The following is a 72,089-nucleotide window of genomic DNA, read 5'->3' as shown; positions in this document are numbered from 1 at the left end:
TTTAAATCTCGCTCTCTCACTAGCTGTATAGTCTTAAATCAGTGAATATCTTGGACCTTGATAGTTCTCATCTGTAAAATGCGGATAATGAAAGTACCTACCTCATTAATTTCTCCCTCCCGCAAAGGCTTTCCTGACCATTACTCACTCATCTCTTATACTGTGATTAAATTACCCTCCTCCTTTTTGCCAGGCTCCCTTGACTTGAATTCTGTCATAGTTTTATTTAGGGAGTGCTGTGATGATCTGTCTGCATGTTTGAAAAATGTAAAGGCTGGGGGCCAGCCAGATACATACCTGTTCCCCACGTCAGCACAGTGACCTGAACTTGGCATCCAGCAGGGATTCAAAATATATTGATTGAATGAAAGAGTGTGACAAAGGCTATTTGGATCATGAAGGATGGTTCTCATTACACCTAATAATTGTTTATTCCAAATATAAAATGAGAGATGAGTGAACACAGGCAACTCCATACGTGGCTTTTCATGTGGGGAGGCTTCATCGTGTTCCTTGCATTCTCTCTTTTTCCCTCAAGTGCAGAGAGGGGCTATAGTAAGTCATTCAGTAGAAACTTCTCAAACACCAAGTGATTAGAACAAAACAATGCCTCTCCAGTCTTTCTCTTTGATTAATCAGTGAACCATGGGGATAAAAACAAGACTTCTAAGTTTGTGATTGTGTGAGTAACAGCACACATGTGAACAATCAAGGGTGTGAGCACAAAGGTCAATGGAGATCAAGTCCAGGTGAGTGTTACCACTCTCAAAGAGGCCGTGAGCACCCCTTAATTCCTCCTGCTTCTTTGGTGACTCCCTCTGGTTCCCTGACTGCAGTGTCCCCCTTTTTCACCGATTACTGTCCTCTCTACCGACCTAAATTCAGCACCCAAACCCTTGCTAGTGCTGTCTCTAGAGTCAAATGCTAATCACTAAGAGAGGTGTTTGAGGTCCTATAGGATCTGACCCTGTCTCCTCCCTGACTGTACCCCCAGCAGCCTCCCTTCAGTCACTCAGCTCCAGGTCAGCTGGGCTCTGCAGTTTCTGGGTCATGTCAGCGAGGCTCCCTCCTCAGGGCCTCTTCCCTTTGCCTGCATGCTCCTCACCCACATCTGCCTGGCTGACTTCCTCACTTCCATGGAGGTCTTGCTCATTTCTCACTTGCTTTCTCTGTGAGGGCTACCCAGGCCACTGGACAGTATATTGGCAAGTGCACCCACCTTTCCCACCATCCACCCTATCCCTCATCCCCTTTATCTTGCCCTACATTGTCCTTTAGTTACAACATGTATCACCTAACAGACTCTGTTATTTACTTCTTTGCTTTGTTTGTACTTATCTCTGTCCTCCCCCATAGTTCCCAGCTGCAAAGTCCTTGATCTTAGAAATCTTTCTCTCTTGCTCACTGGTCAATCTCCACCAGCCTAGAACATTACTGAGAACACACTGTAGTCACGCAGATGATATCAGTTTATGTACTGAATGTATCTGCCTCCCTTGGTATATTGTGATACCCTTGAGGGCAAGGGCCGTTGTTTGTCTTTGTCAAACCATGGATCTTTGCACTCCATGATCCAGCAAACTTTCTGATACAGCTGGAGAGACACTACTGAATATTCACTGAATTAATGAATTAATTTGTGAAAGTGGCACTAACAGAGAAAAGATTCTGTTTCCAAACTGTAGTGCTTCCAGTAGGCACTATCTGTGTGAGAACCATGGACCTATCAGCGCCATGCAAACTCTGCTAGTCAGTGCGGCCAGATGTCTGACTTGTTTTCTGTGGAAATCTCATAGGCTAGCACTCGGCTTACTACCCAGCCTGACTTAGGGTGGCATTTCTGGAACTCATCTAAATAGACTTTGCTTTAGCTGTGCAGAACATGCAGTACTTTACATATTTTCTTTCAATAAAATTGTATCTTTGAGAATAAAAGGTAACCATATAATCAAACGTGAGTGCAAAAGAAGGTAATGAACTAGTTGGAGGAAAGTGGAGGCTACCATGGAATAATAGTACACACAAAGATTGGCACCAAGCTAGGCTCTTCCTGGATCTTCTGTAGTTGAATCCTAATAAAAACCCTCAAGAGGTAATATTGTCATTCCCATTTCATAAGGGAGAATATTGAGACCATGGACATTCTGTGAGTTGCCTGTGATCTGGCAGTAGATAGCCCAATGAGGGCCCAGTTCAGGGCTCATTGGTGATAACACCTCAGAGCAAGTTCAGCATAGACAGTTGCTGTTGCTGTTTAGTCACTAAATCGTGTCTGAATGACCAAACGGACTATAGCCCACTAGACTCCTTGTCCCTGAGATTTCCCAGGCAAGAATACTGGAGTGGGCTGCCATTTCCTTCTCCAGGTGATCTTCTGGGCCCTGGGATTGAACCCGCATCTCCTGCATTAGCAAGTGGGTTCTTTACCACTGAGCCACCAGGGAAGCCCACAGCATAGGCAGATCCCCCAGCACACTTAATCTGCTCCCAGCAGTCCTGTTTGGTTCCCTTCCTTTTTTCACTGATCCGCTCTCCAAAGCTTCATCCCAGCTCATATCACTTGCAGAAGTGCTTCATCCCAGAGATTTCGCCCCAGCTCCTTTGATCAAATGTTGGTATATTCAACACTGACCCCTGCTGTGGCAGATGGAAGGTGACTGTTTTGAGTCCTTGCGAAGGAACAAAGTAACTGTTATTTATACTTCTTCATGACTTTTGATGATTGTGTATGCTGGGGAGGGTCCTTTGCTGCAGAGCTAGTTTCCTTGTGTGAGAATCGTGTTCTTGGCAGGATGCCCTTTCCTTCCACAAAGACTTCAAACTGGCCCAGGATGGAAGGTCAGGATCTTACTGATCAGTGCTGCTGTGTACCCACAGGCCCAAGCACCGCACCATGAGACCGGTTCCCTCAGAAGCAACACAGATCTCTCAGGGTTACCAAGCTGTTCTGCACATTTCACAGGCTCCTTTGATAAAGAAAACAAGTGAGATTTGGAATAAAAATTGGGATCAGGAAAATGACCACAGTCTTCCAGGACCTCAGTAAAATCTGCCTGTTCTGGGATGATGCACATTAGTGAGCAGCATGGTAGAGGGGCTCTGACCGTGGATTCTGAGCCAGGCATCATTCTCTGGAATTCGAGATTACTAGACAATGGCTTCAGAGAAGGCAATGGCACCCCACTCTAGTACTCTTGCCTGGAAAGTCCCATGGACGTAGGAGCCTGGTAGGCTGCAGTCCATGGGGTCGCAAAGAGTTGGACACAACTGACCGACTTCACTTTGACTTTTCACTTTCATGCATTGGGAGAAGGAAATGGCAACCCACTCCAGTGTTCTTGCCTGGAGAATCCCAGGGATAGGGGAGCCTGGTGGGCTGCCATCTATGGGGTCGCACAGAGTCGGACACAACTGAAGCAACTTAGCAGCAGCAGCAGCAGCAAACAATGGCTTCCCCTTTACTCTTTTACCCATCTTCTTCTCAGGTATTTATTTCAGGACACATTTGAAAATCAGTGGTTTTGTTAGCAGTTTTCATAAAATAGAAGATCTCCTAGCAGAGGACACCAATTAGACTCTTAGTTTCTAAACTTCATTTTAACGTTGATCAGATTGCTTTTGGTACCAGCCTACACCTCACAGGAAAGCTCCTTGACCTGTTGCTTTGGATGAATCTTCTGTTGTGTATAATTCCCAGAGTTCTTGTAAAGGAATCCTAGTTCTCTTGTTGCTGTTTCCGAACTACATATCAGAAGAGATGATAGAGTCTCTTTGGGGGCAGGTCAGCTATTTTCATGACTCGCTGACAATTTCCATAAAATCCCTGCAGCATAAATGCCATTATTCCAGTGTCACAAATGAGGGAATGAAGACCGGGAGGATAGATGCCTTGCTCATCACAGAGTGAGGAAGTGGCCAGAGCTGGGATTTAGAACTGCTGTCACAATCCATTGTCTGCATATCTCCACAATTTAAAAAAGTATTTGAAGAACATTCTTGTTGTTTTTTTTTCTAATTTTATTTTATTTTTAAACTTTACATAATTGTATTAGTCTTGCCAAATATCAAAATGAATCTGCCTCAGGTATACATGTGTTCCCCATCCCGAACCCTCCTTCCCTCCTCCCTCCCCATACCATCCCTCTGGGCCGTCCCAGTGCACCAGCCCCAAGCATCCAGCATCGTGCATCGAACCTGGACTGGCAACTCGTTTCCTACATGATATTTTACATGTTTCATTGCCATTCTCCCAAATCTTCCCACCCTCTCCCTCTCCCACAGAGTCCATAAGACTGTTCTATACATCAGTGTCTCTTTTGCTGTCTCGTACACCAGGTTATTGTTACCATCTTTCTAAATTCCATATATATGCATTAGTATACTGTATTTATGTTTTTCCTTCTGGCTTTCTTCACTCTGTATAATAGGCTCCAGTTTCATCCACCTCATTAGAACTGATTCAAGTGTATTCTTTTTAATGGCTGAGTAATACTCCATTGTATATATGTACCACAGCTTTCTTATCCATTCATCTGCTGATGGGCATCTAGGTTGCTTCCATGTCTTGGCTATTATAAACAGTGCTGCGATGAACATTGGGATACACGTGTCTCTTTCCCTTCTGGTTTCCTCAGTGTGTATGCCCAGCAGTGGGGTTGCTGGATCATAAGGCGAAGAACATTCTTGTGTTTTTGAGAGTCACCAATGTAAAATGAAAAATTCTATACTGTTTCTCTATCTCATCATTCTGTTTATTTTTAGAGTCTTTCTCATGACAAATAGTACTTTCCTTTACAGACAGTATTAAGGTTATAACATTATACTTGGGGGTGGCAGACGTGGAAAGGCATATACATGACTCAGTTCTGCAAAGTGTCGCATTTCGCCATACTGTGGGCTAAAAACTGTGCCATATACTGTGTAGATGCACATGGAGGAAAGAGCCAGGTCTCGTCCTCCAAAACCTCCCGAGTTTCTAGAAGAGTTTGCATGGCACCTGATACTCATAAACCACAGCTATGCTACCTGTGTAGAAAGCCTCTACTGTACTACCCCAGGTTGCGAATGGATGTTTTTGAGGTTAAAGTTTCACGTTTCAGCGATGCCTAAGATGTTTCCTGCAGTGTATGTCCTACATGATAAGCAAAGAGCAAAGCAACCATTGTGCCAGCCCTTAGGATCTCACAGGAAAACAAACCAAAAAGAAGTTGTACTTGCTGAATTAGAAGTATCCACAGAGTACATGTACAGTGCAAGATGGGAAAAGAGGAAGAGGAGACAAAGATTAGGGCTGAGAATGAAGAGAGGCAGTAGGGTCAAAGTCAGATCATATTGTGACTGTGAACGCTACGGCCTGTATTAGAAAATTCCACTGTTTGCGGGGGGCATGCAATTCCTTAATCGTGAATATTTGTGATTTTCAACAGAATGATTAAATAATCACATTGCCAGTTTTATCACTTCAGTTCAGTTGCTAAGTTGTGTCTGACTCTCTGCGACCCAGTGGACTGCAGCATGCCAGGCTTCCCTGTCCATCACCAACTCCCAGAACTTGCTCAAACTCATGTCCATTGAGTTTGTGATGCCATCTAACCATCTCATCCTCTGTCGTCCCTTTCTTATTATATTCTTATACAAGCCTTATATTCACTAATTAATCTCTCCAGTTACATTTTTTTAATGATTTTTATGTTTCCATCATTTTTTTATTTGCAAAGCCTTGGATTTCCAAAGGCTCCCATCATGAGGACATTTCAGAAACTGAGAGATTATTAGAAGGACCAACAATGATGATGAATCCAGGAGGTCGCCAGTACATTGGTAGTCAAGGCTCCTGAGTACAGGGAGCTGTATAAAAGTCAGGAAATGTGTATGTTCCACGCGCTGTGGTAGGCTCTGGGGTTAGATGTATCAGGCAAGCTGATCCAGCTATCTTAGTACAGAAAATCATGCAAGCACATCTTAAACCCAGTGGTCTGGAAAGATTTGTCAGGATTGTTGATGGAGGAGGTGTCTCACCTGCACACACACACACAGACACATACTCACACACAGTTAATAAATTATAAGTCTTAAACCCAGCTAGGATCATAGAGTTTTGGTGCCAGTCTGTCTGCCTCTAAAGCCTCAAAGAATGTCTATGACATTAAACCCTTTTTCATAATAATTTATTTCAATTTAATTGAGAACCATTACCTGCAGTTCCCCTGACTGTGCTTGCCTGTTGTTGCCCTGCAGAGAGACTGGGAACTGAATGTTCTGCTTTATCTAAAGGGCAGGGACTGAGTGGGCAGCTTCTGCACCCAAGCCCTTCATGCTGAGTATGGCCCCGTCAGACCTCCATGTGACCTCATGTTGTTGCCACACTGCAGGCTGCCTGTTCTTGCCTCTATATTATAATTAGTCTTCACTACAATTAGAGTTAGAATTCTCTGCACTGTGACTTTAGTGATGCTTATTTTAATTGGCACCTTTCAGGTACGTGTGATTATCACTGGGCCAGAAATGATTTCTTAACCTTCCCAGTAGATTGGATAATGCAGAGAATTACCTTATGCTCAACAGATTCAATACACTAATAACTTAAATACTGGTGATCAGTTTTCAATTACTGCACAGCAAATTGCCTAGAATTTGGCAGTTTAAACTAACACATATTTATTATTCCCTGGTTCCCATAGCTAATGCATGCTGCATGGATCAAGTGAGTTCTCTGCTTAGGGTCTTACATGGCTGAAATCAAAGTGTCAGTGGGACTGGAATTTTACCTGGAGACTCTGGGGAAGAAGCAGCTTCCAAGCTCATCCAAGTGATTGGCAGAATCCATCTCCTGTGGTGTCGGGACTGAACTATATCTTTGCAGGATGTTGTTAGAGTTGCTCTCAGATTCTAGCCTGTATTTCTCATCATATAGTTCCCTCCATCTTCAAGCAAATGAAACTGAAAGTTGCTCAGTTGTGTCCGACTCTTTGCAACCCCATGGACTATATATTCCATGGAATTCTCCAGGCCAGAATACTGGAGTGGGTAGCCTTTCTCTTCTCCAGGGGATCTTCCCAACCCAGGGATCGAACCCAGGTCTCCTGCATTGTGGGCTGATTATTTACCAGCTGAGCCACCAGAGAAGCCCAGGAATACTGGAATGGGTAGCCTATCCCTTCTCCAGCGGGTCTTCCTGTCCCAGGAATCAAACTGGGGTCTCCTGCATTGCAGGTGGATTCTTTACCAACAGGCTATCAGGGAAGCTTAAGCAAATGATGGTATATCAAAACCTTTTACTTCAAATCTCTCTTGCTTTCCTCTGCTGCAAGCAAGAGGAAACTCTCTGCTTTTAAAGGACTCCTGTTATTAGGTTAGGCCCCTTTGGATAATTCAGGATAATCTCCCAATTAAGGTCAGTGGATTAGTAACCTCAGTTATAACTGCACAATCCGACTAACCATGCAGATATAACACAAATGTGTGTGTGATTCCTCCTCTAATTCACAGTACCTGGGATTATGGTGAGATATCTTGGGAGACCAGTTTTAGAATTCTGCCTACCATAGCCTTTAATAACCATCAGATAATTATTTATTAAAACCATGTTTTGTGACCCTGATGGAGTATCTGTAAATCCTGTGATCATACTATAGCTCTTCACTGAGTTCCATCATGTCATTATGTAGTTTTATTTGCACCAGTGACTTGTGTATTAGTCAGGGTTCCAGAGGAACAGAGCCACTAGGATATTTAGAGAGAGAGAGAATAATTTTTTTATTAGGAACTGGCTCACATGTTTATAGAGGCTGACAAGATCCCAAAATATGCATTTGGCAAGGTGGAGACCTAGAAGAGCTGATGGTACAGTTCATCTGAGTCCAAAGGGCTGAGAACCAGGAGAGCCAGTAGTGTTAAGTTCTAATCTAAAAGTGCTGAGATCGAGCCTCAAGAAGATGTGCTTTTTCAGTTCACAGGCAGGAGAAGACCAGAGTCCCACCTCAAGCAGTCAGACTTGATTCCCTCCTCCTTGAAGGAAGCTCAGCTATTTTTGTTCTATTCAAGGAAGGTTTTAACTTGGTTTGGGACATCCCCTTAGAGGGCAACCTGCTTTACTCAGTCCACTTATTCCAGTGCTGATCTTATCTAAAACTCCCTCACAGACACACTCATAATAATGGTTGACCTACTGTCTGGGCACTTTCTGTGGCCCAATCATGTTGATGCAAAATATTACACATCAGTCCAGGTATATTGACACAGTCCATAGGTTATCATTTATTTTAAAATTCCTATTCTGTTTTAATTTAACTGCTTGGTTTCTCAGCTTCCTTGCCTATAAGAGGGAGCTGTGGATAAGTTCACTTTGTTAGTTGCATTTTAACCAATTACCTTTAAGGTATATGTGTGAAAGGGAAACACTGATCAGGAAGCAGTGTGCAGTCTATATGGTAAAGGAGAATTTTGCATCATGTAGCATGCAGATTTAATAATACCTAATATTTGTGAGCATTCTTTGGCATTGCCTTTCTTTGGGATTGGAATGAAAACTGACCTTTTCCAGTCCTGTGGCCACTGCTGAGTTTTCCAAATTTCCTAGCATATTGACTGCAGCACTTTCACAACATCATCTTTCAGGATTTGAAATAACTCAACTGGAATTCCATCACCTCCACTAGCTTTGATCATAGTGATGCTTTCTAAGGCCCACTTGACTTCACATTCCAGGATGTCTGGCTCTAGATGAATGATCACACCATCATGATTATTTTGGTCGTGAAGATCTTTTTTGTACAGTTCTTCTGTGTATTCTTGCCACCTCTTCTTAATATCTCCTGCTTCTGTTAGGTCCATACCATTTCTGTCCTTTATCGAGCACATCTTTGCATGAAATGTTCCCTTTGTATCTCTAATTTTCTTGACGAGATTTCTAGTCTTTCCCATTCTGTTGTTTTCCTCTGTTTCTTTGCATTGATCACCGAGGAAGGCTTTCTTATCTCTCCTTGCTATTCTTTGGAACTCTGCATTCAGATGCTTATATCTATCATTTTCTCCTTCGCTTTTTGCTTCCCTTCTTTTCACAGCTATTTGTAAGGCCTCCTCAGACAGCCATTTTGCTTTTTTGCATTTCTTTTACATGGGGATGGTCTTGATCCTTGTCTCCTATACAGTGTCAAGAACCTCCGTCCATAGTTCATCAGGCACTCTGTCTATCAGATCTAATCCCTTAAATCTATTTCTCACTTCTACTGTATATTCATAAGGGATTTGATTTAGGTCATACCTGAATGGTCTAGTGGTTTTCCCTACTTTCTTCAATTTAAGTCTGAATTTGGCAATAAGGAGCTCATGATCTGAGCCACAGTCAGCTCCTGGTTTTGTTTTTGCTGACTGTATAGAGCTTCTCCATCTTTGGCTACAAAGAGTATAATCAGTCTGATTTCGATGTTGGCCATCTGGTGATGTCCATGTGTAGAGTCTTCTCTTGTGTTGTTGGAAGAGGGTGTTTGCTATGACCAGTGTGTTCTCTTGGCAAAATTCTATTAGTCTTTGCCCTGCCTCATTCCATACTCCAAGGCCAAGTTTGCCTGTTACTCCAGGTGTTTCCTGACTTCCTATGTTCAAGCTGGTTTTAGAAAAGGCAGAGGAACCAGAGATCAAATTGCCAACATCTGTTGGATCATCGAAAAAACAAGAGAGTTCCAGAAAAACATCTATTTCTGCTTTATTAACTATGCCAAGGCCTTTGACTGTGTGGATCTCAATAAACTGTGGAAAGTTCTGAAAGAGATGGGAGTACCAGACCACCTGACCTGCCTCTTGAGAAACCTATATGCCAGTCAGGAAGCAACAGTTAGAACTGGACATGGAACAACAGATTGGTTCCAAATAGGAAAAGGAGTACATCAAGGCTGTATATTGTCACCCTGCTTATTTAACTTATATGCAGAGTACATCATGAAAAATGCTGGGCTGGAAGAAGCACAAGCTGGAATCAAGATTGCCGGGAGAAATATCAATACCTCAGATATGCAGATGACACCACCCTTATGGCAGAAAGTGAAGAGGAACTAAAAGGCCTCTTGAGAGTGAAAGAGGAAAGTGAAAAAGTTGGCTTAAAGCTCAACTTCAGAAAACTAAGATCATGACATCTGGTTCCATTACTTCATGGCAATTAGATAGGGAAACAGTGTCAGACTTTATTTTTTGTGCTCCAAAATCACTGCAGATGGTGACTGCAGCCATGAAATTAAAAGACGCTTACTCCTTGGAAGGAAAGTTATGACCAACCTAGATAGCATATTCAAAAGCAGAGACATTACTCTGCCAACAAAGGTCCGTCTAGTCAAGGCTATGGTTTTTCCAGTGGTCATGTATGGATGTGAGAGTTGGACTGTGAAGAAAGCTGAGCACCGAAGAATTGATGCTTTTGAACTGTGGTGTTGGAGAAGACTCTTGAGAGTCCCTTGGACTACAAGGAGATCCAACCAGTCCATTCTGAAGGAGATCAGCCCTGGGTATACTTTGGAAGGACTGATGCTGAATCTGAGGCTCCAATACTTTGGCCACCTCATTCAAAAAATTGACTTATTGGAAAAGACCCTGATGCTGGGAGGGATTGGGGGCAGGAGGAGAAGGGGACGACAGAGGATCAGATGGCTGGATGGCATCACCGACTCCATGGACATGAGTTTGGGTAAACTCTGGGAGTTGGTGATGGACAGGGAAGCCTGGCGTGTTGTGATTCATGGGGTCGCAAAGAGTTGGACATGACTGAGTGACTGAACTGAACTGAATATTTGTGAAATAGTTACTATATTTAGCACACTCTTTTGTACGTTTTTTAAAATGCTTTACCTCCTTTGTTCAGCAAAATCCCATGAGATACATGCCATTGTTAGTCCCATTTCCATATGAAAAAACTGAAGCACGCAAGTAGTTTGTCCCAGATGACAGCTGGTAAGTAGTAGGTCCCAGGGTTTTCATCTATGGCTTCAGAACCAATGTCCTGAACTCATTAGTGTGAACATTGAATTTATCATCCACACCAGAATGAGAGCACCATTGAAAATTATACCTCAGTGGGCATAAAATGGAAAAGACTTAGATGTATGAAGACATTGCTCACTCTGCTAGTGAAAATCCTCTGCATTGCAAGCAGCAGAAAATTCTTTTCTAGATTTTCTCAATGGAAAAGGAAGTTCATGATCTCAGAGGTTTTATAACATCATCACTGTCCCTCCCTTTGCTACATTATTCCTGTCAACATAAAAATTTATTATTATTATTATTATTTTAAAAAACAAAAACCCAAAACAGAAAAAAACCTTTTTGCCTCCCTCCTTCTTACCTGCTATGGGGACATTTCTTCTCCCCTTGGTAGCCGACCTCCCTAAGGAGGGTCTACACTCACTGTCTCCAGTTACCCCTACTCCCATTCTGTCTTAATCTCACTGTGATTGAATGTGGACACCTTCACCTGAACTGAAACTGCTCTAATCAACATAATAATCACACAATATTTCTAAATCAAGGTCTGTGTCGCAGACCCTCCTTACGTGACCTGTCTATAATTTGGGGCCGAGTCAATCACTCCTTCCACCTGGGACTACCTTCTCCCCTGGTGTATTATTTAGCATTCTCTGGAGACATGGAAACAATAGGATATATATACAGGAAGAGATTTCTTTAAAGGAATTGGCTTATGCAGTTGTGGAGGCAGAGAAGTCCCCCTATCTGGTGTCTGCAAGTTGGAGTCCCAGAGAAGCTTGGTGGCTTAATTCATTTCAACTCCAGCAGCCTGAGAACCAAGAGAACTCATGATGTAGATTCCAGTCAGGGTCTGAAGACCTGAGAAACTAGCACCAAGAACAGTAGAAGATCAATGTCCCAGTTCATTCAGTCAGGCAGGAGAGGCCCAGATTTTCCTTCCTCCACCTTTTTGTTCTATTCAGGACTGTTTGCCCTCGCACTGGTAAGGGCAAACTTCTTTTCTAGGGCCACAGATTCAGATGTTAATTTCACCCAGAAATAGCCTTACAGACACACCCAGAAATGATGTTTAGCCAAATATTTGGATACCCCATGATCCAGTCAGGTTGACGCATACACACCTGGGTTCCAGGACAACACTTCCCTAGTTGTTCCCTGATGTCATGTAACTGTAGCTGCTCAGTCTCCTTGGCTGGTTCTCCTCCTTTCCTTGTGTTCTCTGCATATTGACAAACCTCAGAACTGAATCCTTATCCTCTTCTTCTCTACCTACACTCATTCCTTTCATGATCTCATCCAGGACCATGGCTTTCTATTGCCATCTATACCCTCTTCTCTCCCCAGCTTTGATGTCCAACTTAGGCTCCAGAGTCTGTTGTCACTGTCCACCTGGAAGCACAAATGGATATCCAATAGACATTACATTTCAATCATGTAAAAAATGAACTTATTTCGTGTCAATCGACCGACCTCTGTTGTTTGTCATCTCAGTTAATATTATACTTCTAGATACTCACTTAAAAATTTTGGGGTCAGGGGAGTCTCTGCAGGTCCAGTGGCTAAGAGACTGTGTTTTTAATGCAGGGGACCTGGGTTCGATCCCTGATCAGGGAACTAGATCCCACATGCCACAACTAAGAGTTTGTGTGCCCCAACTAAGGATCCCACAGGTTGTACCAAAGATTGAAAATCCTGCATGCTCCAACTAATTCCTAGTGCAGCCAAATAAATAAATAAACATTAAAAAATATTCGGGTCAGTCTTACCACTACATCCATCCAAAAATCCAGTTGCTTCTCAACCTAGATGCCCATCAGCAGATGAATGGATAAGAAAGCTGTGGTACATATACACAATGGAGTATTACTCAGCCATTAAAAAGAATACATTTGAATCAGTTCTAATGAGATAGATGAAACTGGAACCTATTATACAGAGTGAAGTAAGCCAGAAAGAAAAACACCAATACAGTATACTAACGCATATATATGGAATTTAGAAAGATGGTAACAATAACCCTGTGTACGAGACAGCAAAAGAGACACTGATGTATAGATCAGTCTTATGGACTCTGTGGAAGAGGGAGAGGGTGGGGAGATTTGGGAGAATAGCATTGAAACATGTATAATATCATGTATGAGACGAGTCACCAGTCCAGGTCCAATGCACGATACTGGATGCTTGGGGCTGGTGCACTGGGACGACCCAGAGGGAGGGTATGGGGAGGGAGGAGGGAGGAGGGTTCAGGATGGGGAACACAGGTATACCTGTGGCGGATTCATTTTGATATTTGGCAAAACTAATATAATATTGTAAAGTTTAAAAATAAAATAAAATTTTAAAAAAATGAAAAAAACAAAACAAACAAAAATCCAGTTGCTTCTATGGTCTAAGTAGACTGAGAGTATGAAAAATTTTGCCTCCTTCACTCTTACCACTTAATTCTAAGCCACTAGAACTTTTAGCCTTGATTACTGCCACATCAAAGTATTTACATGACCTACAAGTTTCTGCAAGATTTGATGTTATGTTATTTCTCTGAAATCCAACTACATTACCACGAAATCCCTCCATATCTACCTTAAATAGTCACATTTTACCTGAAGGCTCTTCAACTGGCTGTTGTCTGTGTTTGAAATGTTCTTCCTCTACATATTTAATGGCTCATCCCATCAACTCCTTCAAGTCTTTGCCTAAATATCACTTTCTGAGTGAGGCTTATCCTGACTACTTAACAAAATTTCCAATTACTTAGCATTCCAGATCTTTCTTAATTTGCTCTAATTTGCTTTCCATGCAGTATAATCTTCCTACTTACAGTATAGTTTAATCATTTATTTTTTATTGTTTATGCAGTTACCCCAAAATATGAGTTCTGTGAGGGCAGAGACAGATGTTCATTTTGTTTACTGTAGTATCTTCAGGAAGAACACTAGAGTGGGTTGCCATTAATACCTTTATTCAAATCTCGCCGTTTCTCTGTCTTGTGACCTTCCTATTCTTTTTCATTTGGTTCAGTTTTGAAATAATAATAACATACAAAAGAAGCATAAAACATATATACAGAGATTAATAATGAATAATTATAACATGAAAACATATATAACCATCACCCAAAACAATGACTCAAATATTATTAAAACCCCAGAGCCCCTGATGCTCCCCTCTCTGACCACAACTGTGTGTCTCAGTAGAGAGATATGCCATCCTGATCCTTGCTCAGTATTTCTTCCTTACAGCTCATTATAGCTTCACCTACCACCTATGTAAACTACACTAAATTATCTACTTTAATGTTTGAAAAAAATCTTATGCCATCAGGCATCACATGCATGTTTGAGTTTTTAGTGTATACTTAGAGAACCACCTCATGTAACTTATTTATAGACGCTTCCTGAAATATTGAAATGAACCCGTCTTCCCAGGTTAAAGGGACAAATCCTTGCCCTAAGTATGTGCTTGGGAGTGAATTCAATGCGAGGGTATACATGAGAGCTAAACGGTGTTCTCAACCTCCAGTGAGTCTATAGGCCAATTAGGGAGAATGTGTTTACTGATGCTGTATGCTGCTAGAGCTGAAGATGGCTCAGGTTAGCAGCAAGGCCATGGGGGAGGTATTTCTGGTGGCACCTATCACTGGTTTGTGATTTGGGGCAAGTCTCTCTACCTCTCTGAGCCTGTGCACTTCTTAAAGAGAGATTTAAAACCTGCATTGAACGGTTTCAGCTACATGCAATAAATTCTGATAAATTCTCTCTTAATTATTATTCTGTTATAAATGTTTTCAATTTTCCTTGCTGTGGCTTCTTATATATATACCCATCATTTAAAAGTGGACAGTTAATTTCCAAATACATGTTTTTTTAAAAGTATCCTTGATATTAATTTATCATTTTGGTATTAATTTCCCATTTAAATGCTTTCTTCTCTGCAATCACCCTCTGTTTTTTCAGTCTTCTAACTTTATTGAGGCTTTCAATGGCTAAGTCAAAGATCTCTCTTGGTAAATCTCACATTGCACTTGAAAATATGTGGGTTATTTTCAAACACCTTTCGATATTGGTTTCTAACATAATTCCACAGTGATAAGAGAACAGATTCTGCGTGATTTCAATACCTTTAGACAATGAAGTTTTTGCAGCTCGTTTTATACTATGTCCCTGGATCTGTTCCAGTGTCTCCTGGTTCATAGTCTATGGGAACTTGAATGGAATTTGTATCCTGTTGTGTGAAAATTTTATAAATCTTAATTATGCTGAATTGGTTCATAGTGCTTTTTAGGTCTACTGTATCCTTCCACTTTTCTCTCTATCCATTCTATTAATTTTTGAGAGTTTGATATTGAAACTCCAACTAAAAATCTTAGTTTATCCACTTAAAAAACAATTGTAATATATAATGGAACTATATGTAAGTTTGTTCTGTATTTTCCAAGTCTCCTGTAAATGTATTATCATACTTTCATACTTTTAAAAAGAATAAAGAAAAAAGCATACTCCCCATGGTTATCATATGTGGAACTTTATAGCTCTGTACTGTAACCCATTGATCACACTGTTCCAAAGGAAGGGTCAACTATATTTTGATTTCAGTTTTCCCTGAACAGTGTAGATAGCATACATACAAGGTAAGTAACTTTAGTACCTACTAGATGTTAATGTGAGGATTTGTTTACCCCCAGGAACACACCAAGGCAGCTAAGTGGAGTGATAAGAGCCTGGACATTAAGATAATAAATATTGGGATTAATGATTATAATCATGGTGAAAGCTAACTTGTACTCTTCACTCTAAGTCCCAATGGGCATAGAGAGTCTGCTTCCAGCCGGGCACCCCAGTGCCACAGTAAGATCTGAGTACTTAAAACAGGAAAGTCTAGGTTAGTGATGTACCTTGCTTTTTACAAAATCAAAACATTATGGAGGCTTAACTTTTGTTGAGTATTCCCTGCGTCCAATATATTGCTTGATTATGTGTATCATCTCATTTAATCCTTTCCATGGCCTGAGGAAGTAGGTAGGCTCAGTGATTATCCCTATTTACTGGTCAAAAACATTGAATTCAGAGATTAAGTAACTTTTTTTTGGTGATCACACAGTTAATAATGAAGGGCACATAAAATGGTTTTAGACAGTTTCTAGAACCCACATTACTTTTTGTGAGGGAGATACTTTGAGGGGGAAATAATTTCAAACTTACAGAAAAGTTGTAAGAATAGTATTAATGCATGCAACTCCCATTTATACTTCATTCAAATTCTTCAATAGGTAATAATTTCTCTCTCCTTTCCACCTCTTTCTTTCTTTCTGCCTCCCTTTCTCATTTTCCTGTCCACACACATACCACACACAGATGCATATACATACAAATATACTTTCTAAATCATTTGAAAGTAAGCTGCAGACATGTTCTTTTACCCCTAAAAACTGCAGTGTTACTTCCTGAGAACAAAGACATCCTTTGGGGTAAGCACTGTACAATTATGAAAATCAAGAAATTAATGTCAACACAGTACTATTCTGTATCTTTTTACAGATCTTATTCAAACATGGCAATTATCTCAACAGTGTCATTTATATTGGGTTGATGAACAAGTAATTATGGTTTTGGACTGTGAATTATAAATCATTGTAACTAGGCTTAAACACATCTTTATTAATCAAAATAGGAACCATTACAATCAACACATTTTTGCCAATGAGAACTAAATTTGTTTATTCCTGAAGCATAAAAATCCATATTTCTGGATTTGTCTAGCTCTTGGAAAGCATTTTCTGCCTCCTGCTGATTGTGAAAGCATTTTCCCTGCAAAAATTTGTTGAGATGCTTGAAGAAGTGGTAGAATTGGCAAGAGGTCAGGTGAATATGGTGGATGAGGCAAAACTTCATAGTCCAACTCATTCAACTTTTGAAGTGCTGGTTGTGTGACCTGTGATCAGGCGTTGTTGTGGAGAGGAATTAGGCCCTTTTTGTAGACCAATGCCAGAGGCAGATGTTGCAATTTTCAGTGCATCTCATCAATTTGCTGAGCATAGTTTTCAGATGTAATGATTTCGCTGGGATTCAGAAAGCTGTAGTGGATCAGACTGGTATCAGACTACCCAACAGTGACCATGACTTTATTTTGGTGCAAGTTTGACTTTGGGAAGTGCTTTAGGTTTTCTTCTTGGTCCAGTCACTGAGCTGGTCATCACTGGTTGTCATATAAAATCTACTTTTTGTTGCACATAACAATCCGACATAGAAATGGTTTGTTGTTGTTGCATGGAATAAGAGATGATGCTTCAAAATGATTTTTTTATCAGCTCATGAGGCATCCTTTTTGCAAGCTTTTTCACCTTTCTGATTTGCTTCAAATGCCAAATAACCGTAGAATGGCCGATGTTGACTTCAGTAACTTCTCATGTAGATACGAGAGGATCAGCTTCAGTGATGGCTCTCAGTTGGTCACTGTCAACTTCCAGTGGCTGGGCACTGCACTCCTCATCTTCAAGGCTCTCGTCTCCTTTGCAAAACTTCTTGAACCATCTCTGCACTGTATATTCATTAGCAGTTCCTGGGCCAAATGCATTGCTGATGTTGCAAGTTGTCTCTGCTGCTTTCTGACCCATTTTTAACTTGAATTAAAAAATGGCTCAAATTTGCTTTTTATCTAACATCATTACTATAGTCTAAATATAAAATAAATAGCAAATAATAAGTCATTAACAAAATAAAGCAAGAAATTGCACATTAAATGATACATAACATAACCACACTTATTTAAGAATGTATTCCAATATCAAATGGCAGAGTTCAACAATGCAAAACTACAATTACTTTGCACCAACCAAATAGAAAGTTTTATAATTTTCGGTTCTACTTGCCAGTCGAGAATCACATTTGTATATAGTTGTTATTCCACTTTAGTGTTCTTCAGTCTGGAACAAATCCTCAGACTTACTGTCTTGAATGACCATAACAGTTTTGAAAGTATGAGCCATTTACTCAAATGTCCCTCAATATGGGTTTGCCTGATTTTTGATTCTCATGACTAGATTCAGCTTATTTATCTTTGCCAGGGAAAAGACAAAAAGTGGTAGTATATCCTTCTCAGTACATTATATCAATCAGTACATGATACTTATTCTGTATTGGTGATGTTGGATTTGATCACTTGCTCAAGGTTGTATTCAGCAAGTTACCCTGGAGTAAAGGTATTTTCCCTTTGTCCACTTGTTGTGGGGGTATACTTGGAGACTATGGAAGTATCCTATTCTATCATCACTGATGATTCTTCCCTAAACCCATTAACATAAGATGGTTGAAAAGTCATGCACATTTCCCCCCATTTACTAATTGGGATTCTTCTGCAATGAAGAACTTTTAATCTCACACTCACTTATAAATTATTCATGTCTTCATTTATATCCTGTGAGCTCATGGGCATATATTTTATTCATTGGATAATAAAGCATTACCATCATAATTCAGTTTGATGCTCCAGTTTGTCCAGATCTGGTCAGTGGAAAAGCGGAGGCCCCTTAAATCTTGTTCCTGTGTCCTTTTGGATGTTCCCCTATTTTTCTTTGAAAAGTTATTTTGGTACAACAAGATATTCCTGGCTCTTTTTGTACTTTCCCTATTCTTTCCCTGAAATCAGCCATTTTCCAAGGAGCTCTGGTTTCTTTTGTCTAGAATGGTATTTAGAAATCAAGTCTGTGCTTTTAACCATTATTCTCTACTGTCAGAATGAGTTTACAACCTCCTGCATTTCCCTTAACTTCAGTTACCTAATATGTGGAATTGGCATAAAAATAGGAATTTTGTTTTGACTGCACTGCACAGCTAATGGGATCTTAGTTCCCCAGCCAGGGGTCGAATGTAGGCCCTAAGCAGTGAAAGTGCTAAGTCCTAACCACTGAACCTCCAGGGAATTCCCCAAAATATGATTTTTGTCATTGGTATGTTGTAAGGTTTAAATATAGTAATGAAACGTTTAGTATAGTGCTTGGCACACAGGTAGTTTTTTAATGGCATAATTTAAGCATCAAAAAGAATAATAATAATAGATTATCATCCAGTAAATAAAATAATCATCTATAAGTCCATTAGAAAATAAGTGGTGGCTGTTTTCATCATCATTTTTGTTACTATCAAATACTTCCAACTGTCAATAAGAGATACCTCTGGGTAAAACCTCAGGTTTACAGTAGTAGCCTTGTCAAGTCAAAGCCAACTCAACAGCATCACGGAACTTGCAAAAATAGAAGCATGAAGAATGATCCCAGAAGCATGCCTCAGGCCTTAGTGACTAATACCACTTCAGTATTGGAAACAAAGGGCAGGAAGTGAAGAGCACCAACTACTCCTACAGCTCTGCTTCTGTATCCAGTACCTCCCTTATCATGGTCCCAAGAGCACTGTGCTCTAAACAGTTATTTGTTTGCTTTATTCAGTAGACCGTGAACTGATAGATGTAACTTGTTTATGACTTATTCTTGGCACTTAAAACAGTGCCTGTCAGAAGACATTTGACAAGTATTTGCTGATTGAATGGATGGAAGTTTTGAGTAGTTTCAACTATCTCATTATAATAAATAATGAGGGATAGAAACTAGGCTCAAAAAGGTAGAGGGATATCCCCAAGGCCATATAACTAGTAAGAAATAGAGGTGGAATTCCATCCTGGTCTGACTCTAGAAGCCTGACGTCTTAGTTGCATTGGCCTCTTTGAACAGTGGGCCTTCCCAGAAAGATTATCTTGTCCAGTTTCCATGTTTCCCCGAGTCAAGTGGGACACCCACAGACACCAGACTGAATATCTAAGACTGGTTCAGGATCAGGTATTTAATTCAACAAATATTTATCAATCACTTGCTCTAGGCCTTTCTGGCTCTGGGGACAGAGCTCTGAGCACAATAATCAGACCCCCTGTGCTCGTCAATATTTCATTCTCATGTGAAAAGACAATGAAGAAAGGGATAGATAAGATCTATGTGTGTGCAGAAAACAGAGTAGATGTGGACGTGAGAGAGAGCTTGCTGGGTTCAGAGAACCTGGAGTAGTTCATAATGGCCAGAGGTAGAATGGGGTATGGGCTGGGGGTTGAAGTGGGAAACTGGGAAGCAGAATCCCACAAGAAAATGAATTACTTAATTTCCTTGAGATGAAGTGCTCTTTTCAAGAAAATGGGGATTTGACATCCAAGAAAATGCATGGAAATATCTAAGACTGAAATCTAAAACAGTAACGTTATTGAGCAATAAAGACAATAATAATAGCTGGTTTGTTGGAATCTATGGTATGTAGCCTTTTAAGTTTGGCTTATTTCATGAAGTAATACTCATTTGAGATTCCTCCATGTCTTGAGAATCCCATGGACTGAGGAGCCTGATGGGCTACAGTCCAAAGGGTTGCAAAGAGTTGGACATGACAGAGTAGCTATGCACAAATGTATATATTTTGATGAGTTTGGACACATAAATAAACCTGTGATATCACCGGAATCAAGGTATTAAACATCATATCCATCACATCCAAAAATTTCCTTGTGCTGTTTTGCAAGATTTTTTTGGTGTGTATGGGGTAGGAACACAACATGAGAGTATCCTCATAACATATTTTAAAACACAATATTATATTGTTAACTATAGATACTATATTGAACAAAAGATCTCTTCTTGTAGAGTTTTAAGAATTTTTTGCATATTTTAGATAAAAATTCTTTATCAGATGTATCTTGTGCAAATATTTTCTCCTAGTCTATGTCCTATCTCCTCATTATCCTTATATTGTCTTTTGCACAGCCAGTGATTTTAATTTAATAAAATCTAGCTTATCAATTATTTCTTTCAATTGTTTATCAATTATTTATTTCTTTTGTTCACCATCATACCCAAAATCCTCTGGATTTTCTCCTATGTTATATTCTAAGAATATTACAGTTTTGCATATTACATTTAGATCTGTGATCTATTTTGAGTTAATTTTTGTGAAGAGTGTAAACTCTGTGTCCAGATTTATTTATTTTTTCATGTGAGTGTTCAGTTGTTCCAACAACATTCGTTGAAAAGACTATTATTCTTCTTCCATTAAGTTGTCTATACTGCCTTGAGGTTGACCTTTATTTACTTGTGAGAATCTATTTCTGGGCTTTCTATTCTCTTCCATTGCTCTATTCGTCTATTCTTTCACTAGTACCACACTCTGTTGGTTAGTTTAGCTTTATAGTAAGTCTTAAATTAGAATAGTATCAATCCTCTGATTTTTTACTTCTCCTTAAATATTATGTTGGCTATTCTGGATATTTTCCCTTTCCATATAAACTGGAATCTGTTAGTCAATAACCATAAAATAATTTGGTGGGATTTTTATTGGAATTATATTGAATCTTTAAGCCAAATTGAAAAGAGCTGACATCCTGACAGTATTGAGTCTTCTTATCCATGAACTTGGAACATCTTTTCATTTATTTACTTCTTTGATGTCTTTCATCAAAGCTTCGTATTTTTCCTTATACAGGACTTGTACATATTTTTTTTCAGTTCGGTCGCTCAGTAGTGTCCAACTCTTTGTGACCCCATGGACTGAAGCACACCAAGCTTCCCTGTTCATCACCAACTCCCGGAGCTTGCTCAAACTCATGTCCATCAAGTCAGTGATGCCATCCAACTATCTCAACCTCTGTCATCCCCTTCTCTTCCTGCCTTCAATCTTTCCCAGCATCAGAGTCTTTTCCAATGAGTCAGTTCTTCGTGTCAGGTGGCCAAAATATTGGAGTTTCAGCTTCAGCATCAGTCCTTCTAATGGATGTTCAGGACTGATTTCCTTTAGGATTAACTGGTTTGATCTTATAATCCAGGGGAATCTTAAGAGACTTCTCCAACACCACAGTTCAAAAGCATCGATTCTTCAGTGCTCAGCTTTCTTTATAGTACAACTCTCACATCCATACATAACTACTGAAAAAACAATAGCTTTGACTAGATGGACCTTTGATGGCAAAGTTATGTCTCCACTTTTTAGTATGCTGTCTAGGTTGGTCATAGCTTTTCTTCCAAGGAGGAAGCGTCTTTTAATTTCATGGCTGCAGTCACCATCTGCAGTGATTTTGAAACCCAAGAAAATACAGTCTCTCACTGTTTCCATTGTATATTTTTAGATTTATATATAAATCTATATGTTATGACCAACCTAGATAGCATATTAAAAAGCTGAGACATTAGTTTGTCAACAAAGGTCTGTCTAGTCAAGGCTATGGTTTTTCCAGTAGTCATATATGGATGTGAGAGTTGGAGTTTAAAGAAAGCTGAGCGCTGAAGAATTGATGGTTTTGAACTGTGGTGTTGGAGAAGACTTGAGAGTCCCTGGGACTGCAAGGAGATCCAACCAGTTCATCCTAAAGGAAATCATTCCTGGATGTTCATTGGAAGGACTGATGTTGAAGCTGAAATTCCAATACTTTGGCCACCTGATGCCAAGAGCCGACTCACTGGAAAACTCTCGGATACTGGGAAAGACGGAAGGCAGGAGGAGAAGGGGACGACAGAGGATGAGATGGCTGGATGGCATCACTGACTCAATGGACATGAGTTTGGGTAAACTCCAGGAGTTGGTGATGGACAGGGAGGCCTGGTGTGCTGCAGTTCATGGGGTCACAAAGAGTCAGACATGACTGAGCAACTGAATTGAACTGAACTATATATATAAATATATATAGTTTTATATATATATATAAATAATATATAATTTTATTATATAAAATATATACATATTTGTTAGATTTATATATAAATATTTCATTTGTGTGCTAATATAGATAGCATTGTGTTAATTTCAATTATACTTGCTCATTACTTGCATATAGGAAAATAGTTGACTTTGGCATATTAACCCTTGCTTATTAGTTCCAGGCATGGAACTAATGAACCTCTTTATTAGAGGATTTTTGGTGATTCTTTCAGATTTTTCTACATAGATGATTATATCTTTTGACAACAAAGATAGTTTTCTTTCTTTCTTCCCAATTTCTATATACATTTTCCCCCTTTCTTGTCTTATTGTATTATCTAGGACTTTGAGTACAATGTTGAAAAGTAGTGGTGAGAGGGGATTTCCTTGCTTTGTTCCTAATATTAGCAGGAAAACATATAGTTTCTTACCATTAAGTATGATATTAGCTGTATGGTTTTTGTACATGTTTTTTTTTTATCAAGTTGAGGAAGTGCCCCTCTATTCCTGGTTTCTGAGACTTTTAGCATGATTGTGTGTTGGACTTAAATACTTTTTCTGCATCTGTTGATGTAGTCAAACAATTTTTCATTTGCCTATTAATTGGGTTTTGAATGTTGAACCAGTCTAGCATGCCTAGGATAAATTCCACATGATTGTGGTGTATAATTTTTTTCATACATTGTTGCGTTTGCTTTGCTAATACTTTTCTGATATATTTGTTGTTGTTGTTTAGTCATCAAGCCATATCCAGCTCTTTCTGACTCCATGGACTGCAGCACTCCAGGCTTCCCTGTCCTCCACTATCTCCTGCAGTTTGCTCAAAATCATGTTCCTTGAGTCGGTGATGCTATCTAACCATCTCACCCTCTGTTGCCCTCTTCTCCTCCTGCCCTCAATCTTTCCCAGCATCAGTCAGTTCTTCAAATCAGGTGGTCAAAGTATTGGAGCTTCAGCTTCAGCATCGATTCTTCTGATGAATATTCAGGACCGATTTCCTCTAGGATTGACTGGTTTTATCTCCTTGCAGTCCAAGGGACTCTCAAGAGTCTTCTTAAGAGAGACATTGGTCTATAGTTTTCTTTTCTCCTTTAATGTCTGTATAGTTTTAATATTAGGGTAATGCTGGCCTCACAGATGGATTAGGAAGTGTTCCTCAGTTTCTGTCTTCTGGAAGAGATTATACAGAACTGATATAATCACATCCTTAAATGTTTGGTAGAATTCACAAATGAACCTATCTGGGCCTGTCACTTTCCATTTTGGAAGGTTATGAATTATTCATTCAATTTTTTATTGATTTTATTGATGGAGGCCTATTTAGATTATTTCTTCTTGTGTGAGTTTTGGCAGATTGTCTTTCAAGGAGTTGGACCATTTTATCTAGATTATCAAATTTGTAGACTCAGAGTTATTCTTAATATTACTTTCAATTTTCTTTTATTTATTTATTTGGCTGCATCAGGTTTTAGTTGTAGCACAGGGATCTTTGTTGTCTCATGTGGAATCTTTTTCACTGCGGCCCTTGGACTTTCTAATTTTAGTGTGCAGGCTTAGTTGCTCCAAGGCATGTGAGATCTTAGTTCCCTGACCAGGGATTGAACACATATACGCTGCATTGCAAGGTGGATTCTTAACCACTGGCCCACCATGGAGGTCCCTTGATTTTATTTTCAGTGTTCATGGAACTTGTAGCAAAATAGTGGAGAACTATAGCATATTGAAAAGCAGAGACATTACTTTGCCAACAAAGGTCCGTCTAGTCAAGGCTATGGTTTGTCCAGTGGTCATGTATGGATGTGAGAGTTGGACTGTGAAGAAAGCTGAGTGCCGAAGAACTGATGCTTTTGAACTGTGGTGTTGGAGAAGACTCTTGAGAGTCCCTTGGACTGCAAGGAGATCCAACCAGTCCATTCTAAAGGAGATCAGCCCTGGGTTTTCTTTGGAAGGAATGATGCTAAAGCTGAAACTCCAGTACTTTGGCCACCTCATGCAAAGAGTTGACTCGTTGGAAAAGACTCTGATGCTGGGAGGGATTGGGGGCAGGAGAAAAAGGGGGCGACAGAGGATGCGATGGCTGGATGGCATCACTGACTTGATGGACGTGAGTTTGAGTGAACTCTGGGAGATGGTGATGGACCCGGAGGCTGGCGTGCTGTGATTCATGGGGTCGCAAAGAGTCGGACACGACTGAGCAACTGAACTGAACTGAACTGATTCAATGGGGAAACCCAACAAACTCTACCTTAGCGAAGTGATTGAGGTTAACTTTTTCAGTTATAAATCAAGTTGATAGCACATATCCATTGCCAGGTGAAATATCAACAACCTCAAATATGTAGATTATACCACCCTGATGGCAGAAAGTGAAGAAGAACTAAAGAGACTCCTGATGAAGGTAAAAGAGAAGAGTGAAAAAGCTGGCTTAAAACTAAACAGTCAAAAAATTAAGACCATGGCATCTGGCTCCATCACTTCATGGCAAATAGATGGGGAAAAATGGAAACATGAGAGACTTTATTTTCTTGGGCTCCAAAATCACTATAGATGGTGACTGCAGCCATGAAATTAAAAGAAGTTTGCTACTTGGAAGAAAAACTATGACAAACCCGGACAGTATATTAAAAAGCAGAGACATTACTTTGCCGTCAAAGGTCCATCTAGTCAAAGCTATGGTTTTTTCCAGTAGTCATGTACAGATGTGAGAATTGGATCACAGAGAAAGCTGAGCACTGAAGAGGTGATGCTTTTTAATTGTGGTGCTGGAGAAGACTCTTGAGAGTCCCTTGGAGCGCAAGGAGATGAAACCAGTCCATCCTAAAGGAAATCAGTCTTGAATACTCATTGGAAGCACTGGTGCTGAAGCTTAAGCTCCAATACTTTGGCCACATGGTGCAAATAACTGACTCATTGGAAAAGACTCTGATGCTGGGAAAGATTGAAGGCAGGAGGAAAAGGGCACGACAGAGGATGAGATGGCTGGATGGCATCACTGACTCAATGGACATCAGTTTGAGCAAGCTCTGGGAGTTGGTGATGAACAGGGAAGCCTGGTGTGCTGCAGTCCATGGGGTTACAAAGAGTCAGACATGACTGAGTAACTGTACTAAAAGGAAGTCAACCCTGAATATTCATTGGAAGGACCAATGTTGAAAATGAAGCTTCAACATTTTGGCCACCTAATGTGAAGAGCCAGCTGATTGGAAAAGACCCTGGTGCTAGGAAAGATTGAAGGCAAAAGGAGAAGGGAGCAGAGAGGATGAGATGGTTACGTAGCATCACCAGCTGAGTGGACCTGAATTTGAGCAAATCCTGGAGATAGTGAAGGACAGGAAAGCCTGGCATGCTGCAATCCATGGGTTTGCAGAGAGTTGTACATGACTTAACTACTGAACAACAACAACAATACATATATAAAGAAGTACATTAAAGGATTGCCATCATGTTTGCTATTGCTATTCCTTACAAACTACCACAAACTTGATGTTCTAAAACAAAATCCATTTATTATCTCAGTTTTCATAGTCACAAGTCTTGAAACAGTATGGCGTAAATGGGTTCTCTGCTTAAGTTCTCACAAAGCTGAGATCAAAGTGCAGGTAAGGCCACATTCCTTTCTGGAGGCTGTGAAAGAAGAATCCACTTCTAAGCTCATTCAGGTTGTTGGCAGCATTTAATTTCTTGTGGTTCTAGGACTGAGGTTCCCATTTTTCACTAGCTGTCAGCCAGGGTCCTTTCTCCCAGGATCTTCAGACTGCCTACATTACTTTTCACATGAACCCCTTCATCTTAAAACATCAACAGCCTATTGAGTCTTCATGTTTCAGATCTTTCTGATTTCCTTTTCTGTTCCCACCGTGGACTTTTAAGAGCTCTTGTTTTTACAGTAGTATTACCTGAAAAATCCAGGTTAGTCACTCTATCTTAAGGTCAACTATTTAGTAACTTTAATTACATTTTCAAAGTCCATTTTGTTATGTGATACAACATATATATAGAAATGAATAACACTAAGGAGTAAAGATTATGGTGTCCAATTCTGCCTCACATAGTCAGCAAAATATTAATTGCTGTCACCTCAAAATAGAGAAACTTCAAAGCAGAAAAGTAATTTGAAGTGATCTTTTTTTTTTACACATTTAACTGCATTTTATTTTATTTTTTAAACTTTACATAATTGTATTAGTTTTGCCAAATATCAAAATGAATCCACCACAGGTTTTTTATTCACATGCATTCCTGAGTTGTTTGAATTTTGAAAATAATTCATATGTACTAATTATAATTGGGGTGAGGGGGGAGCTATTTATTCCATAGTGAAATAAAGTACATCAGTGTAAGAGGCCTGGCTCTTCATTATGGACTGGAATTTGGTGGTGGGGTAGGAATTTTACAGCTATTCAGTAGCCTTACACATAAAGTATATGTTATCCCACTCTGTAAATCCCTTGCTTAAAATTATTCGATTGCTTTTCTTACTTTCACAGTCAGGGAAATCGTAAGATCCGTTTTTGTGAATTAAAGTCTAGGTGGGGATCTGTATATCACTCCATTCCAGGTGCCCAAGATGGTGTACTAAGCCTTTGTAGCAGGTTGCAGGGCTTGAATTTTCCAGGCCACTTCTAAGAGATCATTTCAACAGTCTTGTGGAGATAAGCAACCCAGAAAAGCCCATGTTTTTCACAGGCCTTTGAAGGAAGATAGGGGGAGTAGCTCCCAAGTATCATATGCCTGGTTAATAGGCCAGTATATTTCCTTCCCTGGCCCATCCAGGTGAAGAGAAGAGCAACCCCACATGTTTGATGATATTTTCAATGTTAGAGATTAGCGTTTCTGGGAATCCAGTCTTCCAAGTCAAAATTATTTCTGCTTTCCAATAAGAGAGCAGTATAAATGAGATCCTCAGGGAATGAAGCAAATTCTACATGTCCTTTTTGATGACTGGTGAGGTGACTGACTTCAATACTTTCTGTGGAGGAAGGGGAGAGTCTTATATTCCACTAAGAACTTCATGGAGTTGACAGGATGAAGGTTACCATCATTCTGAGCTCAGCAATGTACAGGTATGGGCAGAGGTCTAAAATGTAGCCAGGGCCATTCTTGACCACAGATGAACACAGGCTGCACAGAAGGCCTCTTTTTTGAGCAGGGTGAGTCTATTTGTGAATTTTCCCAATATGGGAGGGGCCTACTACAGGCCTTCTTTTTGATATAGGGTAGAATATAACTCCATAAAATAAAAATGGAAAAAGAAATGTTGATATGTATCTATACTTACACATCTAAAGATCTAGCTCTACAGGGAGCACAGGCTGAAGTGTTTGTGGTTGTTACCTCTGGCAGTGGTGCTGGGGGTCAGGGGAATATGAAAGAGACCTTCCTCATTGAACACTAATTTTTGCCATCTGAAATTTTAACAGGTGTTTGTATTATGGAAGAAAGTGGCCATGGTATTAATATCAAGGCTTAGCAGCCTGTCCCTTGGTTTTGTGGGGCCTGCCCCTCTTCCTTGGTCTGTGGTCATGACCAGAGTCTTGACAGTTGTCTCCCAACCTTTGGTGGGCCTTTCAGTCCCAGGCTCAGTAGCCTCTGCTGTTCCAAACATTGTTTGCTCCTTGAAATGGCAAGTTCTCCATGGAGCCTGCAACACAAACTGAGAGCTTAAGGTAATTAGATGAGATCTCTCATCTTACAGAAAATAAAAAGCAATTCAAACTTACCATACGGGAAGGCATCAGGAGGTTGTACGTCATGCTTCAAGAAGGTGTGATGAGCAGGGAAGTCTAGAGGGAATCCCTGACAGGCACCAGTTGAGTTGCTCACTGTGCAGAAATAAAATAGCGAGTGATCCATACCTGAATTTCAATGATCTACTTTGGCCACTCTTAGGTTTCAGAAAGGACCTTCATCAAAAGTTGATATATTTCTAATATGTGGCTCAGATATCCCCCTCATTGTCCTTTCTCTAGTTTTTCTTTTTGCTGGGCATCCTGGCCTTGTCCGAAAGTTCCAAACTCAAAGTCATGTTTCAGGTTGTTGAGCAGAACAGTAACAACAACAACAAAGCCCCAAATTGAGATGATTTTGGAGGTACTTCCAATATATTTAATTGGGCTAAAGCCTACCATTGTTTCCCAAATATATACTAGCCTATTTGTAAAAGAAAATATACAAAAGCATACATATTACATGGACATGAAATTATTTTTATTGTAAGATATATATACACACATGTCTTTGTATATGTCAAGAAATAGAACATTAGAGTCTCCCAGATGTTTCCTGCATTTCTTTTCCACTCATGAAATCTAAGTCTTCATTTTTAAGGATAGCACAAAATATGTATCAGTAAATTGCAGTATATGATATAAAATGTGTGCATTCAAAATAATAATTTTAAAGCATACACTTGTGTAATGATAACCTAATTTAAAGACCACTTCATGTAATTTATAAACCCTTAGTGTGCCCCTTCTCAAATACATCCCCACTCAATGTACACCTTTCCTGACCTTTGTAAAAATCTTTACCTTGTATTTATTGATACTTCAACCATATTTGCATACACCCCTTCACACTATAGTTTCCTATTCTTAAACCCTTTAATATGTAGTCATACTCTGTTTACTCCTTTTGACTTATTAATTAATTTTTCTCACTCTAATGAAAGTTGTTTATCTTGATACTAGTAACTATAGTTTCCTTATTTGTTATTGCTGTGTCAATACCATTCTATGAATTCTAAAATATATGCACCACTTCTAATAATGAGGAGCATTTGTGTTCTTTCCCATTTGGGAGTATTAGGAATAACGATGCTATGAATAGCATAAAATAACTTTACAGTAAAGGAACCCTCAGAAATATTTGACAGTTTATTTCTCAGAATTTCTAATGTCTTAAATGACAGCCTTAGTATTAATATTTTAAAAAAATTCTTACACATGTATAACCAAAATTAGAGAGTTTTTAACTTTTGACAAAAATGTCTAACATTCACAGAACAATCATAATTTTTCCTATTGATTATTACAATCTCTTTGTTTGCTTTCAGCTTTTATGGTCCTCAACTACCACGCAAAGTAAAGACTGCCTGTACTATTGAACATTTTCCTACATTTTTCTACCTCTTTGGTATTCTTGACCAACTGCATTACTACATGATATTTAAAATTGCCTCACTGTAAAATTACAATTAAAATTGCCTCACTGTAAAATTACAATTAAAATTGCCTCACTGTAAAATTACAATTGTAATCTAAAATTACAATCACTGTAATATTTAATACAGTGATTGTTGGTATTTTTGTTTGTGATTATATTGAATCTTTAAAATGATCCAGAGAGAACTAATGTCTTTACTATATTGAGTTTCTCAGTCAGTGAACACAGTACATTTCTCTATTTGATGAATGACTATTATCTGTATTAGTTTTCAGTTTAGATTGCAGTAACAAGATATCACAGACGGAGTTGTTGAAATAGCAGGACTTTATTGTCTCATGATTCTGAAGGCTAGAAGTTCAAGATAAAGGTACCAGCAGGTGCTTCTTTTTGAGGGCTATGAGGGACAATCTGTCCCATGCCTTTCTCCTAGCCTCTGGTATTTCCATATCTTATGGAAGCATAACTCCATTTTTTACATGGCATCCCCTCTGGGTATGAATTTTGTAAGGACACCAGTCATATTAGATTAGGGGTCCACCTTACTCTGGTATTATATAATTCCAAAGCTATTCTCACATTTTTAGGCATTTGTTACATCAGCACCCTGCTTCCTGGTACCAAAATCTGTATTACATTAGTAGACTTCTATAACAAAATTGTTATTGTTGTTCAGTAGCTCAGTCGTGTCCTACTCTTTGTGACCCTGTGGAATAAAGCGTGCCAGATTTCCCTGTCCTTCACCATCTCCCAGAGTTTGCTCAAACTCATGTCCATTGAGTCGTGATGCCATCCAACCATCTCATCCTCTGCTGCCCACTTCTCCTCCTGCCCTCAGTCTTTCCCAGCATCAGGGTGCTTTCCAATGAGTCTGTGCTTCACATCAGGTGGCCAAAGTATTGGAGCTTCAGTCCTTCCAATGAATACTCAGGGTTTGTTTCCTTTAGGATTATCTGGTTTGATCTCCTTGCTGTCCAAAGGACTCTCAAGAGTCCTCTTCAGCACCACAGTTTGAAAGCATCAATTATTTGTCGTTCAGCCACCATTATGGTGCAACTTTCACATCCATACATGACTACTGGAAAAACCATAGCTTTGACTATACAGACCTTTGTCAGCAAAATTATGTCTCTGCTTTTTAATATGTTGTCTAGGTTTGTCATAGCTTTCCTTCCAAGGAGCAAGTTTCTTTTAATTTCATGGCTCCAGTCACTGTTCACAGTGATTTTGGAGCACAAGAAAATAAAATCTCTCACTGTTTCCTCTTTTTCCCCCTTCTATTTGCTGAGAAGTGATGGGAGCAGATGCCATGATCTTCATTTTTTGAATGTTGAGTTTCAAGCCAGCTTTTTCACTCTCCTCTTTCACCTTCACCAAGAGGCTCTTTAATTCCTCTTTGCTTTCTGCCATATTATTATTATCTGCGTATCTGAGGTTATTCATATTTCTCCTGGCAATCTTTTTTTTTAAGAAAATTTAATTTTTTTATTTGAATAATGGAAATTTTACAATGCATTTCAGTTTATCATATTGCTGATGGTTTTGAATTTATGTTTATATATCTATGCTAAAATTTTATTTTATTTTTAAAATGTATTTATTTTAATTGAGGCTAATTACTTTACAATATTGTAGTGGTTTTGCCATACATTGACATGAATCCACCACAGGTGTACATGTGTTCCCCATCCTGAACCCCCCTCCCACCTCCCTTCCCATCACATCCCTCTGGGACATCCTAGTGCACCAGCCCCGAGCACCCTGTCTCATGCATCGAACCTGGACTGGCGATTCCTTTCTTATATGATATTATACATGTTTTAATGCCATTCTCCCATATCATCACCCCACTCCCTCTCCCACAGAGTCCAAAAGATTGTTCTATACATCTGTGTCTCTTTTGCTGTCTTGCATACAGGGTTATCATTACCATCTTTCTAAATTCCATATATATGCGTTAGTATACTGTATTGGTGTTTTTCTTTCTGGCTTACTTCACTCTGTATTATAGGCTCCAGTTTCATCCACCTCATTAGAACTGATTCAAATGTATTCTTTTTAATGGTTGAGTAATATTCCATTGTGTATATGTGCCACAGCTTTCTTATCCATTCATCTGCTGATGGACATCTAGGTTGCTTCCATGTCCTGGCTATTATAAACAGTGCTGCGATGAACATTGGGGTACACGTGTCTCTTTCAATTCTGGTTTCCTCAGTGTATATGCCCAGCAGTGGGATTGCTGGGTCATATGGCAGTTCTATTTCCAGTTTTTAAAGGAATCTCCACACTGTTCTCCATAGCGGCTGTACTAGTTTGCATTCCCACCAACAGTGTAAGAGGATTCCCTTTCTTCCACACTCTCTCCAGCATTAATTGTTTGTAGATGTTGGATAGCAGCCATTCTGACTGGTGTGAGATGGTACCTTACTGTGATTTTGATTTGCATTTCTCTGATAACGAGTGATGTTGAGCATCTTTTCATGTGTTTGTTAGCCATCTGTATGTTTTCTTTGGAGAAATGTCTGTTTAGTTCTTTGGCCCATTTTTTGATTGGGTCATTTATTTTTCTGGAATTGAGCTACAGGAGTTGCTTGCATATTTTTGAGATTAATTCTTTGTCAGTTGCTTGGTTTGCTATTTTTTTTTTTCCCATTCTGAAGGCTGTCTTTTCACCTTGCTTATAGTTTCCTTTGTTGTGCAAAAGCTTTTAAGTTTAATTAGGTCCCATTTGTTTATTTTTGCTTTTACTTCCGTTACTCTGGAAGGTGGGTCATGGAGGATCCTGCTGTGATTTATGTCTGAGAGTGTTTTGCCTATGTTTTCCTCTAGGAGTTTTATAGTTCCTGGTCTTACGTTTAGATTTTTAATCCATTTTGAGTTTATTTTTGTGTATGGTGTTAGAAAGTGTTCTAGTTTCATCCTTTTCCAAGTGGTTGACCAGTTTTCGCAGCACCACTTGTTAAAGAGATTGTCTTTTCTCCATTGTATATATTTGCCTCCTTTGTCAAAGATAAGGTATCCATGGGTGCATGGATTTATCTCTGGGCTTTCTATTTTGTTCCGCTGATCTATATTTCTGTCTTTTTGCAAGTACCATACTGTCTTGATGACTGTGGCTTTGTAGTATAGCCTGAAGTCAGGCAGGTTGATTCCTCCAGTTCCATTCTTCTTACTCAAGATTGCTTTGGCTATTTGAGGTTTTTTGTATTTCCATACAAATTGTGAAATTATTTGTTCTAGTTCTGTGAAAAATACCATTGGTAGCTTGATAGGGATTGCATTGAATCTATAGATTGCTTTGAGAAGTACATGCATTTTCACTACACTGATTCTTCGAATCCATGAACATGGTATATTTCTCCATCTATTTGTATCCTCTTTGATTTATTTCACCAGTGTTTTATAGTTTTCTATATATAGGTCTTTAGTTTCTTTAGGTAGATTTATCCCTAAGTATTTTATTCTTTTCGTTGCAATGGTAAATGGAATTACTCCCTTAATTTCTCTTTCTGTTTTCTCATTGTTAGTGTATAGGAATGCAAGGGATTTCTGTGTGTTAATTTTATATCCTGCAACTTTACTGTATTCACTGATTGGCTCTAATAATTTTCTGGTGGAGTCTTTAGGGTTTTCTACGTAGAGGATCATGTCATCTGCAAACAGTGAGAGTTTTACTTCTTCTTTTCCAATCTGGATTCCTTTTATTTCTTTTTCTGCTCTGATTGCTATGGCCAAAACTTCCAAAACTATGTTGAATAGTAGTGGTGAGCATGGGTACCCTTGTCTTGTTCCTGACTTCAGGGGAAATGCTTTCAATTTTTCACCATTGAGGATAATGTTTGCTGTGGGTTTGTCATATATAGCTTTTATTATGTTGAGGTATGTTCCTTCTATTCCTGCTTTCTGGAGGGTTTTTATCATAAATGGATGTTGAATTTTGTCAAAGGCTTTCTCTGCGTCTATTGAGATAATCATATGGTTTTTATCTTTCAATTTGTTAATGTGGTGTATTATGTTGATTGATTTGCAGATATTGAAGAATCCTTGCATCCCTGGGATAAAGCTCACTTGGTCATGATGTATGACCTTTTTAATATGTTGTTGGATTCTTTTTGCTAAGATTTTGTTAAGAATTTTTGCATCTATGTTTATCAGTGATATTGGCCTGTAGTTTTCTTTTTTTGTGGCATCTTTGTCTGGTTTTTGTGTTAGCGTGATGATGGCCTCATAGAATTAGTTTGGAAGTTTACCTTCCTCTGCAATTTTCTGGAAGAGTTTGAGTAGGACAGATGTTAGCTCTTCTCTAAATTTTTGGTAGAATTAAGCTGTGAAGCCCTCTGGCCCTGGGCTTTTGTTTGATGGAAGATTTCTGATTACAGTTTCAATTTCTGTGCTTGTGATGGTTATGTTAAGATTTTCTATTTCTTCCTGGTTCAGTTTTGGAATGTTGTACTTTTCTAAGTATTTGTCCATTTCTTCCAAGTTGTCTATTTTATTAGCATATAATTGCTGATAGTAGTCTCTTATGATCCTTTGTATTTCTGTATTATCCATTGTGATTTCTCCATTTCATTTCTAATTTTGTTGATTTGATTCTTCTCCCTTTGTTTCTTGATGAGTCTGGCTAAAGGTTTGTCAGTTTTATTTATCTTCTCAAAGAACCAGCTTTTAGCTTTGTTGATTTTTGCTATGGTCTCTTTTGTTTCTTTTGCATTTATTTCTGCCCTGATTTTTAAGATTTCTTTCCTTCTACTAACTCTGGGAATCTTCATTTCTTCCTTTTCTAGTTGCTTTAGGTGTAGAGTTAGGTTATTTATTTGACTTTTTTCTTGAGGTATGCCTGTATTGCTATGAACCTTCCCCTTAGCTATGCTTTTAACGTGTCCCATAGGTTTGGGGTTGTTGTGTTTTCATTTTCATTCATTTCTATGCATATTTTGATTTCTGTTTTGATTTCTTCTGTAATTTGTTGGTTATTCAGCAGCATGTTGTTCAGCCTCCATACGTTGGAAGTTTTAATAGTTTTTCTCCTGTAATTGACATCTAATCTTCATCGCAGCACTGTTTATAATAGCCAAGACATGGAAGCAACCTAGATGCCCATCAGCAGATGAATGGATAAGAAAGCTGTGGTACATATACACAATGGAGTATTACTCAGCCATTAAAAAGAATACATTTGAATTAGTTCTAATGAGGTGGATGAAACTGGAGCCTATTATACAGAGTGAAGTAAGCCAGAAGGAAAAACATAAATACAGTATACTAACGCATATATATGGAATTTAGAAAGATGGTAACAATAACCCAGTGTACGAGACAGCAAAAGAGACACTGATGTATAGAACAGTCTTATGGACTCTGTGGGAGAGGGAGAGGGTGGGAAGATTTGGGAGAGTGGCACTGAAACATGTAAAATATCATGTAGGAAACGAGTTGCCAGTCCAGGTTCGATGCACGATGCTGGATGCTTGGGGCTGGTGCACTGGGACGGCCCAGAGGGATGGTATGGGGAGGGAGGAGGGAGGAGGGTTCGGGATGGAGAACACATGTATACCTGTGGCGGATTCATTTTGATATTTGGCAAAACTAATACATTTAGGTAAAGTTTGAAAATAAAATAAAATTAGAAAAATAAAATAAAATACTCAGAAAAAAATAAAATAAAAATAAAAACTGAAAAAAAAAAAAGATGCTTGGAATGATTTCAATTTTTTTTTAATTTACCAAGGCTAGAATTATGGCCCAGAATGTGATCTATCCTGGAGAAGGTTCCATGTGCGCTTGAGAAAAAGGTGAAATTCATTGTTTTGGGGTGAAATGTCCTATAGATATCAATTAGGTCTAACTGGTCTATTGTATCATTTAAAGTTTGTGTTTCCTTGTTAATTTTCTGTTTAGCTGATTTATCCATAGGTGTGAATGGGTTATTATTAAAGTCTCCCACTATTATTGTGTTATTGTTAATTTCCCCTTTCATACCTGTTAGCATTTGTCTCACACATTGTGGTGCTCCTATGTTGGGTGCATATATATTTATAATTGTTATATCTTCTTCTTGGATTGATCCTTTGATCATTATGTAGTGTCCTTCTTTGTCTCTTTTCACAGCCTTTATTTTAGTCTATTTTATCTGATATGACTATTGCTACTCCTGCTTTCTTTTGGTCTCTATTTGCATGGAATACCTTTTTCCAGCCATTCATTTTCAGTCTGTATGTGTCCCTTGTTTTGAGGTGGGTCTCTTGTAGACAACATATGCTGGGGTCTTGTTTTTGTATCCATTCAGCCAGTCTTTGTCTTTTGGTTGGGGCATTCAACCCATTTACATTTAAGGTAATTATTGATATGTATGATCCCATTGACATTTACTTTATTGTTTTGGATTCGAGTTTATACACGCTTTCTGTGTTTCCTGTCTAGAGAAGATCCTTTAGCATCTGTTGAAGAGCTGGTTTGGTGGTGCTGAATTCTCTGAGTTTTTGCTTGTCTGTAAAGCTTTTGATTTCTCCTTCACATTTGAATGAGTTCCTTGCTGGGTTCAGTAATCTGGCTTGTAGGATTTTCTCTTTCATCACTTTAAGTATGTCCTTCCATTCCCTTCTGGTCTGAAGAGTTTCCATTGAAAGATCAGCTGTTGTCCTTATGTGAATCCCCTTGTGTGTTATTTGTTGTTTTTCCCTTGCTGCTTTTAATATTTGTTCTTTGTGTTTGATCTTTGTTAATTTGATTAATATGTGTCTTGGGGTGTTTTGCCTTGGGTTTATCCTATTTGGGACACTCTGGGTTTCTTGGACTGGGTGGCTATTTCTTTCTCCATTTAAGTAAGTTTTCAACTGTTATCTCCTCAAGTATTTTCTCATGGTCTTTCTTTTTGTCTTCTTCTTCTGGGCCTCCTATGATTTGAATGTTGGGGCAGTTAACCTTGTCCCAGGGGTCCCTGAGGTTGTCCTCATTTCTTTTAATTCTTTTTTCTTTTTTCCTCTCTGCTTCATTTATTTCTACCATTCTATCTTCTACCTCACTTATCCTATCTTCTGCCTCTGTTAGTCTACTGTTGGTTCCCTCCAGAGTGTTTTTTTATCTCATTTATTGCATTATTCATTATATATTGACTCTTTTATTTTTTCTATCCTTGTTAAACATTTCTTGCATCTAGTCAATCCTTGTGTCCAGGCTATTTATCTGTAACTCCATTTTTTTTTTTCAAGATTTAGAATCATTTTCACTATCATTATTTGGAACTCTTTATCAGGTAAATTCCCTATCTCTTCCTCTTTTGTTTGGTTTGGTGGGCATTTATCCTGTTCCTTTACCTGCTGAGTATTTCTCTGACTTTTTGTCTTGTTTATATTGCTGTGTTTCAGGCAGCCTTTCCATATTCTGACAGTTTGTGGTTCCTCTTTATTGTGGAGGTTCTTCACTGTGGGTGGGGTTGGACAGGTGGCGTTTCAAGGTTTCCTTGTTAGGGAAGCTTGTGTCAGTGTTCTGGTGGATGGAGCTGGATTTCTTCTCTCTGGAGTGCAATGAAATGTCCAGTAGTGAGTTTTGAGATGCCAGTGTGTTTGGTGTGACTTTGGGTAGCCTGTATATTGAAGCTCAGGGCTGTGGTCCTGTGTTGCTGGAAAATTTGCATGGTATGTCTTGCTCTGAAACTTGTTGGCTCTTGGGTGGTGCTTGGTTTCAGTATAGGTATGGAGGCTTTTGGATGAGCTCTTATCGATTAATGTTCCCTGGAGTCAGGAGTTCTCTGGTGTTCTCAGGTTTTGGGGTTAACCCTCCTGCCTCTGTTTTTCAGTCTTATTCTTTCAGTAGCCTCAAGACTTTTCCATCTATACAGCACCGATGATAAAACATTTAGGTTAATGATGAAAAGTTTCTCCACAGTGGGGGACACCTGGAGAGGTTCACAGAGTTACATGGAGAAGAGGGAAGAGGGAGATAGAGGTGACCAGGAGGAGAAGAGGGAATCAAAAGGGGAGAGAGCAATCTAGCCAGTAATCACACTCCCAAGTAAAAATGGGTACTGAAGATTGGGTTCTTAAAGGTACAAAATTGGTAACAAATACCAAAAAACAAAGATTAAAAATCTAGAGTAGAGGTTAGACTCGCAAAAATACAATATTAAAAAAACAAAACAAAGTCACAAAAATTATAAAATATATATATGAAGATTGCTTTAAAAATAGGGTCTTTTTTTCAAGGTAATAGTAGGTTATAAAAATGAAAATTAAAGGAGTAATAGAAGACTTTAAAATTAAAAAAATTTAAAAATGATAATAGTGAAAATATATCTAGGAATTTCTCTGAAGCTGTTGCGGACAGTGTGGGGTCAGTTCAGTTTCAGATAGTTCCTGGATCTGGCTTATACTTCTCAAGATCTATAGGCCCCTTCCAATGTAGTCAGTGCTAACTACAGGGTTTTAATCTATTGCACCTGTCACTTCCAAAGTGGTTTCCTCTATTTTAGCTTCTTCTGTTTGCTGGTCTCTTCAGTGTCTAATTTCCACCCTGACACAAGGGGGCGATGGTGGTCGCTTATTTAGGCTCACTTGTTCAGTCGTGCTGTGGGGAGGGAGGAACACTGCAAACAAATATCATTGGCGTATGTGGGGAGTGCTCACAGTGTTTCAAACGCACTGGGTTTGCCCCCGCTCATGGCGTGTGTGCTTTCAAGGTCTACACTTCTCAGGCTCTAGGTTGCTCTGACAGGAACTGTCTGAGGCGGGCCCTGGGTTGCGTGCACTTCCCAGGTCTAAGCAGCTCAGGTTCAGATTCTCGGGTACTTCACAAAGGTGCATACCCTGTTGGGCCTGTGTTTTGTGCCCTTCCAAGGTTCGAGCAGCTCAGGTGACCAGGTGCTTGGTGAGCGCAGTCACCGGCAGGTGGGGGGTGCGTCTTATCGCCTCCTCCGTCCCAGCTGCTCGGTTTTCTGGGTGTACAATAGGTGCGCCTTCTCAGGTGTGCCGTGTGAGTCTTCTGGGGAGCTGATCTCTGGCTGCGACCCTCCTGGCGGATGTCAACTATACAGAATCCCAAGAAGTCTTGGTTAGCAACGAAGCCTGCTTGCAGTTTGGTAGAGGGTGCCTCTCTGGGGCCGCGATTGCCACTTTCTGGCTCTGGCTGCCCCGTGCCTGTTTGTCTCCAGCGGGGAATGGGCCGGTCCGCAGCCTGCTAGCTCTCCTCTGGTATTTGCTCAGTCCTTTGTTCTGTGAGTGGGCCTGGTAGTGTCTTAGGTTAGGGCTTTTTGCAGGATAGTTCTCTCTCTCTCTCTCTTTTTTTTCCTTCTCTCTCTCTGGCTATCCCACAGTCTGGGTTGCTATCTCATGTTAGTTTCCTCAGATTGCCCTCAGGGCATTTGGGCCTGGTCATTATTGTAACCAATGCATCCTGTGCCTCCCTGTTCAGCCCCCGCTTGCTGGTGGTGGCTGTGAGTGCTGGGAGTTGCTGTTAGGCACGTAATCTGTGGGTTTTATTTATTTATTTATTTATTTATTTTTCCTCGCAGTTTGTTGCCTTCTGAGATTCCAAGACTCCCCACAGACCCGCTGGTGAGAATGTTTCCTGGTGTTTGGAAACTTCTCTTTTAAGACTCCCTTCCCGGGACTGATCTCTGTCCCTACCTCTTTTGTCTGTCTTTTTATCTTTTATATTTTGTCCTACTTCCTTTTGAAGACAATGGGCTGCCTTTCTGGGTGCCTGATGTCCTCCAGCAGCATTCAAAAGTTGTTTTGTGGAATTTGCTCAGCGTTCAACTGATCTTTCGGTGAATTTGTGGGGGAGAAAGTGGTCTCCCCATCCTATTCCTCTGTTATTTTAGGACCGCCTCCTTCTCCTGGCAGCCTTGATTCCAGTTTTTGATCCATCTAGCCCATTTCACATAATGGACTCTGCATATAAGTTAAATAAACAAGTGACAATATACAGCACTGATGTTTTCCTTCCCCAGTTTTGAATTAGTCAGTTGTTTCATGTCCGGTTGTAACTGTTGCTTCTTGACCTGCATACAAGTTTCTCAGGAGGCAGGTAAAGTGGTCTGGTATTCCATTCTATTTAAGAATGTCCCACAGTTTTTTGGGATCCACACAGTCAAAGGCTTTAGTTGAGTCAATGAAGCAAAAGCAAGTGCTTTTCTGGAATTCTCTTGCTTTTTCTATGATCCAACAGATGTTGGCAATTTGATCTCTGGTTCCTCTGCCTTTTCTAAATCCAGCTTGTATATGTGGAAGTTCTCAGTTCACGTACTGCTGAAGCCTACCTAAAGGATTTTGAGCATTAGCTTGCCAGCATGTGAAATGAGTGCAATTGTGTGGTAGATTGAACATTCTTTGAATTACCCTTCTTTGGGATTGAAGTGAAAACTGACCTTTTCTATTCCTGTGGCCATTGCTGAGTTCTCCAAATTTGCTGGCATATTGAGTGCAGCACTTTGACAGCATCATCTTTCAGGATTTGTAATAGCTCACCTGGAATTCCATCACCTCCACTAGCTTTGTTCGTAGTAATGCTTCCTAAGGCTCACTTGACTTCACACTCCAATATATCTGGTTCTAGGTGAGTGACCACACCATCATGTTTATCCATGTTCTTAAGACCTTTTTTGTACCATTCTTCTGTGTATTGTTGCCACCTCTCCTTAATCTCATCTGCTTCTGTTAGGTCCTTACCGTTTTTGTTCTTTATTGTGCCCATCTTTGCATGAAATACTCCCTTGGTATCTCTAGTTTTCTTGAAGAGATCTCTAGTCTTTCCCATTCTATTGTTTTCCTCTATTTCTTTGCACTGTTCACTTAAGAAGGACTTCTTACTCTCCTTGCTATTCTTTGGAACTCTGCATTCAGATGGGTATATCTTTTCCTTTCTCCTTTGCCTTCTGCTTCTCTTCTCAGCTATTTGTAAGCCTCCTCAGACAACCATTTTGCCTTCTTGCATTTCTATTTCTTTGGGATGGTTTTGGTCACCACCTCCTGTACAATGTTATGAACCTGTCTCCATAGTCCTTCAGTCACTCTGTCAGATCTAATCCCTTGAATCTATTTGTCACTTCTACTGTATATTCATAAGGGATTTGATTTAGGTCATACCTGAATGGCCTAGTGGTTTTCCCTACTTTATTCAATTTAAGTCTGATATTTACAGTAAGGAGCTGATGATCTGAGCCACAGTCAACTCCAGGTCTTATTTTTTCTGACTTTATAGAGCTTCTCCATCTTCAGCTGCAAAGAATATAATCAATATGATTTCAGTATTGACCATCTGGTGATGTCCATGAATAGAGTCATCTCTTGTATTGTTGGAAGAAGGTGTTTGCTAAGAATAGCGTGTTCTCTTGGCAAAACTCTGTTAGCCTTTGCCCTCCCTCATTTTGTAATCCATGGCCAAACTTGCCTGTTACTCCAAGTATCTCTTGACTTCCTACTTTTGCATTTCAGTCCACTATGATGAAAAGGACATTGGTTTAGTAGGGCTGCTATAAGAAAATACCACCAACTTAATGGCTTAAACAGCAAACACAGCATATATATATATATGTATATATATATATATATATATATATACACACACACACACACACACACACATACATATATACATACATGCACATACCACTGTCTGGAAGTTAGAAATCCGAAATGAGGGTATTGGCAAGGTTGATTCTTTCCGAGGGCTGTGAAAGAAAATCTGTCCCATACCTCTTTCACTCTTTTGGTTGTCTTCTCCCTATGTGTCTTCTTATGGTCTTTCCTCCATTTATTTTTCTTTTCCTCAATTTCCCCTTTTTATAAGGACATCAGTCATATTGGGTTAGGGTCCACTGTAATGACTTTAACTTAACTAATTACAATTACTTTTACAATTAGTAATTACAATTACTAATTACTTAACTAATTACAACTGCAATGACTATTTACAAATAAGTTCACATCCTTAGGTACTAGGGCTTACAGTTCCAACACATGAATTTGGGATGGTGGTGGGGGACACAGTTTAACCTATAGCAGCATCTCTGAATAAAGCTTTATAGTTTTTCTACATAGGTTTTTACATTCTTTAATTTATTCTGTGGTATTTGTGTCAGTTACCGATTTATTACCTCTCGGCTTGGAATATATCCTTCAATACATGGTCTGAAAATGTACTTCTATTAAGCATTTCTGCTTTTAACTACGCATGATGTTAAACTTTCTCAGTAGATGGCAGTAGAGGGACATTGAAAGAGAGGCTTTGCTTCAATTTCCAGCTGTGGCAGGGTGAGTTCATGGTGTAGGTGTGAGTCAGCTTAGTAGGCAGCTGCCTCAGCCACAGGCCTAGAACTCAGGGTCCCTCAATAACCTTGCAGCCCCTGTATGGCAGTAATCTGTCCACAGAACCTCTCAACACAGAAACCGGAACCCCTAAGATTCTCTACCCCAGAATAATTATTACTAGCATGTTTACTCAAAGTCCTCCCTCCTGTGCCTGTTTCCCTGAAGGCTACTCACCCACACCAGTCCTCTGATTTTTCTGCAGAACCTATCATACGCCTGTCTGTGGCCTGGAGGGTCCCATCCTCTCTACTCACCCACTGTACATCCAAGTCACCAGTTTACTGATTACCTTCTCCTTGCCTATGCTCCAGAGGGTTGCATTGCCTTTTACTTGTCCAGAGACTGTAGACCAGAACCAGCCTGGCTAAATCAACCAATTTCTCTTCTGTGTAGTGTACTGAACTCTCAGCCCTAGGGTGTCATACAGAGTTTCTTTATATCTTATAGTTATTCTTTTGTCATAGCTAATAAGAATTTGTATCAAATTTACACTCTTTCCTGCCATGTGTGATGCCTTTCCTGATTAGATCCATACTGAATAGTAATGGTGAAAGTGGGCACCCTTGTCTTGTTCCTGACTTTAGAGGAAATGCTTTCAATTTTTCACCATTGAGGATAATGTTTGCTGTGGGTTTGTCATATATAGCTTTTATTATGTTGAGGTATGTTCCTTCTATTCCTGATTTCTGGAGAGTTTTTATCATAAATGGATGTTGAATTTTGTCAAAGGCTTTCTCTGCATCTATTGAGATAATCATATGGTTTTTATTTTTCAATTTGTTAATGTGGTGTATTACATTGATTGATTTGCGGATATTGAAGAATCCTTGCATCCCTGGGATAAAGCCCACTTGGTCATGGTGTATGATCTTTTTAATGTGTTGTTGGATTCTGATTGCTAGAATTTTGTTAAGGATTTTTGCATCTATGTTCATCAGTGATATTGGCCTGTAGTTTTCTTTTTTTGTGGGATCTTTGTCAGGTTTTGGTATTAGGGTGATGGTGGCCTCATAGAATGAGTTTGGAAGTTTACCTTCCTCTGCAATTTTCTGGAAGAGTTTGAGCAGGATAGGTGTTAGCTCTTCTCTAAATTTTTGGTAGAATTCAGCTGTGAAGCCATCTGGGAATGGCTGCGATCCAAAAGTCTACAAGCAATAAATGCTGGAGAGGGTGTGGAGAAAAGGGAACCCTCTTACACTGTTGGTGGGAATGCAAACTAGTACAGCCACTATGGAGAACAGTGTGGAGATTCCTTAAAAAACTGGAAATAGAACTGCCTTATGATCCAGAAATCCCACTGCTGGGCATACACACTGAGGAAACCAGAAGGGAAAGAGACACGTGTACCCCAATGTTCATCGCAGCACTGTTTATAATAGCCAGGACATGGAAGCAACCTAGATGCCCATCAGCAGATGAATGGATAAGAAAGCTGTGGTACATATACACAGTGGAGTATTACTCAGCCATTAAAAAGAATACATTTGAATCAGTTCTAATGAGGTGGATGAAACTGGAGCCTATTATACAGAGTGAAGTAAGCCAGAAAGAAAAACACCAATACAGTATACTAACGCATATATATGGAATTTAGAAAGACGGTAGCAATAACCCTGTGTATGAGACAGCAAAAGAGACACTGATGTATAGATCAGTCTTATGGACTCTGTGGGAGAGGGAGAGGGTGGGGAGATTTGGGAGAATGGCATTGAAACATGTATAATATCATGTATGAAATGAGTCGCCAGTCCAGGTTCGATGCACGATACTGGATGCTTGGGGCTGGTGCACTGGGACGACCCAGAGGGAGGGTACGGGGAGGGAGGAGGGAGGAGGGTTCAGGATGGGGAGCACGGGTATACCTGTGGTGGATTCATTTTGATGTTTGGCAAAACTAATACAATATTATAAAGTTTAAAAATAAAATAAAATTTAAAAAAAAAAAAAAAAAAGATCCGTACTGATACAGTACTTCATGCTTCTGATGAAATTAATGTTCCTACATTTTAATTTTATTCATTTTCTATCACTCATTCACAGATATATAGGGCTGTAAATTATATATAGTGTGTGTGTGTATGTGTATGTATATATGTGTGTATATATATATATATATATATATATATATATTCCAGGATCCACAGTTTAGTCTATAGATTATTTTGAGTTTTCTAGTTCATAATCATGTCACCTTTCAATAATGACAGATTTATCTCTTCATTCATAATGCTTATACTTTTTATTATTTTTGCCTTACTGAGAGAATTAAGGTCTCCAATAGCATTGTTAAGTGGAACTACTTCTTTATTTCACTCTTTTAGTAAGATGTTTATTGTAGGGATTTAAAGGTAAATTTTATTTGGTTAAGAAAGTTTCTTTATATTCTTAAATGTCTGAAAAAATACTATGAATGCAGCTTGACATTTGTCAGACACCTTCTACTGCATGTATATGATTTCCATGCTCTATTCTGTTAATATGGTGGATTACAATAATTTATTTCAACCTTGATCTTGATGTATCACTTTGTTTATACTGCTGAATTTATTTGATAATATTTTCTTAATAATTTTTCATCTATTTTCATGAATGTGATTCCTCACTTATTCTTCTTTATTTATACCTTTGTAATTATTTATTGTAATAATTATATATTGTAATATTTACTATGAAAATCATTACCACATAATATGAATTAGGAAATGTTCCTTCTCACCTATGTTCCTTGGAAGGTTTTATTGAAGACTGGGGTTATTTTTTCCTTTAATATTTGGTAGGCCTAGAGTATTTTATTTTTGCTTTATTATGAAGAGTTTTTTTAATACTCATTCATTTATTTTAATGGTTATAGTCTATTCATGATTTCTGTATCTTCTTGAATCAAGCTTGTTAAGCTATATTTTTCAAATATATATTAATTGATTTAAATATTCACGGAGGTTGTCATAACATTTTGTATATTTTCTCATTATTTTTAAGTTATTGTTTTGATATCATATAGAAAAATGAGAATGAAATATAGATACGCATATAAAAATGAATACTTGTGGATTATCACTAAGGTCAAGAAATAAAACATTGCCAACCTTCTTGAAGTCCCCATGTGTCTTTTTCTTGCTGCAGTATCACCCTCACTCCTTGAAGTAGCCACTATTCTTTTTTAGTAATTTCTTCATTGCTTTGTAATTTTTCCTACATATGCATATCTCTGAATCAGTACAGTTTCACTTTCCATGTTTCTTGCTGCTGCTGCTGCTAAGTCGCTTCAGTCGTGTCCGACTCTATGAGACCCCATAGATGGCAGCCCACCAGGCTCCCCCGTCCCTGGGATTCTCCAGGCAAGAATACTGGAGTGGGTTGCCATTTCCTTCTCCAAGTTACTTAGATCTATATAAAACAATCAGAAGGTATGTGTAATTTGTGTTTGGCTCTACTTACCCAGCATTATATTTGTGAAAGCCATTCATGTTATTGTTGCATAATATTCCATTATATTAACACACCAAAGTGTATTTGTGTAACCCACTGCTAATGGACATTTGGGATTTTCCAATTTTTAGCTATCATGAAAAATGCTGCTATTAATATTTATGTCTATGTATCCATCTGCACAGATGCATACTTTTCTGTTAGGTACATATATAGAAAAGAAATTAGTGAGTCATAGAAGAGTGACAGTGAGTCATAACCTCAACTCTGCTAGAAAATGTTTTTCAAAGTGGTTGTATTCTTTTACACTCCACAATACATAAAAGTTCTTGGTTCTCTACACTGATGACAATACTTAGTATTGTGAGATATTTTCATTTTAAGCAGATAGATTTTTTAAATTGTGTTTTATATTTGCTTTTTCCAGTGGGGTCTGGATCAATATGGAGGAGTGGGAAGGGCTTGAGCTCACCTCCTCCCACAGGCACAACAGTATTATAACTACTTACAGAGCAACTATCTCTGAGAATAACCTGAAGACTAGCAGAGAAGATTCTTCACAATTAAAAATACAAAGAAGTAACCACAACAAAATGGGTAGGATGGGCACAGATGTGTTCTAGTCAGGAACCATACCCCCAGTGCAGCAACCCACAGGCAGGAGGAAAATCACAACCATGCAGGTCCTCCCCAAAGCAAGGAATCTGATCCCCACTTCTTGCTCCCAAACCCAGGGGACCCACACCAGGAAGATGAGCCCTCAAAATGTCTGACACTGAAAACCAGCAGGACATGTTCATGAGGGTCTTTGGGTTATAGGAAGCTAAGACTCCACTCCTAAATGGAGTGCACAAAAACTCACTCACTCTGAGTCACAGTGCAGAGATAGCAGTTTGAAAGGTGCCAAGATCAGATCTACTTGCTGATCTTGGAGAGCCTCTAAAAAGAGACAGGGGGCAGTTGGGATTCCCCTTGGGGACATAAATGCTGGCAGCAGCCATTTTTGTGATCTCCTTCTCTGTGCTGACACTGGTGCTGGTGAATTTTGGAATCCTCCTTCTAGCCTGTTAGTCCTGGGGGCATGCCATACACACCAGCATGTCTACAGCAGCTGCACACCATTGAGCCACACAGTCAGCTATGCCCACAGGAGTTGCATGCTGCTGGGCCATGAAGCCAGCTGCACTGACGTCTGCCACACCAAATAGTGCACTCACAGCAGTTTCACAGTATAGGGTATCACAGCCAGCCACCCAGAGGCCTGCCCAGCACACCACCATGCCAGCAGTAGTAGCATGACACTGGCTTCACAGCCAGCCATGCTGGGGGCCTGCTCTACATACCAGTGTGCCTGGAGCAGTTGCCAAGATTCACAGCCAGTTGCATTGGGGGTCTATCCTGACCACCAGAAAGCTTGCAGCAGTTGCATGCTGGTGGATCTCATGGACAGTGATGCTGGAAACCCGCCTTGCCCACCAGTGTGCACATAGCAAACAGCCTTGCCACAACAGAAAAGCACACACAACCCATGTAGGGAACAATCTTGAAGTGTTTGGCTCTGGTGGCCAGAGAGGAGCATGTTGCTGGGCCCCATAGGATATCTCCTACAAAAGGTCACTTATCCAAGAAGGAGATTAATGAAACTACCTAACAAAGAAATAAACACAGAAAATTAGGCAAAATGATACAAAATATCAGAAAAAGAACTAAATGAAATGGAGATAAGCAATATACCCAATATAGAGTTCTAGGGTATGATCATAAAGATGCTCACCAAACTTGGGAGAAGAATGGATGGGCATAGTGAGAACTTTAGCAAAGAGGTGGAATATACAAAAAAAAAATAAATAAACTAATCAGAGTTGAAGAATACAATAACTGAAATTTAAACTTCACTAGAAGAAATCAACAGTAGATTAGATGATATAGAGATCAATGATCTGGAAGACAAAGAGTATTGAAATTACACAAGCTGGAAAGAAAAAAATAAGAAAAAATGAACATAGTTTGAGGGACTTCTGGGACAACAATAAGTATACTAATATTTGCATTGTAGGGGTCCCAGAAGGAAAAGAGAGAGAAAAGGGCAGAAAACTTAGCTGAAGAATTGATAGCTGGAAATTTCACTAAGCTGCAGAAGGAAACAGATACCTAGGTCCAGGAAGCACAGAAAGTCCTAAACAAGATGAACCCAAAGAGGTCCATAACAAGAAAAATTATAATTAAATTATATAATTAATTTATAATTAAAATTTCAAAAAATTAAAAATGAAGAGAGACTTAAAAGCAGCAAGTGAAAAACAACTAGTTACATATAAGGGAACTCTGAGATCATCAGCTGACTTTTCAGTAAAAACTCTACAGGTCAGAAGGGCATGGCATGATATATTTAAAGTGTTAAAAGAAAAAATCCTACAACCAAGATTATTCCATTTGGCAAGGTTGTCAATCAGAACTGAAGGCAACAAAGAGATTTACAGACAAGCAAAAGCTAAAGGAGTTTATCAACACTAAACCTGTCTTACAAGAAATGTTAAAGGAGCTTGTTTAAGAGGAAGAGAAAAGGCCATAACAAGAAATATGAAAATTATGAAAGGAAAAATCTCATTGGTAAATGCAAATGTATAATAAAGGTAGTAGATCAATCACTTGATTAAAAGATGAAAGTTAGTAGGAACATTAAAAGACAAAAAGTAGTAAAAAATCATCTATGTCTACAATAAGTAGTTAAGGAATAAAAGATTATAAAATATGACATAAAAACATAAAACATGGGGGAATTAAAAATGTAGAACTTTTAGAATGCATTGGACTTAAGAGATCATCAACTTAAAATGCTCAACTACATACGCAGGTTGTTATATATGAGTTTCATATTAACCACACAAAAGTAAAGAAAAAGAAATCCAAATGTAACACTAAAAATAGTCATCAAATTACAAGAAAGGAGAGCAAGACACAGAGAACTGCAAAACAACCAGAAAACAATTAACAAAATGGCAGTAAGTATATACTTATCAATAATTTTTTTAAATTTTATTTTATTTTTAAACTTTACATAATTGTATTAGTTTTGCCAAATATCAAAATGAATACGTCACAGGTATACATGTGTTCCCCATCCTGAACCCTCCTCCCTCCTCCCTCCCCATACCATCTCTCTGGGTGTCCCAGTGCACTACCCCGAAGCATCCAGTATCGTGCATCGAACCTGGACTGACAACTCGTTTCTTACATGATATTTTACATGTTTCAATGTCATTCTCCCAAATCTTCCCACCCTCTCCCTCTCCCACAGAGTCCATAAGACTCTTCTATACATCAGTGTCTCTTTTGCTGTCTCGTACACCGGGTTATTGTTACCATCTTTCTAAATTCCATATATATGCGTTAGTATACTGTATTGATGTTTTTCCTTCTGGCTTATTTCACTCTGTATAATAGGCTCCAGTTTCATCCACCTCATTAGAACTGATTCAAATGTATTCTTTTTAATGGCTGAGTAATACTCCATTGTGTATATGTACCACAGTTTTCTTATCCATTCATCTGCTGATGGGCATCTAGGTTGCTTCCATGTCCTGGCTATTATAAACAGTGCTGCGATGAACATTGGGATACACGTGTCTCTTTCCCTTCTGGTTTCCTCAGTGTGTATGCCCAGCAGTGGGATTTCTGGATCATAAGGCAGTTCTATTTCCAGTTTTTTAAGGAATCTCCACACTGTTCTCCGTGGTGGCTCTACTAGTTTGCATTCCCACCAACAGTGTAAGAGGGTTCCCTTTTCTCCACACCCTCTCCAGCATTTATTATTTGTAGACTTTTGGATCGCAGCCATTCTGACTGGTGTGAGATGGTACCTCATAGTGGTTTTGATTTGCATTTCTCTGATAATGAGTGATGTTGAGCATATTTTCATGTGTTTGTTAGCCCTCTGTATGTCTTCTTTGGAGAGATGTCTATTTAGTTCTTTGGCCCATTTTTTGATTGGGTCATTTATTTTTCTGGGGTTGAGCTGAAGGAGTTGCTTATATATTTTTGAGATTAGTTGTTTGTCAGTTGCTTCATTTGCTATTATTTTCTCCCATTCTGAAGGCTGTCTTTTCACCTTGCTAATAGTTTCCTTTGTTGTGCAGAAGCTTTTAAGGTTAATTAGGTCCCATTTGTTTATTTTTGCTTTTATTTCCAATATTCTGGGAGGTGGGTCATAGAGGATCCTGCTGTGATTTATGTCAGAGAGTGTTTTGCCTATGTTCTCCTCTAGGAGTTTTATAGTTTCTGGTCTTACGTTTAGATCTTTAATCCATTTTGAGTTTATTTTTGTGTATGGTGTTAGAAAGTGTTCTAGTTTCATTCTTTTACAAGTGGTTGACCAGATTTCCGAGCACCACTTGTTAAAGAGATTGTCTTTAATCCATTGTATATTCTTGCCTCCTTTGTCAAAGATAAGGTATCCATGGGTGCATGGATTTATCTCTGGGCTTTCTATTTTGTTCCATTGATCTATATTTCTGTCTTTGTGCCAGTACCATACTGTCTTGATAACTGTGGTTTTGTAGTAGAGCCTGAAGTCAGGTAGGTTGATTCCTCCAGTTCCATTCTTCTTTCTCAAGATCGCTTTGGCTATTCGAGGTTTTTTGTATTTCCATACAAATTGTGAAATTATTTGTTCTAGCTCTGTGAAGAATACTGTTGGTAGCTTGATAGGGATTGCATTGAATCTATAAATTGCTATCAATAATTTTTAAAAGTAAATGGATTAAATGTGCCAATCAAGGTACATAAGGTAGCTGAGGGATTAAAAAAATAAGACCTATTTATATGCTAGCTACAAGAGACTCACCTCAGATCTAAAGATACACACATGGACTGAAAATGGAGAGATGGAAAAAGATACTCCATGTAATGGAGTAGCAATTCTTAAAATACACTTTTAAATTATTATAACAAGATAGTAAGAATGATAAAGAGGTCAATTGAACAAGAGGATATAACATTTATAAATATCTATGCTCCCAGTATAGAAGCATATAAACACATAAAGCAAATATTAACACAGAGGAAGAAATAAACAGTAACAAACACAATAATAGTAAGACATTTTAACACTCCACTTGCATCAATGGTTAGATCATCCAGACAGAAAATCAGTAAGGAAGCATTGGTTTTAAATGCTACTTTAGACTTATATCAATAGTTAGACCATCCAGACAGAAAATCAGTGAGGAAACATTGGTCTTAAATGATAATTTAGACCAGATTCACTTAATAGATATATACAGAACATTCCATCCAACAGCATTGGAATACACATTCTTTTTAAATGTACATGAAACAGTCTCCAAAATACATCATATGCTAGGTTACAAGAAAGTCTCAATAAGTTTAAAAAGATTGAAATCATATCAAGTATTCTTTCCAACCACAATTGTATGCAACTAGAAATCAATTACAATAATAAAACTGGAAAAAACACAACATATGGAAGCTAAACAACATGGTGCCAAACAACCAATTGGTCAACAAAGAAATCAAAAAGGAAATCAAAAAATACCTTGACCGTGGCGGATTCATGTTGATATATGGCAAAACCAATACAATACTGTAAAGTAAAAATAAATAAATAAATGAATAAAATAAACCCTAAAAAATAAAAATTAAAAATAAAATACCTTGAGACAAATTAATGGAAAAAAGTTACCAAAATCTATAGGACACTGCAGGAGCAGTTGTAATAGGGAAATTTATAATGATACAAGCTCATCTCAGTAAAGAAGAAAAACCACAAATAAATAATCTAACATTATACCATTATATACCATTATACCATTATAATGTTATAATAATATAACATTACAAAGGAACTAGAAAATGAAGAAAAAGTAAAGGCCAATGTGACTAGAAGGAAGGAAATAATAAAGATCAGTGTGAAAATAAATGAAATAGAGACTTTAAAATACCAATAGAAAAGATCACTGAAACTAAAAGTTGGTTCTCTGAAAACATAAACATAACTGATAGCTGTTAAGCCAGACACATCAAGAAAAAAAGAGAGTCAAAATAACTAAAATTGGAAACAAAAAAGAAGTTACAATCAACAAAACAGAAAGGTAAAAGGATCACAAGAGATTAAACAATTATATGAAAACACATTGGACAACCTAGAAGAAATGTATAATTTTATAGAAAATGTACAAACTTATACGACTGAGTCAGGAAGAAATAGAAAATCTGAATAGACTTTATCAGTAGTGGGACTGAATAAATAATAATAATAATAAACAACTCACAACAAACACCCAGGAACAGACAGCTTCACAGGTGAATTCTGCACAACATTTAAAGAAGAGTTAATACCTATCCTCCTGAAGCTATTCTAAAAAATTAGAGAGGAAAGCGGAGAAGGCAATGGCAACCCACTCCAGTACTCTTGCCTGGAAAATCCCATGGAAAGGGGAGCCTGGTAGGCTGCAGTCCATGGGGTCGTGAAGAGTCGGACACGACTGAACGACTTCACTTTCACTTTTCACTTTAATGCAGTGGACAAGGAAATGGCAACCCACTCCAGTGTTCTTGCCTGGAGAATCCCAGGGACAGGGAGTCTGGTGGGCTGCCATCTATGGGGTCGCACAGAGTCGGACACGACTGAAGCGACTTAGCAGCATCAGCAGCAGCAGAGAGGAAAGATCACTCCCTACTTTTTTTATGAGACAAACATTACCCTGATACCAAAACTAGAAAAAGACACTACTACTAAAAAATTTTCAGACTAATATCCCTGATAAATATATATGCAAATCTTCAACAAAACACTAGCAAGCCAAATACAAAAATAAATTAAAATGATCATACACCATGATCAAATGGGATTCATCCCAGGGATGCAGGAGTAGTTCAGTCAATGTGATTCCCAAATCAGTCAACATGATTTTCCATGTTAACAAGACATATATAAAAAAGAAAAAAAATCTCATTATCATCTCAGTCAGTGCATAAAAAGCATTGGAAAAAATCCAACATCCATTTTTTATAAAAACTCTCAACAAAGTGGATGTGGAGGGAACATACCTCAACATAAAAAGGGCATATATGACAAATCCACACCTAACATATTCAACTGAGAAAAGCTGAAATAGCAGCAATAATACAAGGATGCTCACTTTTATCACTTTTATCCAAAATAGTATTGGAAACCCTAGCCACAATAATCAAACAAGGTGAAGATAGATAAGGAATCCAAACTAGAAGCAGTAGCAGACTTTATTTTCTTGGGCTCCAAAATCACTGTGGACAATGACTGCAGGCATAAAATTTTTAAATGTTTGGTCCTTGGAAGGAAAGCTATGGCAAACTTAGACAGCATATTAAAAAGCAGAGACATCTCTTTGCCAACAAAGTTCCGTATAGTCAAAGCTATGGTTTTTCCAGTTATGTACAGCTGTGAGAGTTGGGCCATAAAGAAGTCTGAGCGGCCAAGAATTGATGCTCTCAAATTGTGGTGCTGGAGAAGACTCTTGAGAGTCCCTTGGACTGCAAGGAGATCAAACCAGAAGATAGACACACACACACACACACACACACACACACACACACGTATGTATACACTGAAGAATATTATTCAGCCATAGAAAAGAATGAAATCTTGCCATTTGTGGCAAAATCAAGGGACTTGCAGGGTATATTGCTAAGTGAAATAAGTCAGAAGAAAACAAATACCACGTGATTTCTCTAATATGTGGAATCTAAAAAAAAAAAACAAATGAACAAACAAAACAAAACAGACTCATAGATACAGAGACCAAATTGATGTTTGCAAGGGGGAGGGGAGAACAGATAATTGAAGGGGATTAACAGGTGCAAGGAGAAGGCAATGGCACCCCACTCCAGTACTCATGCCTGAAAAATCCCATGGACGGAGAAGCCTGGTAGGCTGCAGTCCATGGGGTTGCTAAGAGTCGGGCATGACAAAGCGACTTCACTTTCACTTTTCACTTTCATGCATTGGAGAAGGAAATGGCAACCCACTCCAGTGTTCTTGCCTGGAGAATCCCAGGGACAGGGGAGCCTGGTGGGCTGCCGTCTATGGGGTCACACAGTCAGACATGACTGAAGCAACTTAGCAGCAGCAGCAACAGGTGCAAACTTCCAGCTATGAGTCACAGTGATATATATAATATACACATAGGAATATTGTTAATAATATTGTAACAAATTTATATGGTGGCATATGATAATTGGATTTATTATAGTGATCGTTTTATAATGTATAAAAATATTGAATCAATATATCATACATATAATATAAAATTGTCAATTAAAACTAATTTTTTAAAGATTAAAAAACACCTTCCTCTTTCTTGATAAGTTTGGTCACCAGGATGTTGAGTTTGGTGTAGATGTGAACCTCATAATCTGACCCTCTCAGATTGACCTGTCATTTACTGTCTGGGCTTGCCATATGAGGACTGTAATTTCCTTGTCTGGCACTGTCTCCACACACCAGGAGATGGCATGGAGCAGAAGCTTGGGGTGGGGTAGGGCGGATAGATCAAACATGTAAGGGGGGGCAATAATATCCTAAATAAAGGAGTTCTGAGAGAATATCCCTCCTCTCACACATCTTTTTGGAAAGTTATATGACTCAACGACATGGAAAGATTATTTCAGGAGATTATTGGTTATCCAAAATTTTAATAGTGATGTGATTGTCACCAGAAAATATTATTTGCCTTTTGCTCCCCAGGAATGACCAAAGAGCAAAAACCCAATTAAACAAAACAAGATACTGTTATCTGAAGTCAACAACAATCTCCCAAATGGAGGTCTCCTAACCTAACCTATGGAGGTTTTACTTGGAAAAGCTTTTATTCTTGAAATTTTATATAAATTACATCTGTTCCTTTGGTTATGCATTCATTCAACATTTATTTAGCTCCTGCTATGTATCAGGCAATATTCTAAGTATATATGCTAAGAAAATTGACTAAAAAGTATTCTTGTCTGTTTTAACTCAGTCCCTTTTAACTCAAATATTTTAGGACTCTAGTTAAAAAACCCCACATTGATCTCTTTTGTATACCATAGCCTCTCTTACTTTATTTGAGAAATCTATATTTTTATATATTTTGCTTAATCATGGACTACATGAATTCTTTTAGTAAAATTGAAAATATGTGTATATGTGTTTGTGTGGAGTTAGAATAAAATCTCAAGAGGTAGAAAGGACCTTAAAGGTCTTCTGTGCAATCCTACCAAATGAGTATTTTCTTTCAACAAGTCCTTTAGAGTAGGCATTTAACTTTTGCTTGAATATATCTGATGATGAGAAGCTCATTACCTTGCATTTTGTTGCAGAATACTCTTCTCTTTTAAATTATCCTTGCAATTTACAATTAGGATGAAACTACTGATGTGCTTGGTTTTGGTGTGGAAATGAGGAAAGTGAGTATAGCTTATGTGATCCAGAGATGAAAAGGGTACAAGAGAGCTTCAAGAAATGAAATGGGTACTTGGGAGGAAGACCTTGAAAGGCATAAAAATAACTGGACCCATGGGAAAGCTGCTAGAGCCCAGAGGAGGTTCCCTGCGTTTCAGGAGTCCAGTTGGCTGACAGGGATGCCAGTGTGGCTGCAGCAGACAGAGGGAGATGACATCAGAAAGGGAGACAGTCAGGACCATACAGCCCTGTTTAGATTTTATTCTTTAAGTTTAGTGGGAAGCATTGGGTGTTTTTAAGCAGGGAAACTATTATTTTTGCCTTTTTTACACATTCCCATGGCATTTATTTTATAACTGGAAGTTTGTACCTTTTGATCCTCCCCCTTGTCTTGCTTTTAAAACACCACAATTCTATTTGTGCAATTCTCTCAGCATACCCCCTGCTTTGTCACTTTACACCTCACTCCAGAAAACCTAAACTATTAATAATCCCCTGACTATACCAGATGGAGGAAGCATATCATGTTTCCCTACACTTATATGCATACCCACTTCTCTTTTCCTACAATTCCTTCCTCCCTGCTCTTGTCCATCTGGCAAATGATTTTCAAACAATTATCTCATTCTTCTGTCTTAGTTTCCTCAAATTTAAAGTAGGTATCATAATAATACCTAGCTCACAGGATTTGTATAAGCCTTAAATAAGGTAATCCACTTAAGTGCTATCCAGGCTGTGGCTAGAGAGACACATAAACTGTCCTACAGAAGCTGAGAGGAGGGAGGAGCTGATTGCTGGGTTGGTTTGGGAAGGCTTTTTAGAGAGGAAACATCTGAGCTGGGGCATGAAATACAGGAATAATTCTGTTCAAGATAGCTTAATCCAAAACTTAGACATTTGTTTCTTCATTTCCAAGGTGGGGAAAAAGCCCATATTAAAAATGGCTTTTCCTGGGTAATCATTCTATTAATTAAATTCCTGGCTTCTCTTTTGTGCATTAGACGAGTGGCCACCAGGAGGCAGCACAAAGTAATAAAATCATGTATTCCAGAGACACTGCATCCCTTTGCTTACAGTTCTCTCAAAAATTAGGATGTTCTCAAGTAACTTAATACAGAAACCAGGCTGAGCTCTCTAGAATATTCTCAAAATCCTGCTCACCAAGATTAGGCAAGGCGTAACTACACCCAGGTCTGTGGAAGCCTATGATGGAACTCAAGGCACTGACATCTACCCTGAAGGGCCTGGTCTAGGAGACCCCTCAGAGCCTACTGGGTACAAGTGGTAGCTTGCAGCAGTTGGACTTTATTTTCTTAGGCTCAAAAAGCACTGCAGATAGTGACTGCAGCCATGAAATTAAAGACACTTGGTTCCTAGAAGGAAAGCTATGACAAACCTAGATAGTATATTAAAAAGCAGAGACATCACTTTGCTGACAAAGGTCCATATAGTCAAAGCGATGGTTTTTCCAGTTGTCATGTACGGATGTAAGAGTTTGACCATAAAGAAGACTGAGCATGCAAGAATTGATGCTTTGGCACTGTGGTGCTGGAGAAGATTCTTGAGTGTCCCTTGGACTGCAAGATCAAACCAGTCAATCCTAAAGGAAATCAACCCTGAATATTCATTGGAAGGACTATTGCTGAAGCTGAAGTTCTAATACTTTGGCCACCTGATTCAAAGAGCCAACTCATTGGAAAATACCTGTTGCTGGGAAAGATTGAGGGCAGAAGGAGAAGATAGTAGCAGAGGATGAGATGGTGAGATAACATCACTGACTCAATGGCCATGAATCTGAGCAAACTCTGGGAGATAGTAAAGGACAGGGAAGCCTGGCATGCTGCAGTCCATGCAGTCCCAAAGAGTTGGTCACGACTTAGTGACTGCACAACAACAACAACAAAGGCATGAGGTCACAGACTGTAACTTCAGACAGGGACTCGTATATTAGAGTCCATTTCTTCTGTAGTAGATGCTTTAATGCACTGTCCAAATCCCTTTCAGGACTCAAGTATTTTTAATCTCCTAGATGCTAGAAGCAGTGCCTGAAGATAGCTTTTTGGGAATTGTCATTTGACTCTACACATGGACATCGCCAGATGGTCAACACCAAAATCAGATTGATTATATTCTTTGCAGCCAAAGATGAAGAAGCTCTATACAGTCAGCAAAAACAAGACTGGGAGCTGACTGTGGCTCAGATCATGAACTCCTTATTGCTAAATTCAGACTTAAATTGTAGAAAGTGGGGAAAACCAGTAGACCATTCAGGATTTGGAAATCAAATCCCTTATGACTATACACTGGAAGTGAGAAATAGATTTAAGGGACTAGATCTGATAGACTGTTGATGAACTATGGATGGAGGTTCATGACATTGTACAGGAGACAGGAATCAAGAACATCCCCAAGAAAAAGAAATGCAAAAAAGCAAAATGGCTGTCTGGAGAGGCCTCACAAATAGCTGTGAAAAGAAGAGAGGCAAAAAGCAAAGGAGAAAAGGAAAGATATAAGCATCTGAATGCAGAGTGCCAAAGAATAGCAAGGAGAGATAAGAAAGCCTTCCTCAGCAATCAATGCAAAGAAATAGAGGAAAACAATAGAATGGGAAAGACTAGAGATCTCTTTGAGAAAATTAGAGAGACCAAGGGCACATTTCATTCAAAGATGGGCTCAATAAAGGACAGAAATAGTATGAACCTAACAGAAGAAGATATTAAGAAGAGGTGCAAGAATACATGGAAGAACTGTACAAAAAAGATCTTCACAACCCAGATAATCACAATGGTGTGATCACTCACATCCACCTAGAGCTAGACATTCTGGAATGTGAAGTCAAGTGGGCCTTAGGAAGCATCACTACGAACAAAGCTAGTGGAGGTGATGGAATTCCAGTTGAGCTATTTCAAATCCTGAAAGATGATGCTGTGAAAGTGCTGCACTCAATATACCAGCAAATTTGGAAAATCCAGCAGTGGCCACAGGACTGGAAAAGGTCAGTTTTCATTCCAATCCCAAAGAAAGGCAATGCCAAAGAATGCTCAAACTACCCCACAATTGCATTCATCTCACACGCTAATAAAGTAATGCTCAAAATTCTCCAAGCCAGGCTTCAGCAATATGTGAACTGTGAACTTCCAGATCTTCAAGCTGGTTTTAGAAAAGGCAGAGGAACCAGAGATCAAATTGCCAACATCTGCTGGATCATTACAAAAGCAAGAGAGTTCTAGAAAAACATCTATTTCTGCTTTATTGACTATGCCAAAGCCTTTGACTGTGTGGATCATAATAAACTGTGGAAAATTCTGAAAGAGATGGGAGTACCAGACCACCTGACCTGCCTCTTGAGAAACCTGTATGCAGGTCAGGAAGCAACAGTTAAAACTGGACATGGAACAACAGACTGGTTCCAAATAGGAAAAGTAGTACGTCAAGGCTGTATATTGTCACCCTGCTTATTTTTTGTTTTTGTTTTTGTTTAAATATAAATTTACTTATTTTAATTGGAGGCTAATTACTTTACAATATTATATTGGTTTTGCTTATGCAGAGTACATCATGAGAAATGCTGGACTGGAGGAAGCACAAGCTGGAATCAAGATTGCCGGGAGAAATATCAATAACCTCAGATATCCAGATGACGCCACCCTTATGGCAGAAAGTGAAGAAGAACTAAAGAGCCTCTTGATGAAGGTGAAAGAAGAGAGTGAAAAAGTTGGCTTAAAACTCAACATTCAAGAAACTAAGATCATGGCATCTGGTCCCATCACTTCATGGCAAATAGATGGGGAGACAGTGGAAACAGTGGCAGACTTTATTTTTGGGGGCTCCAAAATCACACCAGATGGTGATTGTAGCCATGAAATTAAAAGACACTTGCTCTTTGGAAGGAAAGTTATGACCAACCTAGACAGCATATTAAAAAGCAGAGACATTACTTTGCCAACAAAGGTCCATCTAGTCAAGGCTATGGTTTTTCCAGTGGTCATGTATGGATGTGAGAGTTGGACTATAAAGAAAGCTGAGTGCCAAAGAATTGATGCTTTTGAACTGTGGTGTTGGAGAAGACTCTTGAGAGTCCCTTGCACTGCAAGGAGATCCAACCAGTCCATCCTAAAGGAGTTCAGTCCTGAGTGTTCATTGGCAGGACTGATGTTGAAGCTGAAACTTTGGCCACCTGATGCGAAGAACTGACTCATTGGAAAAGACCCTGATTCTGGGAAAGATTGAAGGCAGGAGGAGAAGGGGACAACAGAGAATGAGATGGTTGGATGGCATCACTGACTCAATGGACATGGATTTGGGTGGACTCCGGGAATTGGTAATGGACAGGGAGGCCTGGCGTGCTGTGGTTCATGGGGTCACAAAGAGTTGGGCGTGACTGAGTGACTGGACTGAACTGAACTGAAGAAAGCTGTCTTGCCCAAAGCTGCATTCCCAAAGATGCAAGTATTTATTGCTTTATATGGAGGTTAAAAAGAAAAACCCTGATGGCTGGCTCCATTTCAGGAGGGCTGTCCCAATTTCAGAATTCCTGTGGGATCACCTGGAGTCTTTGTTGAGGCTTTATCATAGTTTGGCATCTGTGTCTGCCTAATCCTGCTTCTTTCCTTCCCCCAACAGCAGTCAATTCTGAGAGCATCTCAATAAACTTTCTGCACACTTAGCTCTGAGTCAGTCAGGTTCCCTGGAGAACTCAGTCCCACCTTTGTTTTACATGTGGGGAGACTCAGGCAATTTTGAGTGTCGTATTTTGAGAGATCACTCTCAAAATATGGATCACTCTCAGTGGCCAAAGACCTCAAATCTAAGGAGAGCAGTCCTCAAAGACATGCTGAACATTGTGAACACGTCCTCAATAGCAAGGTTTGTCTGTCTTCTTCCCTATATCTCTAGTGCCTCCACATAGTAGGCATTCAATAAATGAATGTTTAATGATTGAATAAATGAACACCAGTTCTTACATTGCAGATAAGTAGGAGTCCCTCAGACCCTTTTAGTAGGAAGCTATTGAGACTAGGTTATACTTCTTGATGTCTCTAGCCAGGTGTTTTCTTCTTGAAATCCCATAGCTGTCCTCAAAGGAAACATTCTTCTCAATCCCCATCGAGAATGGCAAGAAGCTTTGGAGTGGCATGCCTAACTGTATGTCAGGCTTTGGCTGCATTGACTGCATGAGACTGTCAAACTGAGAATAGACACCTAAACCATCTTCATGCACCCTAGCTGGAAAATGTAAATATTAAGACAGAGAGTGCCTGTATTTTTGAGGCCCCAGGTCAAAATCAAGAGAAATTAGTTTTAATTATTAATATATTCTAGTCAGTACAGAGAGCATTCCTCTGACATTAACTGAGATTGACTTTACTAACCCACTCTTTACACTGCCTTTTAAAAAAAATTTCTGGTAAATCTAAGATAATGGCCTAGAAAAAACAAAGCACTGTAGCCCATAGAAGATTAAGAGCATTGTTTATAAAATCAGAGATGCTTTTGTTCAAATCTTGGTACTTTAGTGGCAGTGTGACCCTAGGTGAGTTACTTAATGTTTCTTTACTTCAGTTTCCTCATCTAAAAAATAGGGATAAAAATATTATTATCTCCTTGGAGGTTTTACTGTGAAAATTAATAATTGTTTTAAAATAAATAATTTTTGATTATTTCTTTATTTCTGACTGCACTGGGTCTTTCTGATGCACCAGGGCTCTCTCTAGTTGAGGTGAATGGGGGCCACTCTCTAGTTGCGGTGCATAGGCTTCTCACTGTGGTGGCTTCTCATTGGGAAGCTTGGGCTCTAGGTGTGCAGGCTCAGTAGTCATGGTGCACAGGTTTAGTTGTCCCCTTGGCATGTGAATCTTCCTAGGCCAGGGATTGAACCCATGTCTCCTGCATTGGCAGGCAGATTCTTAACCACTGGACCACCATGGAAGTCCTGTGAAAATTAAATGAATTAATATATATAACGTGTTCAGAACAGTTGCTCAGCACCTAGGAAGTGTTTTATAAGGCAGGTGGGATCCCATCTTTTCACATTGCTAAAGAGACTCTAGATACTGGAATACGTATTCTAAGGAGCCTGTGGAGTCCTGGATATCCTTTGCTTTAGGGTTGTCTGGCTCTGTGGCTATTGTTTGTTTAACTGTATAACTTATGAGAAGCTAAGGTTTCTGGTTGGAAGATGAAAAAGATGCCTAATTTTAGCCACCCTCGAGTAACTGGTAAGCTGTTTTTTTGTTTGTTTTTGTTTTTGTTTTTGTTTTTTTTTATAGCTCTTAAAGGTATAGCATGTTTGTACTTAAAAACAGTTACCTCCATTCTATAAATACCACTGGAGAGATTTCCAACCCTGGCCCTAGTCAATTTATTCATATCTCTTGGGGCAAAGGGGTAAGGGTAGATGTTGTGGAAATTCCACACAAATTGAATTCCCCCCTTAAGTACTCTGTATGTGAGATGTACAGGATCAAAAAAATAATAATAATAAAGTGACAGTGTAATTATGGGTCCCCTGCAAAGTGTACTCCCATGAAATCTTATTGGGATAGTTCAAGATCACTTGCCTGCTAGTTAAGGTGACATCTGCTTATATGTACTTCCCAAGTTTTTTATAATGATTATCTGATAATTCAGAAAAATGGGGTGTTCCATTGAGAGTCTCTCCTTGGAGAGGAATACTCATCCAATTCTTTCTTCTGTTATTTTGGGATGGGAATTATGGCTTATGGAGTTATGTGTTTTTTAAAATTCAGTGTTTCAAGGTCAAGGGTTTGGTGCTAGAGGGAGAAGGGCTTCCTACTGCTAAGGTCTGGCAATCAAAATTAAAAGGTAATTGACCATCCCTCCCTTGGCTAAGAACATGAAGGGTGCTTTCCTTTGGACATCCATACAAGGGATGGATTGTCTTATAAATAGACAAAGATTAGTTACAAAGATAAAGATGGTTGAAAGCAAATAAGATTATGGCAAAATAAAAGTTTATAAATGTGATTTATGAAACTACAGCATGCAAAAAGAGTTTGGCTCAGTTCAGTTGCTCAGTCATGTCCGACTCTTTGCGACCCCATGAACCAAAGCACACCAGGCCTCCCTGTCCATCACCAACTCCTGGAGTTTACCCAAACTCATGTCCATTGAGTCGGTGATGCCATCCAACCATCTCCTCCTCTGTCGTCCCCTTCTCCTCCTGCCTTCAATCTTTCCCAGAATCAGGGTCTTTTCCAATGAGTCAGTTCTTCGCATCAGGTGGCCAAAGTATTGGAGTTTCAGCTTCAACATCAGTCCTTCCAATGAACACTCAGGACTGATCTCCTTTAGGATGGACTGGTTGGATCTCCTTGCAGTTCAAGGGACTCTCAAGAGTCTTCTCCAACACCACAGTTCAAAAGCATCAATTCTTTGGCACTCAGCTTTCTTTATAGTCCAACTCTCACATCCATACATGACTACTAGAAAAACCATAGCCTTGACTAGACAGACCTTTGTTGGCAAAGTAATGTCTCTGCTTTTTAATGTGCTATCTAGGTTGGTCATAGCTCTTCTTCCAAGGAGCAAGTGTCTTTTAATTTCATGGCTGCAATCACCATCTGGAGTGATTTTGGAGCCCAGAAAAATAAAGTCTGCCACTGTTTCCACTGTTTCCCCATCTACTTGCTGTGAAGGATGGCACCAGAAGCCATGAGCTTAGTTGTTTTTAATGTTAAGTTTTAAGCCAACTTTTTCACTCTCCTCCTTCACTTTCATCAAGAGGCTCTTTAGTTCTTCACTTTCTGCCATAAGGGTGGTGTCATCTGCATATCTGAGGTTATTGATATTTCTCCCGGCAATCTTGATTCCAGCTTGTGCTTCATCCAGCCCAGTGCTTCTCATGATGTACTCTGCATATAAATTAAATAAGCAGGGTGACAATATACAGCCTTGATGTACTTCTTTCCCAATCTGGAACCAGTCTGTTGTTCCATGTCCACTTCTAACTGTTGCTTCCTGACCTGCATATAGGTTTCTCAAAAGGCAGGTCAGGTGGTCTGGTACTCCCATCTCTTTCAGAATTTTCCACAGTTTATTATGATCCACACAGTCAAAGGCTTTGGCATAGTCAATAAAGCAGAAATAGATGTTTTTCTGGAACTCTCTTGCTTTTGTGATGATCCAGCGGATGTTGGCAATTTGATCTCTGGTTCCTCTGCCTTTTCCAAAACCAGCTTGGAAGTTCACAGTTCACATATTGTTGAAGCCTAGGTTGGAAAATTTTGAGCATTACTTTACTAGTGCGTGAGATGAGTGCAACTGTGTGGTAGTTTGAGCATTCTTTGGCATTGCCTTTCTTTGGGATTGAAATGAAAACTGACCTTTTCCTGCAGAAGGATGGTAAGAGTAAGAAAACATTAGCTAAGGTGCATACTCCAAAGATAATGAGATAAATGTGAATAAATTTACATACCAGGGTAAAGTAAAAATGGATCAACTAAAAGAAAAACAGTGGTTATAAAGTGCAAAGCTTAATTTTTCCCTCTCCTGCCGTCATCTCTGTTTCTGTCTAGGCACTTTATCTGAAGAACCACCGGATGCCCTTGGACTCATAAGAGGGGCTCTGGAGAATTTTCATGCCTAAATAGAGACAACACTAGTGACCATCTACACCAAGGGCTCCTCACCCCAGGCAGCTGACATCTTTATTTCTGGATATAAAGTGCAAATACTTAAGTGCCAATGAGCTTGACTCCCCTGCAGGGTGCCAAATTTGAAATAGAGGATCATAGGAAAAGAGGAAAGCCTTACAGACTGCCTCCAGCTCTGCTGCATGCAGGAAGCAACAGGTGATAACCTGTTGGAGAAGAAAGAGAAAGCCAAGTTACTTTGTTAGACTATTCAACTTAAATTTTTGTAAGGTTTTGAAGGAGCCACATTTCAATACTGTATTAAGATTGAGTAGGAGGATATTTCATATGGAAAGACTGGAATGTCTACCTCAAACAGTGAATTTCCAAAGAGGTAAAATCTTTTTTCTCAAAAGGAAGAGAACAGTGTCAGGCAATAACAAGGGCGCTGCAGCATGAAACAGACTCTCCATTTTCAAGCAGAAAATCATGCTTGATCTGCCAACAGAAGGAAAAAAGAACAGGGAAGGAGTAACTGCCTACAATATTGGAGCTCCTGTTTGTTTGCCAGAAACTATGCTAGGCTTCTTATGTATGTTATCACCTACTAGATGACTTGGGTATTATTTTCATCTCCATTTTACAGAGGCTCAGAAAGGTTTAGTTACTTGCCTGTGGTTACACAACAAGTGATTCAACTAGAATTTGGAGTTAGGTTTGATTTCAACACGTATATATTTTTCCATTAGACCAAAGGAAAGCAGTACCATTATCTTTATTGAAAAGTGAATGTCCATTGTGGTTCTTCCTTAGGCTCTTGATAGGGCAGTAAAATGGCAGTATTTAGACTATTATAAGGCTTTGACCTTACACTGCCTGGCTTCAATCATTGTACTTGTTACGTGGCTACATTACCATGGGAAAGTCACCCTACCTTGTTGCACCTTAATTTCCTCATTTGTCAAATGCCTCCTAAGGCTGTTGTGATGATTAGGAGGTATAATATCTGCAAGCATATAATAATTCATACTTGTTATTATTGTTATCATCCTGCAAGGCCAATGAAATCAGAGAAACCAGGGTTACCTGGTTCTGCCATTGACAAGTTCTGTCATTCTGAATATATCTCTTAACCTTCTTGTTCTTCAGTTATTCATCTATAAAATGGAGAAAATAATAGTGTTTACTTTGTTAGGGAGTCTGAGGATCAAATGAGTTAATACTTTCAAAACTATTAGAATGGTGCCTGGCACATAGTAAGAATTCAATATTATGAGGATTGTTGTTGTTCAGTTGCTAAGTTGAACATATGATTCTGGGGGCTGTACTTAGGTCTTTAATCTATGGCACTGTGGCCAATAATAGCACCCTAGTTTGGGCGAAGTATTCGTATCTTGAAAAGATAAAATTAGAGGAGGGAACAATTATTTCTCTATTTAATATGAGAGTTTAAACTTAAGAGCAGTCTGAGAGCAGATCTAAAATATGTTTTGAAAGCCATCTTTGGAAAAGATAGGAATGGATCCAGTGCAAATAACAAGAACCATAAATATTGTTGTTCCAAATTTTTTGTGCTGACAACTTCTGTAGATTACAGATTTTTTTATGAAGAAGAGGCCCTTAGAACATACTTGGAAACCTCACCTCAGGTCTGTTCTATAGGAAAACAGTGATTAATCTATAGGAAAAAAAGGTACTTCCCCACTCCCATGCTACCATCCCACTCTAACACTTGCCATGTTGTCTGTCACAAGCAAATACAGGGATTTCATGAGACCTGGAAACTGTCATGATGTGACAGTAAGATTAGAGAATGAGCACTGGATGAACAAAGAAAAAGCACTGACATTACTGAGCAATTACTGTCTATCACATCTTTTACATCCATTTACTGTTCAGCACAATCCTATGAGATGGGTACTATTTTCCCACACATTTACTAATGAAGAAATTGAGGCATGTGGATGTGAAATAATTTGTCTAAGGTCAAAGGGTTAATGCAAGAATAGGGACTGACTTCAGGTTTGACTGACTTCAAAGTCATACATTTTCTATGGTAGCATTATGACATCATAATTCTACTCATAGGAGTGCCATCCTAATTCCAACTGAGTGGCTTAGAAACCATTAGACATATCTTTCTCTTGGGTCCTCGGGTTCTTCATCTATACAATGAAGAAGTTAGACATAGAGTTTGATTTCTAAGTGCTCTTTTTTTCCCCCATTTGATTATCACATCATCCTATAAAAGAAACTGAGCAAATATTGTCTCCATTGTATAAATGAAAACTGGAAGTTCAGAGATGTTTTATGTCCTGCATACAGTCATGTAACTAGTTTCTTGGAGTCAGACTGAACCCCATGTTTCTGAATTTCAAGATTAAAGCTTCACAGGCCACTGGTCAAAATCATGTGACACTCTATTTCTTCTCATTATGGGAAAATTCCCCATTCCTATAGACCAGGGCTCCCATGAATAAAATGTTTGCATATTAAAGTATGATCTGAAATCCTTGCATATTTTCTCTGAATAAGTCATCAGTTAGAGGTTTGTTTTTGTTCTTCCAGAGATAGAATAACCCATTACTCATACCCTTTTCCAAAGGGTTTTGATGGGAACAAGTGATATTTAAAATGCAACAGTCTACCATATATACTAGATCCTGGACATTATTTCTGCAGTTACTAAGCTTGCTTGATAATCATAATCCCTAGAGAACTTGTTAAATACACAGATTCCTCCAAGCCACTGAGAGCTGCTGATTTGGAATAAGACTATGACTTTTTAATAAGCTCCCTCATACAATGGATCTTCACCATAAGCTAGGGCTGTTTGTTTTTTTTTTTTTTTTTTTAATCAATATGGCTGACTAGTTGGTTTTTGGGCAGTGTACTTTGATTGGTCAGAGCACATGCCATACCATTTATTAAATATTCTGAACACAATCAGCAAGGCAGGGGTCAATATGTTCATCTGAGGTACTAAGAGGAACTTAGAGTCCCAGGAGGCTCAGTAGCTTGCAGAGATATTAAGCAGGTTGGGGTGAGGAAGAGGTGAAGGTACAGCATGTTCATTTTTTTTGACTGCAATAATTTTTTTTGGTCACTGTCAAAGACAGCAGACCATGGAGTATGTATCAGTCAGGGTTCTCCAGAGAAACAAGATCAATAGGAAATGTATAAAGAGATTTATTTTAAGGAATTGGCTCATGTGATTATGGGGGCTGGCAATTTCAAAATATGTAGGCTAATAGGCTAAAAACTCAGGCAGGATTTCTATGTTACCTCTTAGGCAGAATTCCTCCTTTCCTGGGAAACTTCAGTTTTTGCTTGTTAGGGCTTGGATCAGCACACTATTAAGGGTAATTTTTAAGGGTAATTTATTTTATTTAAAGTCAACTGATTTACTTGAGAAAGAAGAAAAGGTTTAGACATCTTGCTCCCTGATTTCGAAGTTTATTACAAGCTATAGTAATCAAAACAGTATGGTATCAGCATAAAAATAAACACATAGATCAACTGAACAGAATAGAGGACTCAGAAATAAGCCCATGCATATATGGTCAATTAATTTATGACAAAGGATCCAAGAATATACAGTGGGGAAAGGACAGTCTTTTCAATAAATGGTGTTGGGAAAACTGGATAGCCACATGCAAAAGAATGGAACTATTCCCCTATTTTATATCACACACAAAAATTAACTCAAACAAGTCTTTAGATTTGAATGTAAGAGTGAAACTACAAAACTCCTAGAAGAAAATAAACGTGGTAAGCTCGTTGACATTAGTCTTGGTGATTATTTGTTTTTTGGATATGACTATAAGAAAAGGCAACCGAAGCAAAAATAAACAATCTAGTTTGCATCCAAAAGAAAAGCTTATCCACAGCAAAGGAAATCATCAACAAAATTAAGACAACCAACTAAATGGAAGAAAATACCTGCAAATCATATATTTATATCTGACAAAGTGTTAATATCCAATATATATATAAAGAACTCGTACAACTCAATGGCAAAAAAATAAAAACCCTCAATCCAATTAAAAAGTGAGCACAGGACCTGAATAAACATTTTTCCAAAGAAGACATACAGATGGCCAACAGGCACATAAAAAGATGCTCAACATCACTAACCATCAGGGAAATGCAAATCAAAACCACAGTGAGATACCACCTCATACCTGTCAGAATTGCTATTATCAAAAAGACAAGAAATAAGTGTTGGCAAGGATGTTGAGAAAAGGGAGCACTTGTGCATTGTTAGTGGAAAGATTAAAAAGGGGAGGGAGTTCTGTACTCCCTCTGAGCACTAGGAATTACCTTTCCCGACCTTGAGACAGCACTGGAGGACTTCTGGAGTCCTTTGTCTATGCCATTGTGCCCACTTCTGTGTTTTAGGCTGTGTTAAGACTAGGGGATACAAAAGGCGGGAAAGGGTTAAAAAAAAAGAGTAAACTCGCTGCTAACAGGGTAATTCTACTTTTGGTATTTTTTGTTTCTTTTTCTTGCTGCTGTTTACAGAGAACTTAAATTGCTGTGGTGTATTCTGTCCTGGTTTTATACTTGTTTTCAATGCAACAGACATGGTGAAGCATGCTCACTCCATCTTACTAGAACCAGAACTCCTGCAATAGATTCTTCACTACTCTCTCTGCTTTCACTCTAGCCCTTCTTACATACCATTCTCTACACATCAATTGGAGTGATCCTTAAAACCCTCAATAAGACTACATCACTCTTTTGTTTAAAAACCTGAATACTGTTAGTGGAAAGATTAAAAAGGGGAGAGAGTTCTGTACTCCCTCTAAGCAGTAGAAATTACCTTTCCTGATCCTCAAGACAATACTAGAGGACTTCTGGAGTTTTATGTCTGTGCCATTGTGCCCACTTTTGTGTTAAAACTAAAGGGGAAAAACAATTTAAAAAGGTAAACTCACTGCTAAGAGAGTAATTCTACTTCTGGTATTCATTCTTAAAAAAATAAAAATAGAACTACCATATAATCCAGCAGACCCACTCCTGGGCATATACCTGGAGAAAACCATAATTCAAAAAGACACATGTATCCCAATGTTCATTGCAGCACCGGTTACAATAGCCAGGACATGGAAGCAACCTAGATGTCCATCAAGAGAGAAATAAAGAAAGAAGATGTGGTATATATATACAATGGAATATTCCTCAGCCATAAAAAGGAACAAAACAGTGCCATTTGCGGAGACGTGGATGGACCTAGAGACTGTCATACAAGTATTTATATTAATATATGAGACCTATACTTTTTGTATAAAGGAAAAAATCATTACTTTTTGCTCCTTTCTTTTGCCATTGTTTTCCCCCTTCACCTACCAAAGCTATTGTTATTCCCTAATTTAAAGAAAAAGTACAAAATGTGTGCACCTTATTGTACATAAATTTTATCTCATAAGAAACAAGGAACTACAAAATATTGACCTTTATTTAATTATATGCATTCAATAAAATATTCATATGTAAAAAATCTAATTCGTGTATTTGTAGACTATTTTATTTTCCTTTTTCCACACAAATTTCAGCTCTTAGAGGGCAGAAATTCACTTAGTCTTTCTTGTTCACTTCTGTATCCTCCATGTATAGAGTAGCCCTTTACACATAGTAAATTCTAAAAATTTGATCAGTTGAATGAACATCTTTTGTATTTTACTTTTAAGCATACATTTAAAAAACATAAAGCATTTTTGGTAAATGCTCTGTTTAGTAGGGCTTAATATTCTGTTTCATTCACTTCAACAACATCACATCAAGAACTGCTTCATTGCACTGGGGGCTTTTGCATGAAGTGTTGTGAGAGTCTGCATTCAGCCATTTGCCTGGTATCTACTTTATTTTGTGCTGGAATTATAATCTTGTCTTTGTTCATCTTGTCATTTTCTCATCCTTTTGTTTAAGACTAGATGTCTTTTCATAAAGCATTTCTTCACTGTGATCATATTGTTTATTAGATTACTTGATTATTTTTATGTTTTGTTGTTGATGTTCAGTTGCTAAGTTGTGTCCGACTCTTTGCAACTGCCTGGTTTGCAGCACACCAGGCTCCTCTGTCTCCCACTATCTCCCAGAGTTCACTCAAATTCATGTCCGTTGAGTCAGTGATACTATCTAACCATCTCATCCTCTGCTGCCTTCTTCTCCTTTTGCCTTCAATCTTTCCCAGCATTGGGGTCTTTTCCAGTGAGTGGGCTCTTTGCATCAGGTGGTCAAAGTATTGGAACTTCAGCAATAGTCCTTCCAATGAATATTCAGGACTGATTTCCTTTAGGACTGACTGGTTTGTTCTCCTTGCAAGGGACTCTCAAGAGTCTTCTCTAGTACCATAATGTCTTTGGTGCTCAGCCTTCTTTATGCTTTATTTTCATGCTTACCACTCAACAATATAAGCTTCAAAACTGCTCTTTTGTTTGCTGCTTTAATCCCTAATTTCCAGAACAGGCATTCTATCACTGTTTGTTGAATGAATATATCATATTTAATTTCATCAATTGCCTCATTTGTAAACAGGGATAGTACTCCTATGTCATTGACTCTTAGGAAGAACAGTAGTGCTATATCACAACATGTATGCTAGAGGGCATGTTAAGTGCCATGACTAGCTAAGGGTCAGGATGTTGCATACCAACTTCCACAGCAAGGCTAATTCAGATCTATGCTTTAGCAAAATTGCAGACTTTAGCCTGAAGTTGAACATTGGCATTGCACTTATATATAGTTAAAATCACAAGTGAAAATCCCAAAGTGTTAAGTTTCCTCTCCATAGGAAGACAGTGAGTCCTGTAAAGAATTTTATATACTGGGAAATAGGGGTGAAATTGATTATGAAACACTTCATTTCTAAAATCAGGGAATTTCAGAACTTGGACTTGATGCAGTGGGCACTGGGAATGATTTTAAATTTCTGAGCTGGGGTGGGGGGCGGTGCAGAGGCAGTGTTATAAAAATGGGGTTTGCTTGAAGACTGCCACCATATCCTGCCTGTCTACCATACCCCACATACATGGTGGGGTGTCTCTCCAGGACCTTGCTTCAGAAGTGTAAGTTCTCCCATCCACTAAACTGGTGTTTGTGTTTGCATGTGAGTGTGTTTTTCATTGCCAAAGGAGATCCAGTTGTTCCATGCTGTTGATTTGGTGGTGCTGTTGGTCAGCAAATGGGAAGAATAGGTAAGTTCTTTGTGGGGCTTTCAATAAGTGGCAAAAGCTTCCCAGCAGCTGTCTGTGGGGTGGGGTGGAAGAGAGTAACTATGAGGGACTTTTTTGTAGCTGTGTTTGTTTGCAAATTTAGAATATCTTGCTATGTTTCATGATATGTAAAATGCAAATAATATACAGGTGTATGTGTTCTAAATCTCCTCCCTTTCACACATATTCCTTGAGGCTACATTGGCTTGGGTAGCTCTTGGCTTTTCACTCAGTAATTACCTTTCTCAGTATGTTACAGCGAGCTTGAAAAGTATGGATTCAGTGATTCATCCTATTTATTGTCTAATTTAGAAGGACAGTGAAAGCACTCGTGGTTGCTTTGTGATTTTCCACACTGACAGCTTAGGTAAGATATGGCAAGTCCCAAAGTAATTCAAAGTTCTTTCAAGTTCTCTGCAGCCTGGCAGAGTGCATGCCTAGAAAGAGAGAACATTACAGGGCTCCGATTTTAACACTAGACTGTCCAGCAGTCTCTGCTGTCATTCCTCTCTCAAACTAAGAGCCATAAGGAGAATTCCTTAATCTTCTGCCTCCACCTGAACTGACTTGTCAGGAAGATGGTCACCTTAAGTCTAAGGTCTAGACTTTATGCAAAGGTATGCTTTGGTGGCATCTCTAAAAGACCTCCTGCCTCCAGATCTCTCCCCTAGTGTCTTGCCACACTGCCTAAATGTTCCAATTGTATAAATTGATTGCTGTATGACATTACCAAGAACATATGCTAATATTATTTATAACAAGGATAAAGGTAACGGGTTAATTCTGGAAGGCATCCTTTTTTGCCTATTTAAAAAATCTATGTTCATCATGTTTCTTTCCATAGCACAAAGAAATTACAATTTAATTTTAAAATTCCTTCCTTTAGATTCATGCTTTTTGTGTCTACATGACTCCTGGTTTGGAATGCAAACTCTGTTTAAGCTAGGAGTTAAGCCATTTGAAACCATGGTTATCTTGGGATGCATTAGTGTGGTAGTGTGGACAAAGCCAGGCTTGAGTCCCACATATCTGCATTCAAATCCCTACTCTACTGGTTAGTAACTGTGTGGTTTTGGAAAAGTCCCTTTAACTCTTTGGGCTTCAGTTTCTTGAGGGTGGTGTTACTTAATTCATAGGGTTTTGATTAAGAGAGGGAAAGAGAAGAGAGGGTCAGTTTATGTGGGTAATATAGAGCTATTGTGTAACCAGCTTTAGAGTCTCAAGAATTTCTCTGTAAGAGGTTGATAATCGGGTGG

The sequence above is a fragment of the Bos mutus genome, chromosome X (assembly GCF_027580195.1).
Source record: "Bos mutus isolate GX-2022 chromosome X, NWIPB_WYAK_1.1, whole genome shotgun sequence".
Taxonomy (NCBI): Eukaryota; Metazoa; Chordata; class Mammalia; order Artiodactyla; family Bovidae; genus Bos; species Bos mutus.
This window is presented reverse-complemented; position numbering follows the sequence as displayed.